This window comes from Contarinia nasturtii, unplaced genomic scaffold (assembly GCF_009176525.2).
Source record: "Contarinia nasturtii isolate CC-2019 unplaced genomic scaffold, AAFC_CNas_1.1 Cnas_scaffold_1037, whole genome shotgun sequence".
NCBI lineage: Eukaryota > Metazoa > Arthropoda > Insecta > Diptera > Cecidomyiidae > Contarinia > Contarinia nasturtii.
The window spans coordinates 9,081,008-9,151,979 of record NW_022198383.1 but is presented as its reverse complement, the minus strand read 5'-3'; the positions used below and the strand labels follow the sequence as shown (position 1 = coordinate 9,151,979).

The 70,972-nt window shown below is 34.7% G+C and overlaps 1 protein-coding gene across 8 annotated transcripts; it reads left to right on the top strand.

The window, feature by feature from the left end:
• The first annotated feature begins 52,164 nt into the window (after window positions 1-52,164).
• On the top strand, window positions 52,165-63,005 carry LOC116344241 (myelin transcription factor 1-like). 8 transcript variants are annotated; one of them, XM_031772704.1, is made up of 9 exons: window positions 52,165-53,752; window positions 53,822-54,119; window positions 54,973-55,431; window positions 55,556-55,729; window positions 55,883-55,945; window positions 57,102-57,436; window positions 57,585-57,725; window positions 57,901-58,070; window positions 61,203-63,005. In XM_031772704.1, the coding sequence occupies exons 1-9, from the start codon at window positions 53,326-53,328 to the stop codon at window positions 61,209-61,211; spliced, it is 2,076 nt and encodes a 691-aa protein (XP_031628564.1). In that variant the 5' UTR covers window positions 52,165-53,325; the 3' UTR covers window positions 61,212-63,005. The 8 variants fall into 8 exon arrangements, with proteins under 8 accessions (XP_031628564.1, XP_031628567.1, XP_031628563.1 ...); XM_031772707.1 differs by having other exon boundaries at window positions 52,165-54,119; window positions 55,192-55,431; XM_031772703.1 differs by having other exon boundaries at window positions 52,165-54,119; window positions 55,577-55,729.
• Window positions 63,006-70,972: the final 7,967 nt, after the last annotated feature.

Below are 70,972 nucleotides of genomic sequence, written 5' to 3'. Positions count from 1 at the left end.
AGTCACTTCAATTTGTCTTGCATTTGTAGGACTTGATATGGTAAGGATTTGTGTTTATATATGCTTTAAGTTACAGCTATGCTTTAAAAATATATATATGATATCAGCAGTTCAGATTGTTCTTACATGTTTCTTTTTTGTAGGCTCTTTTGACCATAGAGATTGCAAGTATTGTGCAGATAATTGTTGTTGGTGTAACGGCCACATTTTGGCTCTATTTGATTTGTAATTTCGGAAATAATATATCTGAGCGCTTTGCTGATGTTGATCATGCCTTTTATGGATTAACTTGGTACCAATTATCAATCGATACTCAAAAGTGCTTATCCATAATGATTGCTCTGGCTCAAAAGGAAATCTATCTGCAAGGATTCGCAAGTACTCACTGCACCCTGGAGGTATTCAAGAAGGTATGCATGTATGTTCAATTGTTCGTTCGAAGGAATGGTCACTTCATTAGTTTTTTATCTATTGCGTCGATAATAGATTATGAATACAACATTCTCTTATTTTATGGTGCTTCGAAGATTCAAGTAAGAAAAATCATTTAAAGAATCTATGCAAAGATAAAAAAATACACAAAATTGGAACATATAACACTTGGTTTCTGGTTTAAAATTTTATGATTTATTGCGGATTATTTTCAAGGTAAAACAATGATGTGAATTATTTAACTTGATCATTTCTATTGTTGATGGGTATGATTTCTAGATTTTACTTTCAAAATATGCGATGATTATTTGGAATCGAGAAATAAATTTCGTTGATCACTTCATTTGTTCATTTCCTGATGTTGTTTTATGAAATCTTCCATTGTGGTGCAGCCGACAACTGTGCTTTGTCTCTGAAAACAAATTGAAAAGAAAATAGGATACTTGTTATAAGCTCAATTGAATAATGAATTCTATTTTGGAAAATTTTATGAAAGTCTATTTCCGAAATGTACCTCATGTTTTGGTGGAGAAATGGTACCACATGATGTACATCGTCGTGGCGGCCTTTTCATCACTTTCTATGATATATGAACGCTTACAATCATCCTTTGGGCAAACATATTCCGAAAACCAAACTTTCCTCTCTTCCATTCTGTCGTTTTTGTATTATTCAAGAAATGACAATTGTAATACTTGTTAGTACCTGAAATGTAGCTCGTTTCAAAAGTTAAATGCATCGAATGAATTCAGATATCGCTTTAAATACTGCAAAGACAGAAAAATCAGAAGTGACACATCATCGAAATGTATTCTTAAAGTTGACAAACTGAAAAGTGTTTACGAATCATTTTCGTTAAAAGAAAACAAAGTCGAGCCGAAAAAGAATATATGGTTTTTTATTTGTTTGAATAATCCGTTCAATAATAGCAATTGCTGATAAATAAAAGTAAATAGTAAATATAAAATAAAGTTGAAAATTATTTGTCACACAGACACAACACAAAATATATAATCAAAACAAAAGAAAATTAAAGTGAAACCAAAATTTATTCCCCATATTATGATTAATCAACAAATACGATTATTCATTATTAATAGTCTGGAGCTGAGATATTTATATTGACAGCGATCGAATTAATCAGTGTTTCTTGAGTCGAAATGGGAATTCAGCAATAAAATATAAACATTCACTTTGATTATATTCAAATAAAATTGAATTTATTGTTTTGAATGAATCATTTGACTCAATTTTTTTATGATCGAGTGCTATCTATATCTTAATTCGGACAAAACGAGAAATAGGTTCAGCTATTCGAAACAAACCGTCCCATTTATGAATAAATTTTATAGGAAAATCTTTCAAAGAAGTCCTTAATATGTATAGTTGTGTTGACCAATTAAGAGGCAATTTTCGTCCCATTAGAACCAAAATCGTTATTTTCAAGAAATAAAGACTCACCTACAATAAAATAACCTGGTCGTCTCGTAATTAATTATCATCAACAGATATATTAAATAAAATAATAAACAGATGCTTGTAATGCGTAAAAGTTAATGCAATTCTTTTCAGTTGCTCATTCAGTTTTAAAGGAGAAAGTTCTAAAAACAGCTTCACGAAAGAGAATAAAAATGAAATTAATCATATTTCTTCTCATACTAATCGTTCAAATGGTAACAGCACCCTATGGAGGAGGTGTTAGAATGGGATCTCCATCACCACCAAACAAGGACCATCATCAAGTCAAAAAGTCTCCATTTGAAGATCCTCACAGAAAAATGTGAAAAGTACACATTAAAAGTTCAAGTCGCGATTGTATTCTGAAATTGTAAAAAAATCTCATAAAATTCAATACAAAATACATAGTCTTATACCAAAAAAAATCGCATTCATCTTTTATTCTATTGTCTTTTCCTTGCAATGCCAAAGATTGTAATTTCCAATATCATTGATTTGATTGCCTCAGAAAATTCAGTATTGGGCACGAAATATGCGCAGGTGTAATACGTCAAATAACTCGATCGTCCCGTAATTATATTTTCAACAGATCTGTTGAATAAAACAATAAACAGATGCTTGTAAAGCGTAAAAGCGAATGCAATTCTTTTCAGTTGCTCATTCAGGAGAAAGGTGCAAAGAACAGCTTCACGACGGAGAATAAAAAATGAAATTAATCATATTGTTTCTTCTACTGGTCGTTCAAATGGCAACAGCACCCTATGGAAGTGGTGTTAGAGTGGGATCTCCATCACCACCAAACAAGGACCATCATCAAGTCAAAAAGTCTCCATTTGAAGATCCTCAGAGAAAAATGTGAAAAATACAGATTAAAAGTGTAAATCGTAATTGTATTCTGAAATTGTAATAAAAAAATCTCATGAAATCGCATATATCTTTGATTCCATTGTCTTTTCCTTGTAATTGTAATGCTTGTAATTCTCAAAGTCATGGATTTGATTGCCTCCGAAAATTCTTCAAAAGTATTGAGAGAAAGAGAAACAAAAAATAGTTGGCAAGGAAGCGGTAAGCGGTAAGTGTGCACGAAATGTGTATAAATTTGAGTTGGTAGAGTGATATGGTGCAGAATGTGTTGGTGCAAGGGTCTACGTGGTACATACATTGGAAATTATTATCGCAGCTAGGATTTATTGTTTAAATGTACTGCATATGAAAAGGGCAAATAACACATGCTTTACTGTTGCTGTTTTCGGCTTGGTGCATGCCAATTTTCACAAAAACAAATTATTTGCTAAACGTGTGTTATTCATGTGCTATAATTTCAGTGTTTCATTGTCGTCTGGCGTCGTCGACTTGCAATGAAATTGTCTTTTTTTTATATTCAAAATTGTTATTTCGTTTTGTTGATTTTCCTTTAATTGTTTATATATTTTCAGCACCGCTTACGAATGTGTATTCTTGTCGACAATAAATACTCAATTCAGCACTAAATTATTGTGTCTACGATCGTGCATACTCTCCAAATGCATTCAATGTCTTCGCGTTTGGATTTTATTCGCTGAAATAAATTCATAAAATTTATTGAATGCACTTTTGAAATGCATTTCTTCAGCAATTATTCACGGTTTCTTTAAATTATTATTATTCCGTTCAACTAAATAAGAGAAAAACCCGCAGGTGCAGCCCGTTTCATAGTGCACCCATTTATTTATGAGATAGATTAACTGCATTTAATCGCTTCGGTGATTTTACGACCAGTTTACGACTGATCACTGGTTAATTTGATATATGATACATTTGCGTGGTTTGAAAATGACAAAAGCAACGGTTATGCAATTCGATGCAATTTATATCGATTTCACATTCAAATCAACCATTTTTATTTTCACGTTAAATAACTTGAAGTCTTAATTTTGTACAAAAGTACAATTTATTTATTTCTTGGCAACACTTTACACATATTTTTCGTTCAGGAAATGAAGAAAACCTTCCGGTTGAAGGAGAAAAAATAAAATCAATAAAAAGAATTATGTGTGTATTTGGAGCATATGTCTTTATGAAACCATGATGTCGGCCGCTTATTTTGCCATCTTATTTCAATGTATGCCATTTTCGTGACAGTGACTTGAACAACAAAAACGAACTTTAATAACAAAATTAAGGTATTGACACCGCACTAACGTGACGACATGCAAACCATTTTCCCATTCAAGTTTGATTGTTTCGGGGCCTTTTCTTCTCTTTTTTTTCGTTTGGTTTGTCGTCAGTGGCATTTTTGTGCTCAATTTACCCGGATAAATGTGCAAGAATAGTGTGGTTTGCGTGTTTCGTGCGGCATCAATAAAACAAATTATCAAATGGTGATCAATGTGTGCAACCCGTGCAAATGCGAAATGAAAAATAAATATACCAATTTCGACATGTTTATTTGTAAATTGGCGGTTGGTAACACGATGAAGGTTCGCACAACTGTGTTAAATATAATACAGAGGAAAAATACATTTACCGCAATGCCAAATACGGCAACCAACAAAAGTAAACACAATCATTTTGGGTGAATTTTCGTTACCGCGGAAGAAAAGAAAAATAGACGGAGAAAAGGAGGAGAGTAAAGGGAATAATTGAATTTGACCAAGGGTGTTTGATTTTATCGACAATTGGATCAATGCTTCATCAATTTGAATGCAATTCCCTTGCCTTGCTAAGATCGTTTTGCTTGGATTCATCGGCACAAACAAAGAGTGAAATGCACGAATTCTTTTAATTTTTGCAACCATTCCCAATTTATTTACTCCGCCAAAGCATCTCACAATCCTCTGCCAAACTTTCTTAGGTTTTTTTCATCAAAAACACAAAGGCTGCGAATACTTCAGTCAATTTAACCGGACACACATCCGTACAAAACAATGGACGCAAATGCAGTTGTTAATGCATAAAGGAAATGAAATTCCTTTGAAATGCACCCAAAATCAAATCAATTACGAGTCTTTGTGATGAATGCGTAAAACAATGGCAAATCGCAAGGCAACCGTATCAAGTTGACGAAAATCCATTTCGTTTTGTCTATTGTCAGTCATTCGGTGTTTTGTATACAGCCCGTGCTGTCATGATTCGAATGACACGCACACAGTGTGTGTGTATGTATTATCCTTGCTTAATGCTGAAACGGAAATGGAGCCAGCACTTATTCTCTCTTATTTTGTTGGTCAAAACGTGACTTGGTTGAACAAAAAACGATAAACAACAGGCAACCGAAATTAGATGTGCGCACTTAACAAGTCCATTGTTTTGAATGACAAACGAAAATCGGTAAAGATCAAGCACCACTTTGATGAGTAAGTACATTTTCGAGCGAAAAACGATGTGATTTGGTGTGCGGTTTCAAATTTTAAATTGTAAGACTCTGTTGTGTGTCCAATTTGAGATAAGTGCAAATCTCTCTGGATTTTCTGATTTTTCACAACGAGAGAAACTCTTTATCAATTTGTCGCTTGGATATTTATACCTGCTTCAGACCATTCTCTCTGTTGATGTCTGTGTGTCAAAAGTAAATATCTTCTTAATTTACAAAATTATGCACCGATCTTACCGATGAATGACAAACAAGATTAATCAGACGAAGGAAACAAACACTCACTGCAGCAGTGGCAGCCGCCCTGGCATCGTTTTTCCATTTTGTGACTCTTCAACAAATAATCCTTTTAATCATTTCAATTTGATTCGAGCACTAAAAAACAACATATTGGCTTGAGATGTTGACGAATTTATATATTCTTATCTTCCTTTCTCTTCTTCAACGTCACTCCAAATTTGGTTAGACACCAAACGTACGTCTTTTAGTACATTGAAAACGGTTCTTTTTTCTCTTTGCAAAAGAGATAAACTCATTCCACTGTTTGTTGTTAAGCACGTAAAGCCCCGAAAGGCTTCAAAAACTCTTAATTTTCAGTTTCATCGAAATACATTGAAACTGAAATGTGTAATTCTATCCCAGTTATAACGATTCCGTTTTTGTAATTTTTGACGGCTTTCATCGACCGGATCCCGGCGATTTTCCTTTGATCTTTTCCATTCGTCAATTCACTAGCAAATTAATAGATTGTATCAACAAAAGTGAGTAAATGATCTTTTATTTAACACTTCCTTTCGGGAAAACGTCTTTTTTGCTTATTTCTGCGTGCAGATGAGATGTGGTGCTGACCCACAACTTTAAAAAGACTTACAGCCAAAAGAAATGCCAAAAGGAAACAACATCAAAGTGTTCACACAACGGAACCATTTGATATTTGATTTTTTTAATGCTGCAAACGGCTCTTTTGCACATTGAATTAAGATATTGGCTGCTTTATGTGTATGTTTTTTGTTCATGAATTGTTAATCAACTCGACATTCAGCGTTTCACAAACGAAGTCATTTAATTGAAACAAAATTATAACCCATACTCAGAAATTGAATTATTATTTTCCCTTCCCTACTTAGAAGAAAGTATTGAATACACTTCTTCAGATGATCCAATTTTTGCGAAGAATTTTTTTTTCTCAAATGATGTTGACGTGAATAATGTTTTTAATGTTTATGAACATTGCTTTTGACTTAATATTTTTTTTTGATGGCTGACGGTGTTTTTGTGTTCGCTTTAGCTTCATGCTTTTTGCACGGAACGTGTGCAACAAATGAGCCAACCCAACGATAATGAAAATATGTATCACATAAAAATTTGGCCATAAATTTTAACAACAACACATGCACACCATTTCAGCGCTGCAATCAAGTGCTTAAATAGACCGGTGAAATAGAATGCGGAATAATTTTGGAACATAAATTATTCGACAACACTATGAACACATTAAAACTCACCCGGAAATTTGGAACAAAAAAAAATATGAAAATGAGAATGATGTAATACGCTTCTTATGCTTTCTAGTTGTGCGAATGGAATAAACATCTTTTCGCAACGAAAGAGAAGTACAGTTGTTTAGATTTAGCAACGGGAACAATTTCATTGAAACGATTTTTCATTTTGTGTCGAAAATGAAATATGTCAATATTTAAAGCTTCTAAAAAAGCGTTTTTTAATATTCATTTATTTTCATTTGATGCCAGGAGTATTTGGTTTGAGAAAAGGGCTAAAGAGAGTCTTAAAATTCGACATTTCGAACATTCTCCGAACATACTTCAATTTGTAGAGGTTTTGATTTCAAATCCATTTTCCGGAGAGTGCAATTATACTCCCCTTGTCAGGTACTATGGTCAGATATCAGTTATTTCAGGATGAAATTCAGGATGAATTTATGTGTTTTATTGGATCCGCAAAAACAGGATGGCCTCTTAAAATTCTCTTGATGAAAAAGGAAATATATGATTCTATTTCGGTGTGTAATAGACATTGTTTATTAAGAAAACGGTGGATTGATAAAGTAAATGCTGATTTCTATGGAAATTTTATGAGTTTTGTGGGATACTAAAAGTGAAAAAAGGCAAAAAAAAATCTTCCTCGTTCTATGTTGAATGTGTTACATCGATGGTTACATCGGCTCGCTATGGTTACAACGAGCGCTAAAAATAAAATATTAAAAAGCTAATAAAAATGAATTAAAATGTAATTATGAGCGAAATATTAAAATGTAATGCAATTTACTTCGCAAACTTGTGCTTTTCATTGTGGTTTTTGTTGGGTTCAACCTGTTCAAGCGAACGGGTTCGAAATGAATTGCATGTAATTTTCTGCTACTATTCGTATGCGTTGTCGCCTCTTGCTTTTCACATAATTCACCTTTTTTTTCAAAATGAATTCCATGCGCATTTTTTCCAGAGTGAAAGACAGAAAGATCATAAAAAAAATTATGTGTAAAATTAAATGTACGCATTTTTTGTTATTTACAAGTGTGCGACAGCATTGAGTTGGAAGAATTATGAATAACTCAATCTATTCATCAAGTAGCGAGCTAAGTAGATACATAGCACCGAGAAAAAAAAATGTTGCTATAAAAAATGTGAGCGTGAATTTTATTATTACTTGTGTTCATTGCCAAAGGGTTAACAAAGTCAGTTTTTCTCCTTTCGGAAAAAGGGCCACTGAAACTGAGAGAAAAAATTTTTTCCATCATAGATCAAAAATGTAATGGTTTCTCTTTCGATTTGGTGCGGGTGTTGAGCGGGTCTCTTGCTCTTGTCCATTACATGACAATAAATGCAAAAGGCCACAAAAATTGTTATAAAATTACTAAATAAGTTGAAAGGCGGCAAAAAAACCCGAAGAAAAAACGAATAATAATTGGAGAATAAAATACTTTATGCGATGCTGCTAGCTAAAATGATGCTGTGTTCGCAGCAACACAAGGAAAAAATGCGTTTTAATTTGAAAAGTTTTTTAATAAAAAAATATATCAGTCTTTCATAGAATACATGTGGTTGCACTTTTATGAACAAAAAAAGCGCCAATTTCGATCCATCATTACACAGCGAAAAATATATGTATTCCAAAAATTATCTTCACTTTCGGTCGCGAAATAAATGGCCTAATTAGTCAAAATTCGATTCAAGTCCTTCGCCTTTTTTTGTCGAGCTGAAACAATATTAATCCAACAAAATGTCTGCACTACATGAATTTCGTGATATTTCTCATCATAATAATCATCATCGTTTGTGCACTCAACTCTGTCTGCAGCGCATACTTAAAATTCCACAAGAGTTTCCAACTGAGCATCCGAAAGAGAAAAAAAAATGAAAATAAGAACGAAAAGAACAAATATAATTTTGCATTGTTCTACGTGAGGAATTCACCAAAACGCATATACTATACTATTGCGTGGATGTGAATTTTAAGATGTAGACTTTATATGCCGTGAGCTTCGTTGTTAGCATCATTGTTTGATTTTATTCAAGCATTTTTGCATTTCGTCAATATTTTCAGCGAAAATTCTTTGCAATTATTATTTTTTACCTTGCCTTTGAAACGAAACTTCTTCAAAGTTTTTTTTATCGCTCTCATACGAAATAACAACAATCAAAGGAATAAAAATTGCGCCATTTCAAAATATATAAATAAGGCTCGTTCTTGCTATTGTTTTGTTTTATTGAAGTTACAGTTTTTCATTTGAAGTTTTGTTAAAATTCAAAACATCTTTTTGACTCTTTGAAGAGGCTCTATGCAATTTCGGAAAGAGTCAAATGGTTTATCATTTTCATATTTTTTGCACGATTTCTTTTTTTTTTTTCAACTTATATCAATCATTTAGTTGAAATATAAAGACTTGTACTTAACAATTCGTTCAGATCGATTTGTTTGAATTTACTCAAAATCAAATGGAAAAAAATGTATTGATTCAATTATAAATATAGCAAAATAATGAAATAAAAATTTCGTCTACTTGCATAAACATATGGGTTCGCCGTGTGTTTACTTTTGTGCCAATTCAATACGTAATTGAATGATATTTCAAAATAAAATGCTGAAATATACATTTTTTGTATCAACTGAATAAATACTCTCTTTCAAAATAAGTATGCGTTAATTATAAATAATTTTGGGACGTAAAAGAATTGACACACAGAATACGAAGAAATAAATAATCGCTTTTTGTTTATCTTTATGTACCGTGCGTTAATTTAAAATTAAGTAGAGAATTGCTGGATTCCTGTGTGAAAAAAATGTGTCACCTTATGAAATAAATCTAGTACAGTGTCATGCTAGGTGTCATGGCAGTTTTGTATAGCAGTTCTTCAATGCAGGTGGCGACTGTTGTCGAAATGGAAAAACTGTATTTCTCAATCAAAATATTGCCTCTTCCTGTTCTTTTCAAATTCATCCTATTCATTGCTCACGTTTGATTGTGTGCCACAAAATTAAGACAGCGGCTTCGTGTTTACACTCGACTCCGAAAAGAAAGCGGTAGTAATTCATAAAGCTAACAACATTACTGCCACTTAAAATAAAAAAACCACAACAACTGGCAACTGTGTGTGCACTGTGCTGTGAATAATTTTTGCATCGTCGCTTTTTTTCTCTAACGGCCTTTCATCTCTTGATCGTCACTCTAAACGTTGACGCAGCGTGTCGTTTAGCATGCTCATATTCGTGTGGATTTAAGTTAGAGTCAGCACATCGTTATGCAGTACACACACTTTAATCGTCACCGCGTCGCTCTAATTTTCTTGTGCCATGGCATTTTTTCTTCTTCGATTTGGTTTCGGAGGGTAATTTTGGCGTACGTTTTTATGTTGTGTAAATAAACAGTAAAAAAAACATCACCGCCACCACATCGCTGTATCATCGCTCAATTTTCGTTTTATTTTTCAGCAAATGCCAACTACAAACAAAGTAGGAGAAAAAATATCGAAAAAATGACTGCTAAATAAACGCTACCATTTGCTCCCCATACAATGTATAAATTTGTTCCGGATCGTTGAATAACGGTATTTAAAAACGTCCTTCGTTGATTTTGCTTTGTTGTTCGCAGGATTTACACTTAATTTTTACTTTAAATCCGAGCAGTAAATTGTGATTTGAATTCGGTTTGCTGTCTTTGAATTGTCTATTGAATCACATGAAGTTGCATTAAAATCTTTAGCAAATTTTAATCACTGAATTAGAGCATTTAACTCATTTCTTATCGCACACTGTCCAGAATATGTTTGGCTAGAAAAAATTTCGAAAACCCATTTAAATCCTTTGTGAACGAACAGAGAAAAAAGGCAGACGAACATTTCTCATGATTGCACAACGTATAAAAATGCGTTCGAAGTCGCCTTCGCTTCGACAGCGCTATGCACTGGAAAATCACGGTGCACGTGTCATTATAATTCCACTTTCAAAACAACATACTCACCGAAAATCTCGCAAACTTTTTCGACACTAATCTTTTCAAAGACTGACAATTTTAATAATCGTTCGAAAACCATATTTTCATAACATTTTGTGGCATTTTTGTCTCATGTACGACGACTTTTCCATCTTCTCGCTCAAAGTCGTTGTCATTTGATTCTTGTTGCCAATACATGTTACATCATACACAACGCTTATCTCATTTACACCTTGCAAACGGAGAATACAAATGTACCAGTTAAGTTTTTCGGACGAAACTAATTGAAGTATGGGAGTCACACACACACACGTAGAGAGAGTGCACGTAATAATTTTCATCAAAAACCCCAAACCACCCTAATACCACCAGTGCCACGTTTTGTGTAAGTGTAATGGTTTTTTTTGCATTTTTCCATTTTGCATTCATAACGCAAATAGAAAATGTAAAAAACACCACCGAAATTTGTTCGGTTAACACAAAAATGGGTGAACGACGACAAGCCAACACAAAATCAGCTTTATTTATAATTTGAATAATACGACACCGTTGACAGCATAATATGTGAACGTGACTCAAATGAAAATTAATGCGTTTGATAATTTTTCATGTAAACCACCAACAACCAATATGCTACTACGAGACGATACAACGGCATACACCTAATACGTGTCGCTCAGACAACAAATGCATACCGTTACAGTCGATGTTCCATTTTTAATACTCTTTGTGGTCAACGTGAAAAATTTTATGGCAGATTTTATTGTGATTTTTGATAATAATTATATTTGCACAGTTTTTGGTTATTAATCATGTCAAGTATGAAGTCGTTGGCACGACATATTATAATAATACAACATATTTGTTGGTTTTGGTTGAATTTTGGCTATAATTGGCATTAATTGTTGTAATTTTTTTTTAATTCACCAAAGTGGTTAGTCGAAGAAAATGATTCGTAACTTTGAGCGAAAATGTAGTTACTCCTATTTCCACTAAATATTTCGAAAATAATATTTCCATAGAAATCATACAATATTTCGTCGTAATTTCCAAGCTATAAACGATTTCACTTCAATCCTCTTGTTTGTTTTTCAAGTCAAACTTCGAATTTTCTTCTTGAAAATCTGTCTGCAATTGCTAACTTGTACATGGGCGAATGAAGCAAAAAAAAAATCTGTTGCAATGATGGTAAATGTTGCCCAAGCGACGTACAACAGGGAATGCGATTAACAGAAACAAGTCACAAAACATCAGAGACGTGCGTTGTCCTTCTCCCTCTCTCTCATCATAGCATTCGACTCAACTTGTTTCATTTACATTTTCCCAATTTAAATCAGATTGCTTTTTTGTGTGGATTTTTTTTTCGAGTTGGAGTCGCCAAGATTATTTTCTATTGATTTTCCTTGCGAAACAAGTTCTAATAGTCTCGAAACAGTATTTTTTTGTTCACCGTTAGGCTCTCGTTTTTTTTAATAAGCTCTAAATGTCACCTTAATTTATGTATCTTCCATTGGGGAATTGCCATCTTGCCGGACTAAACGAGAGAAAATCTACAAAAGACGCTATGTCTAAGCGCGCACGAGTGGATGTTTGTGTCACATAAAGCGAACCAAAACAAAAAAAAAAATTGAGTGATAGTAAGTAGGAGTTCAAATTTATCGAAACACAGGCACTTGTTCTATAGACTGTGTATATACACACTAACCGTGTTCTCATATGTATTCGATTGAATCGCAGCTCGGCGAGTCAAGTGGAGTGTCGGTGCGCTGTGTGTGTAAATTTATGTAATTTCAGATTTAAATTTAATAAGAACCGAATACAGAACAATAGCAATGAGGTGCAGCGATAACAAACACATAACACCGTCTCTAAATATAAAATGGAAAATTCATAATATTCATTTTACTGCACGAGATGAAGAAAAAAAAACGACAACACAAACAACAAAACAGATGTAGCGGTGATATGCAATGCCAACGCAAATATTTCGTTTGAATTTAAATTGAAAATGTGAGATCGAGACATGGTGAATGCAAGAAGGAAGGAAAAAAATTACGATATTCATTTGATATTGTTTTGGCTTTGCGCGAAATGAGAAATATTGCCATGCGATGTAAATTAAATTGTAAATTTCGAAAAAGAGAGCCAACACACAAACTCGCGAAAGTTATTACAGATTTAAAACGGTGCAACGTTGGCAAAGAGTGCTTGAGCAGCACAGGAAAAAAACCACACAAAGGAAGGAATAAAATAAAAATCGTATTATTCCATTAGATTTGCATGCAGTGGCTTCGTGTTCGCATTATTTTGGTTTTCATTTCGAGGAATTGACCGTGCATAAGTAGACCGCAGTCTCTTCATCAAATCTCCCAACCGCTCACAATAACCTCATGCCCCATGCATCTCGTTAGAGGGAGAAAAAAACCAACCGTTCAAATTCATGCTCGATAAAACTGCACCGAGGTGACCTTTTTTTGTGCGAAATGAGAATGACCAGCAGTTCAACGACAACCCATGCTGCACACATTCACATTGAAACAAAACAACTAAAAAATCTTTCAACAAATACTTAATTATTATATATTTCGTCTCGTGGCTCACATACGTCAACAGTCGGACAACGATGTCGACGACGAGGAGATGCTTGTGTGGCTGCTGAGTTACAACCACCACTCACCATGGGTATTTATTTTAAATGTGGAAAAATAAATGGTCGCGATGCTTTGTACTCCAAATGAACGCATCGTAATTTGCCAACCAGTAAGCTGAGTATACAAAAAGAACTATAGAGAGCTAGGGAAAAGAGGCATTAAAACCGCGTGACATGAAGTGAATTTTCTAAAATGGTTTTTGGGTTTTCTTGTTCCGAGGGTAAAGTGGAAACGGTAAAAATCGAAACCTTTTCATATGCGGTGGTCATTTTAATAGCATTTCCGCCACCGTTTCAGTGGCAAAAAAAGATGAATTTCAATGAATTTCATTTACGTTAGTATATTTTTTCACCCGTTCCTTCTTAAACCACAACTTTTGAATTCATTCGATGACCAGGCACACATTCCCAAGTGTAAATCCTATCATCGAAATACCTTCTTTCGTAATTAACTTTTCATGTCCTTCGAAAAAGAGTTTTTTTTTCATTTTTTATCGGAAGGGTTTTTATCATATGAACATTTTTTTTCCGGTGACGCATTTCGGAAAATGACCTGACTCAGGCTAAAGTTTTTGCGTATTGATCCTGTATAGCACCCCAAGTTGAGTGTTGTTGATATTTCAAAGTTTTCTTTTCGGTTCTGGAATGAGATCTTCGGATCGATTAATGACCGCGTTCAAGAAAAACCAAACTTTCTTCCCCATATGACACATGCTCTCATCTTTCATTCGAATTGGCATTAATATTTTCCGTATGTTCGAATACACAGCGAAAAAGCATATCTTGAGTTATGTGCGATTGTGTCGTGTTTGTGTGTGCAAATGTGAGAATTGAGCAATAAAATATGTATCGTTTAATATGAGGGACAGAAAAAAAATGTGTTGTGTATTGCATGCGTTTTTCCACTATAACTGCTTTGATAGGTGAGCGTTGATACTGCTGGGCGGTCCAATGCAAGAAATAACACGGTTTTCATTGGATGACCTACATAAAACGAAAGTATACGAGTACAAAAGAGACACACAATCACAGCAACGAGAGAGAGCACGAGAGAGAGAAAAAAAATGCGGTATGAAAAATTCCATGTCATTTACCGTTGTGTGAGTATGTGTATTTCGGAGAATTGGAGTGTGTGCATGTGCTTAAAACAGTCTCAGAGTTTTTTCTTTCTCATTGAAAGCACATGAACAACACACGAGAGCTTATTACATGTACATTGTACACACGCAACACATGGGTACTGCACATGGATAGCATAAACTTTATGTAAAACTTGCTTGTCTTTTGCTATGTATAGCTGCAAGCGCAAACGGGAAAAAAGTGCCAGTGATAATAAATGTGAACGCAGAATCGGAAAAGATAGCAAAATGGAGCTTGGATGAAAAATATGTACGTGGCGAAGGAAAAAGTATATATAAAATAACAAAAGCAACATCAAATAGAAGCGTATTTATGCTTCCAGTGCGGATATTCCAAGCGAAAATTCCATGAATTCGAACAACATTATTTTTGGGAACAGAATTCTCTCATTTTTCCACAACGAGATTTATTTACTGAAGATGAAAGTTGCGAAAGTCTTCTATCTGGCCTACAAAACGAATAAAAAATTCGAACAAATGAAGCAAGAAAAAGAAAAATTACACAAATTGACAAATATTTGTTCGTTGCTTTCGCTTTTTTTCTCGAATATTAATAATTGATTGTATGGCAGACGAGTGTTCGATACTTTTTTGTTCAGTCGTGCAAATATAACGCGGAATATGCAGAACGCTCGTTAATTTTCTCGGTCATGGTGACATTGTCGCAGTTTGAATTAATAACAATTTTCGTAATTGATCAAACTTTTAATGAGATGACATTCGCACTTGTGAACCAGACGTAAGCGATACAAAGTTGGCGTCGCTGATTTCTGTTATAATTGGAGAATGAAAAAGAGTTAGTGCGTAACAATTTTCAGAACCATTATAAATTTCTCTCTTTCCCTTGAGCACCGTCATTTTATAAGAATTTTTTTCTTTTATTTTTCATTTCAAATTGAAATCAAACTGTAGGTGGTGAACTTGTAGTCATTTTTTCGTCACTGCAACTTTGCACTGAGATTTTGTGCGAAACATACAAGAATTAAGTCTTCCAATGGAAACTTTCCTCTGATAAAGTAAAAGTTAGTTACATTTTCCAAAGTACAAATATACATAATATTAATTTATCGTGTGTTTTTGGCCGAGTTTTTCGACCTTGAACTACAAAAATCGACGAGAGAAAAAAGTGCAATCCAAACACACTGGAATAAAAAAAAGAACTGTTGAACAAACAGCAATTATTACGCACATCAAAAAGTATAGAAAGAAGAAGAAGAAGGAAAAAAGTTATGTTGCTCCTTTTTGTGGTGTAGAGTATCACTGTGAATTTTCCAGACACAGGAAAAACCTAGGTAATTCACGGAATGGCCCCGGCCACAAACCGAACGTTCAACTTTTATTTTTTCGGTGTTTGACAACGAAAATCCAAATTTTGCATGTTCTCTCTCTCTTGATCCTGTTATGTACAAATTTTTTGTTGTTGTTCGATAAATTTATAACCGGCGCGGTTATTTTCGGCTTTGTTTAAAGTTTAGCCCATTTTATTCTCTAATCCATTGAAGCGAGGTCGTTTCTAGTGACATTGAAAATGACGGAAATTTGAATCTTTTTTTTATTATATTATTTCTGGTCTTTGGACTTTTCGCCGAGGGTTTCTTTTTCTCACTCACGAAAAAAAGTTGGTTTTGGAGTACTTCGGCCGCATGGATTTCTTTGCATATTTCTTATTCATAGAATTGGTTTCAGATCTCTCACTCTCCCTGTATTTATTATGTCTCTTTCTCTCTTCCAACGAAATCAATGATTAAAAGTTTTGGTTGCGGTTTGTTTTAATGCCGGCTACAATGCTTTCGACCCGAAAACGTTAGCGTTAAAAATCGAATAAAATTGTGCAACGACATCAAAACTGGCGAGAGCATAAACTTTGGTTTTTCTTATGTCCTTGTTATATGTATTACAGAATCCAGACCATATTCCTTTGCGTTTGTCGTATTTAATGTTGATTTGGCTGCTAAAGAGTCTAGACTTTTGGCCAACAACAAACCGAACAAAACATATACATCCCGAGACACTGAACAGCGCACAAAACAAAATACACATAATGAAAACTTTCAACTGAAGCGAGAAGGAATAAGAAGAAGAAGAAAAAGAATAAACTCAACTCTCCGAACTCACTGAAAATATAAAGAAAACTTTTTTCCCGTGTGAAAGTGATGCGAAGCGAAACGCGTGTGCTGAAAATTGTGCTCCGTTTGCTGCGCCCAAAAACGTAACGGTGCAATGAATTTTTGAATGGGCTGTAAATTCACAAATTGGACCATACATTTCTACGCCGGATACATTTTTTTTCACTTTATTATTTCGATTTCTGCGTGGTGCAGTTGTAGTTTCGGCGAAAAAGTTTCCATTTCGTATCTTTTTTTTTTGACAAGGACGAGCGCGGCTACAATTTTTACCATTCTATGTCGAAAATTAGTTCCGCATTCTTCATCGAGACGATTTTAATCGATCGCCCGAAAGTTTCATGTTTGCATTGTTCATTGATGTTTTTGGAATTCTGTTTCTGTGTCTTGAAGACTTTGTTTACATTTGTGATGTTTATGAAAGTTCACACTGAAAAACCGTCTTCGAATTAACTTCCGGCATTAATACGGAATTTGAATAGACAATAAAGCGTCTAAATCCATGGAATTTGAATTAATTACACATTTCGGAAAGGAAAAACCAATGCAAGAACATATTTGAAGCCGAAGTGAAGCTTAATTATATTTGTCGAAATTGTCACCACCACCATCACTGGCTGCTGATATGATTCTCCCAACATTTTCAACATTCCAAAATGCTCGTCGTGAATCAATCATCGGGACTCACACAGCGCACACAGATACAGTCTCTTAAAACACTTTGTGGCTTTTAAACACATCATCTTTATAATGTTCCGTCTTAAAATGTCTTTTATGTTGACATTTATAAATGGCGAACGAATACAACAGAAACGCACAAATTGGGCTTGGGATCGAAATGACTTGAGAGAAATTTGTATAAAATTCTGTTGTGATTTTCGGTTTTTATGACGAACGAAAAATGTGTAAACACATCAATGTCTATCAAAGCAACCACAACCAAACCAACAACTCCACACCGCATCGTAATATTGCAAAATATTATAAAGAAAACCACAACGCACCGAAGATGATGATGAAGACAAAGAACAAACATGAAACATCATTTGAATTAAATTTAATCAATTTCTCCGCACACAGCAAATAGAACATAGTTAAAAACGGTTGAAATTTACGAGGAACATTCGAATTCGGTTTTCATGAACAAATATCAATAGATTTTTTTTTTTTGATGACAAATTACTCAGCAAAATGCATATTTGCAGACGAATTTTTAATTAACTTGATACATTCGGTTAATTTGAAGTAAGATTAATCATCCATAATGGCGTATTGCTTCATAATCAAATCCAGCGGATTCTCTGGAGTTTAAAATCTCAAGCAAAGTAAAGACTAAAACAGTATAGTTGCAGTCAATAATTAATTTTTTTCTGGATTTTTTTGGGTGGGTTCTTTTGTTTATATTCACTAATTTTACTTGCGGTTTGTGGTGTAGAGGAGGAATTTAAGGTTGGCATTCTTTGATCGGTTCAATCAAATTTTGTTTCAGTTACATAAAATAGTTTAAATTTAAGAAAAAATAAAGGATTTTTTACATAAATAGGAGAAATGATATTTTTAGCATTGAAAGAGTCGAATAAAAATAAGAAGTTTACAAAGTTCCGTATCGTTTTTAAACTACAACTTTGTTTCAGTTTTGTTGTTCAACAACAAAGACATACGAAACCATCTCTGTTTGTGTATACATTCAAACGACTGATGCGTGTTGTGTGTATAGTACACATGCAGACACCCATACATAGGCACGCATGCACTCATACGTTCACATCTACATAATATAACTTGAGTATTTCGAAGTTTTTGTATTTTGTCGATGTTTTTTTTTCATTTCATTTTCATTAAATTGTCAGAACACCCAGAAAACTAATGATAATTAGACATTTCAAAGTGATTTTTGGTTAATTTTTATTGTAAACAAATCATTAAGATAACTTAAGTGTTTGTTAAATAATAGGCAAGCATAATATCGAGTCGATTTTGTAATGGTTAACGCACCGTGTGCGTGTGTGCGTATGTAGTGGGAGACAGGACACATTCTCTTTCCACCATTCTTCCTCACGCACTATTCCAAATAGTTTTTTCAAGTCACAACTGTTTCCTATGATGAGTGCCTGTTACTTTTCATTGAAAAATGACCAAAAAATCACGTGGGATGATTTATGAATCATAACCATATTTCTGTTACATCACATACCATATTCTTTGAAAAAATATGATGAATAGTTTGAAAAAAAAAAACAAGTTGTGTAGGTCTGAAACTAAAATCACATTTCTTCATATATGAAACAACTATAGTTTTTCTATTTCTCACATGCATATCTGCATTCACAAATAGAAAAACGTTAGAAAACTCTGGTGTTAGTCTAATGCACACACGCAAACTCAATGTTGAATGCACTTGTCAGTGCGTATGCGTACGATACTTAGGCTGTCGTTACAATACAAAGATGGGAACAACGCATACATGTAAACGCACGCATGCACAAGTACATTCACGCATGCATTCATGTGACTGCAACCGCCTGGTATACTCATAACAACCGCCACCGCATTATTCTTGAAGATGTGTGTGCTTCGTATGTGTATGTCTAACATAGAGGATAGACTATTTCAAACGCCCATACATTGTACGGCATTTTATGTGCGCCTGTGACTAAATTAAGTCAATTAGAGATAAAGTTGGATTTATTCACAGATTAAATTGGCATAAATTAATTCGAATCAAAAAAAATGCGTAGGCACTTTTTTCATGCGTAGGCAGTTTCTTTGAGAGTAACAGGATTGAAGAAAAAATCGTATGGTATATTGAGAAGAAACTCAAAATTGAAAAAAAAACCTTTTTGTAGAATGGAGGATAGATTCTAATTGGATATGAAGAAAAGATAAACGAGCATGTAGGTTATATTTTCAGTTCGAAAATGATGTTGAATGAGTGTTCTTCATTGAAAGTGCTTGAACGAAGAGTAAAAATCAAATTAAATACAATATTTTCGGCTTATTTGTTTTCAATCCGAGAAATTTAATATTGAAATGTGTTTACCTAAATGTGTGCATCATCGACCCGAGTTTATAAATGTGGCATTTCTACATTTTTCATTAGCATCAATTTTTTATGTACTTATCCCTCTCTTGAGCATGTGAAAAGAGTTTCTTCTTAAAACATTGAATGAAAATAGCAAACACATACAACTTTTAGCCCTCCAAATATCCATGTCTCATTCGTGCGCTCAACTCCATCTTTATCTGACACATTTTATTTTTCAATTTATACATTTTAAATTAGGAATATAAATATATAGCAAGTGTTTTATATTCACATCGAATGCGTGTGTGTGTGAGAGCGATGGTGATGGGTGTGCGAGACGCGGATGAGGATGCGATGTGTCTTCCTTTATCTTCATCGACCGAGATTTTACAACATGCGACGTTAGCCGAAATGGAGTAACTTGGGTGTAATTAAAATGATGCATGTATATACGTGTTGCTTATGCGATAATAATATGTATGGTGCAGCGCATTGAGAGAGACAGCGCGACACAATCAACTCACGGAGTTTGTGCGATTGAAACGGCTTGGAATTTTTGCTTGTTTAATATTGTTTGGCATGAGTGTGTATGGATTTTGTTGAAAGTGTGCTACGTCAAGTGTGACACGCATTTCATCTTTTCGTAGACAAAATAAATCACTCATTCCATGCCATACACACAAACACACACACTTACTCACCGTGTGTTCACGTATATTTGCTGGATGAATTTTCCAAATTTAATTATAGTTGATTAGTATATGAGTGCAATGGTCGGATGCTTGGCTTTTATTTATGGCTGCGGTTTCTGACATCATTCATCCACCTTTACTACGGCAAATACAATAGCACATACACACAAACTGTCTTCTCTTTTAAAATTTAATTCATCAAAAATCCAGGAATTTTCATTTTATTCGAAATAAATAACAGAAAATTACAATTAAATTAGTGACTTGTTTGTCGGTTGCTAATAACTCCGAACAGTTTGTATCTCAATGCAAAATGTGCTGGATATGTATTTGATATCACAACTAACCTCTTTGAGCATAAATCATTGTTGGTCTGGTTATATGCATGCAATCGCCATAAATTTCATAATTATGTCATTAGCCGGAACCGCTTTTTACCCTCAAAAATATTAGTATAAATCACGGTGGATTCAAATCCATTTGACCGTCTTGAAATGTTCAACATTCACTCCTTCTTCGATATCTTATTGCTGCTCCTCGGTTTTGGCCGACGATGAAAACGGAAATGTCTACCTTCAAAGTCATAGAGGCGACCGCAACGAAAGATGTTCACAATAAACATCTTACAATGTAAATAATAATATTTATACAAGGCATTAAATTCATTTGCCGCATCCCAGTTCGATGCACAATTTATGCTGTACGCAAAACATCTTCAAAGATGCGGTAAATGTCCATAAAATACACACACACTACATTTTGGTTATGCTATTAAACAGTCTCCGGATTTTGGTATTTACCATTCCATTGGGAAATTTAGTGTTCGCCGTCGTCTTTTCACTTTTCTTCCATCGTTGAAACGAAGACGTTGCTTTTGTTTTCTATTCGTTGTCTTTCGACATTGCATTTTATCGAGCACTGAAAATCAAATGAAAACCATTAACGATAATAGCACTAATATCGACTTTCGGTCATGTTTTTCAGATGCGTTCACCGAGAAAATATACGGATATAGATTGGTGGCGTACAGGCACATAAAATGTCCAAACCAAAATGTCTTGTGGCTAACATCGTTTTTACGTTAGTTAGTGTATGCGTGCCGATCGATTTTCGAGATGAAGACTATACTTCATTATCGTCGTCGTCGAAGTTTCAAATTTGATCATCGGAATTGTTCAATAATAATGGTTACAATTCCACTCACCCAACCATCGAAACCGCCATTGTTTTCTTATTATCATCATTTGCTTCCTTTATTTTCCGATTACTTTATTACATTTTAAAGTTTCTGCCGCCGCACAAAGGAAGACACAAGCCGGTTTCTTAACGCAATTATTTTCGGTTGTTTGGGAGGCAAACGACATTTGATAACGTTGTCATCGAAATCACAACCATCGTCTCACCGTGAAAATCAAAATGGGTTTCACCTGACAAAACCATAGTTTCCATTCATGTCATAACGAGAATATGAGTCAGGGGAAAAATATATGAGGGATTCATTTGAGTGACTGACAGTTGAAGTTATCTCATTAGATAATTATTATTACATACTTTTTTTAATAAGAAAAATGGTGTACATAATTTCTCAATAATAATAATAAATGTTGCGTGTGCGATCAACTGAATATGATGGGTAAAGACATGTGTATGCCATCATTTCGATTTCAAAACATTTTTTCTGACATGCAAATTGCAAAAAAAAATCCAAACCAAAAATCATCTACATTTCGAACGCACTTAAATCGTTTGCGTGAAATGTTCAACATACAATGAACATTTGGTTGAGCTTCATTTTCATGATGGCCTCGGGCATTTAATGCTTTTAATTATAAGTGATTGGGAAATGTTCTCTGTCTATTTTTTAAAGGTTGTTGTTAATTTTCTTCTGGATATGAGATGATTTTTTGCTCGCTGTCATGATTTTGAGTGGCTCGAAGCGCACAGCTCCGTCGTTGCAAAAACCGTCAACACCAATTTTCAACTTCGGCACCAATGCTGCTCGGTGTTGCTTTTTTGCGAGTATATATTATGTGTCTTGGAAAGCGGATGAAAACAAAGACTGGTGCTTTGGTAACCAAAAAATTTCGTGGCTTCAAATGAAAAGATAACGGAAGTTAAGCTGCTCTTTGCCATTATCTTACTCATTCCAAATCACATGTTATGTACACGATGAGCACATTTCCGTGTTTCAACTCTACATCTCCACATTCACCGAGAGACAAACGCAATCGTTTCTGGCAATGGTGTGTGTGTGTGTGTGTGTGTGCTTATGCCATGTACGGCATTCAAATGTATTTTCATGATTATTATGAGAGCAATTGGATGAATGTATGTGCCGGATTGTGGTGGATCCGTTCTTCTTCTTCGCAATGGTAAAATAAATTTCATGAAAAATAAAAGAAAAACGAATAAAAATTAAAGCAAATATCTCTGGGTTCGATGTGCGAGTGTCATATTTATATATTTAACCGTGTGGATGAAATGAACCCATTTTAATTTTTCAACATTAGATTCGGTCGTATCAACAACGAAAGGGGTTTTTCGAGTTACTGTTTATTTCTTCCATTTCCTTCTTCTCATTCGCAAATCGTACGCCGAATTTTGGCACATCGCTTGACGTCTGTTGTTGTTGTGAACATTTTGCTTATTGCCGCCGCGTATCGTTTGGTATTCCCTCCTTAGAGAATTCTAATTTTCTGATAATCCTTTTTGCTTATTTTGTAATAAAATATGAATTATCTACGACGATTCGAAAAATGGAGCTACAATTGATTTATGGCAACAGCATATTTAAATGTAGTCCCAATTGATGCAAATACTCTCATTGAACAATGGTAAGGGTTATGATGATGAAGACGATAAGTATATATTCAAGAATGCTATTTGGTGCGACGCTCTTCGTTTTTTTGCATATTCACACTCCATAAAATGAGTGCTCCTAACGAACGACTTAAGAATCGGTTTGGATTCCAAAAAGGACTCTTCATGTGTTTATAAAAACCAAATAATTCCTGTCGAGATGAGACATGCATTTGATTGCACGTTTTTGTGGTCTCTTTTGCATGTCGTAATTTTCTAATGCATTGTACCATATTCGAATGGTTCTTTTCACATGAACTATTCGAAGAAAATGCGAAGAAATGTCAATTCCTTATTATTGGTCATGAACAGTGAATGTTCAGGAGAGCCGAATTAAACAAAGCAAAACCACACGTCCGACAACTTTTCATCGATAAAACCAAACCGGAATACGTGTGTTGCAGATGGAGTGTTGATGTGGTCTGAAAATCAAGATAATTCGCATTCACACCGAAAGGTTCAATGGTCAAGTGTTCAACCATCAAAGAAATGAATGATTTTCATTTGGAAATTCTTAGCATTGAGGTGAAGTGAAAAACATACTTCCGTGCACCCTTACCCAATCATCAATGAATTGAATTTCTTAGTTCATGTTTGCATTTCATTTACAAAACCTGCATGCAATTCCATACGAAATCAAACTCAAACCACCCTCACCGAAACATGTGCACCGAACCGTGTGTATTTTCATATATGTCGTGCTCTGAGTTATGCATAAAAATTTCACGCAACGTTGTAAAATGCACCGATCCATCGATGGGTATTGAGAGTGAAATAGAGAGATATAAAAGTAGTTTGCGTACGATGAGACACTCACTCGTTTTAATAGAATTTACAGATCCATTCATTAATAATGAACGATATATTTTCTACGTCTTATTTCTAACTCACACACACTCGTCGGCGTTTCTTATACTTACCAATTGTAATATGAATGAGCCGGACTCTATCTTTTTCATCTCATTCTAAATCCATCAAATGCATTTTAATACCGTCTAATATGTATACGATTTAAAATTCATTAGAAAATTTTCTACATTTATTCAATTCGCTACACATAAGTCAAAGTGAATACGAACAAACAAATCTCTCCGTCCAATGTTGAATATTTATTACAAGTTATTTTGGCATGTCGAAGTTCTTCAAGTTAGATTCATCGATTACACACATCATACCGAAAAGCGAGCTTAGACATTGAAGACGAATTGCGAAAGGTTGTACTCATACCAACATGAATATGTAAACTAAGACGAACATATTGGTTTATGGCATTTATCTTTCATTATCTTAAAAACATGTGTTCGTCTTGGACCGCTTCCTTCCCAAATCCAATCTGACACTCTACATACACGCGCCCCAAGATTTTGACGTACACTTCAATGGTTTTCTTGACATTCAAAGCGTCACTGATTTCGGGCAAAGCTTATTTAATGATTAAATTGAATGATGGAGCATTATCATCATCTTACACTACATGCCAATATGTCATTTTCAATTAATGAAATAGTTTTTGGTTGAGACGATAAAATGTCACGAAATTCAGAAATGGATTTTATTTCACTTAATTTGATGGGATTTTTCCATTTAAAATTCGCACCGCATTTCATATGCTGATGAATTTGTATGCATGCACAGCTCGTAAAATTTCAAATAAAATGTCATTTACACGTTTTCGCTGCGGAACATCGACCCATTTTATCGAACTCTTTTACAATTGTAATTCACAATTAAACGAGATGGGTCGAAAAAGGTGAAAATTATTGTAATTCTGAAGCCATTCCAGACGATACAATATAAATTGTAAAACTGTTACCCTTTTTCCTCCATCGATTCCAATTCCATATTTGGGCGCTGGCTGCTCACATTCAAGGCAACACAAAAGACGACAAAAAATATATAATAAATCAAATTTCTAAACCAGGTTGGACCAGTTCAAATGCGTTGGGTAAATCAGCATGGAAATGATGTGGCGAAAATTACAAAACGTTGCGGGGTTATTTATGGAGAGGAAAATCTATTGTTTGTCCAACCAATATTGGCAGTGTCGCTTTTCGGCTCGTTGATAACGCTCAAAGCGAGAATTTTTCGGGTTTTTTTCGGCTCGCCACAATTCTAAAATGCTCTTTCATGCGGTTTCGAACGTCCTTAAGGAACCGTTCACTTTTACCACCGCGAGTGTTTTTTTTTCAGTTTGTATAACGCAGCATAAATTATACGACATCAAATCCAAAGACTGCGAAGCCGAATTTCAAAAGCAAGAAATCTGATTAAAATATTTTTTTCTTTCGTTTGCTCTTCTGGTTTTGGTTTATTTACGGCCAACGGCCGGGGAGCGAAAACTGGATGAATTTTCAAAAGGTACATATATCAAATCGAAATAATATTAGCGAATGCAAAGTGGTGGTGAAGCAAGCGCGTTATTTTCTCGTTTACGTCATGTCGTGGGTATTCACATGAAGCCACCAAGTACCGTATCAATGTTCGATGTCTCAAGCAACATGATACCACCAATATTTTCCTTTTTTCGTTCATAACACACACACACACCGTTCTTGAGGCAAGCATTTGTGCCACAAACATACAGATAGGGTGGGAAATCAACTGCAAAAATTGAACGAACGAAATGAAGGGAAGAGAGACGATGGAAAGAAAACCACTTCTTTAATGCAAAATTGGTATTTTGTGTACGAACGTCAGTTTGTGAAGTTTGTTTTATAAATGAAATGTCTAAAAATATAAATAATAATCTAAATAGCGGTTACCTTTTTGACAGAACTTCTTCTGGTTTCATGCAATATACGGCACCAATGTGTACCTTCTTTATATTGCATTGATTCAGCATGATTTTTCTTTACGGAAAGTCATTCTTGAGAAGCAAAAGCAAAAAAAAAAAAAAAATCATTGATACTCTTCATTCATTAGACCATATGGTGGAATGACATCGACACACCGATGATATTGAGAAATTTGCAATTTCATTTTTTTTTTCGTTTTCAATGAGCAAAATTGTTCAACACAACGACTCAATCTGAATGAAAAGTTCAAACATCCAACTGATTGACGTATCGTTTTGAATGCTTTTGCATGAGAGAGAGAGAGTAGAAAATAGACAGTAGAAAGAAGTTAATATGAGGTAAAAGAAATTTAATAAGCAAAATGGAAATGTCGTTTGCAAATGTGGGAAATATGTTTGTCGGCATTTCCGTCTTTAATTTCAATTATTTTCATCATACATATTCGCATTGAAATAGATTCGGCTCTTTTGAGCAAAATTCAATATATGACGAAAGTCGTGATGATTTCGATATCAAGTTTTTCTATCGATTGATTTTTAATGCAGTTGACTGATGTCAACTTTTTAAAACAATTTCCACACCGAATTTTGTAGTTCAGCAAAAACTCGAGCATTTTGAAACGAAGAAAGTTTCATACGAATATTCTATGTATGTTTAGAAAATATACAAACCTACTCGAAAAATACTACACAAACGCTCATTTTCGTCTTCTATTTACCAAAGTATCCCCTTCAATAGATGCTCTCCATAGTATTTGGGCATATTTTCTGGTAATTGCGTCAAAAAGTGCATTGTCAGAGAGTAATTACTGTTATCCCGAAATTATCGGGGCATCTCAAGAATATTGCTGGACCCAAGACTGTTTTTGTCTTTCAATTGTCCTTAATGTGGCACAAGTGTTTTTCTCTATTTTCGTCGTTCCATTATAAAATCTATTTGTGTTAATATTTAATCGCATTTTCGTATTTCGTTAGCACATGTGTTCAGCAACTTTCGTCCGTTGAATTTGTGTATGTTGTTGGTTCATTTGAGGGTCGGTCATTCTCTCACATTTATCATTGCGTCAAAATCGGTTTCTGAAGCGTCGTCTTTTCATGTGGTTTTTATTTTCAATATATCAAAATTCAATGATCGTTTTTATTCGAATCTCCCAAAAACCAAATTGCATTTCTCACCGTCCGCATTGGAAAAACAATTTTCATAAAATATTTTCATCATCGATTATTCTACTACTATACCAATTCTACGGGGTAATTCATTTTTGAGTGACAAACACAAACACTCTTCGTTTCGTTCATGAATAATTAAGTAAATCATTTGTTTTTAATGTTTATGTTAAAATGGTATGCGTCCGAAAATTGTAATCTATAGCAACAAAATATTTAATGACACGGGCATAAATACGGGAGAGCGAGAGAAAGCGACTGAGTCTATTTGTGCACGAACCATAATTTGAATTTTTAAGTAGAAGTGTCGCCGATGTTTCGAATCATATCGAAAATTCATAAACCAGAAATATAAAAGAGAAGACTAGTTGCTTATGCTTATTCACTGGCAACACCAAATGCCAAGGACAGAAAATGCGCATCCAGTTTTAGTGAATTTTTTTGGGGAAAAAATTACTCGCTATATGTGGATCTTTTAAAATATTAATCGCTTCCATAATCACAAGTATTGCCGGTAGAATAGTGGTGGCGAACGGTTTTTGTTTCGTGCATTCGGGAATGGAAGATGACAAAATACGATGGGAACTATTATTAATATAATTACATGATATAACGGTAACGTAATGCAAATTGCAATGCGCAATCGAAGGCAGAAGTGGTCTTTGTTCTTCTCTGTCTATGCATATCGAACGGTGTCTTGTTCAGTAGTCGAGACTTCTGGTCTCGATGCAACTAAACATAGGTCATTTAACTTTTATGTGATTTTTAACTATTTCACTCGATTTGGAAGAGACGGAACGGCCATTCCATATGTGCCTTGCTTTGATTCTATGCATTTTACTCGTTGCACAGATTTACAAACCAATCCATTATCTAGTGTGCTTTCTTACCCCTGGTATGCCATTTTGTACGGCAAAAACTTTGTTAATTGCTTATTTAACCCTAACACATAATTGCCATATATTGTTTTCAAACAAAAATTAAACGTGCGGTAATCAGAGCCGAAGAAGCATACAAGACTCTCGTTCTCTTTGGCATAACTATTGCTTCGGCATAAAAGAGAAACAGCGTACGCACGAATGCAACAGTTCTTGTCGACTTCACCAGAAGAAGAAGAATGAGAGGAATATATTCAGTTGTTATTATTATCTAGGTTTTCTGCTATCGATTTTTGCGAATAGTTTTGCGATGAACGTATTCCATGAGGTACCATAAACGTATAATTCCATTATTACAGCAATGTTACATTATTTCCTTGCTGGACTGAAATCGGATCTTTTCGCAATGCTCTTTTGTATCGAATACACTATTTATAGTGAAATTTAATGGAAACTTGAAGAGTGAACTTTCAACATTTGAATGTAACTCCGATGAAATCGCTATCTAACATTCCGAATGGCGAATAAATTCATTCGAAAAATGCGCGTATTTTGTCGAATTTATCCGAATTTGTTTCGCATTATTAATTTTATGAATGCAATTTACTCCAAACGAATCCAATTTCGGTCCACTGAAATTAGATTGCCATTGAAAACTTTAACTCCAATATAGTTTTGCGTATACTTTTTTTTATTCGCTTCAAACTGTGGGGGTAGCAGATGTCGAAATCCTCCAAAATGTACGATTCTTAAATTAGCATCTGTTTATATTGGATTCAACCCGTCTTTAAAATAGTCGGTCGTTCGAATAGTCACGAATGGAGTCAAATGAAACTATTATGCTGATGAGCCAATCACGAATGTTCCCTTTAAATTACTCGGCATTGAACAACATTCGACACGGTGGCAATTATGTGGCATTGAACATAACAGAAAATGGGAACACACTCACACAAACGATCCCATTTAAGCTAGTTTTAAGCTATTTACATTACCAAATGGTCGTTGCATGTAAACACTAACCACAGCGGCGACCACACGAAAATCGGCTTTTGCTTGCCGTCGATTTTTCTCTTTCGTGGAATTTTTAATGTTATTGCAACGCTCTCTAATTGCTCGACATTTTTCGTCGCACTGCTGAAAGGTGAATTCAAAACATGTTACAAAGTAAATATATATTTTAACACATGTTTCTTTAAGAGCGAGAAGAAGAAAAAAACTACGGTCTTTTTATAACTGTTGTCGGTTTGGCTGTTCGGTGAGTTGAAAAACAAACATGAAAAGTTGTGTGTGCTACCTTTTAACCCCTTTGAACAATTGTGCCAATTAAAAGGATTACGACGACAAAATTTATGACCATTTGAAAACGAAATAACCACAAACAAAACACGACAAAGGGAGCTACGCGGCAGTTTCGCTGAGAAAATTTTCACAGAGATTCATAGTCAGAGAAAAGACAGTATTCTTAAGCTGAAAATTGCGAATTAAATGAGCCAAGGGTTCTTTTGCTCGACGGCGGTATTCGTGATTTGTTTTTGTTTTTATGCCTGTGGTCGCTTCAATTTATTAAGATGATTTTTTAAAGAGCCTCGATCGAACAACGCAAAACCATTCAAAATACGGTTACGAAAAGTGCACCGAAAATGCCATGAATATTAACTGTCTTTTAACAATATGAATGATATTCAAATTGGGTGCAAAGACTTTTCATTGAGATATTACGTATGTGCTCACCATAAAATGCGAAAAGGGATCTTAAATATTATTGCAATAAATTTGAATGGCTCATAACGAAAACGTGCAAAAAATATTCAAATCATTTCGATTTGCGATATTTAACGTGGTGTTTATCATATTTCGTGGCTTTTTCGCTTATGCTTATAAAATTGTCTTCGGTGGAATATGCAAATTGAGGAGCAAAAACTAGTTTTCCACTTGGTACAATCAACATTTGAAGGCAATTCAAATAGTAGAACACCGACGTTTTGAAAGTTTTCTTACTTTTAAATGAAATCAATACAGAATCATAATGGTGGTTGAAAGGGTTTCGATTCAAATGACACGCAACTCAAAATCACATGTTTACCTCTAATGATGTGTAATTCAAATCGAACGCTATGATTGTATTGTTAAATTGGTCAAATTGACCTATGATCGGATCATGTCTAATGACATGTAATTATGTTCAAGGGTTAAAGACGATACGGGTCGCATATTCAATAAAAATGATAAAATAAATTGGTCGATGAAAAAGTTTTGTGTAAAATGGGCTGAACGAGTGGATGTTTTCTCTTGTAATTTGATCGGATTTAAAATTTATATATCGACTAATGGTAAAAGTGCCTATCGACAAAATTAATTCACCGACATGTTTAATGGCATTTTAATTTCTTAATATATTCGAAACCAGGCAGAAACCAATTGGGATGTGATTTTGGATAAGTGTTTTTAAAATTCTCTTTGAATGCAAACTATTCGACAAAAATCGGAAGAGAGAATGTTTAAAATGTTCGAAATTACCTGATTGATGCCGATTAAAGGGTCACATCGACTACACTTCATAAATTCGACAAAATATGAAAAATACAATCGTTTCAGTCAAATTAATAATAAATTACCGTAAATTTGTTGGCTACAAAGTTTTCACTCACAAGCATACCAAAGCGAAAAATACTGCGCCATAGTGAAATGGATAGAAAATGCTTATGAATAACTAACTAGAACGAAAAAAAAACAGATTTAAAGTATGCCGCAGGCTTTTCACAATTATAAGTAAAATTACAAATTAAATTCACAACGGAGTAGTACAACGGCACTCGACATCATCAACATGAGCGCATTTGAGCATATTTCCAGAGCATTCAACACAAGAGAATATGGGAAAAAAACGAACACAGAAAGGGACTCGAAATGGTGCATATCAAGACAAAATCAGTAATAAGCACAGGCACACACGTCTTTCGTTCGCTGGAATTTTTATCAAGCACTGGCAACGCACATGGTTACAATCATATTAATGAAGTTGTTGGGATTTTTATTGTTAACACAAAATGAGCACAATGTAATGTTGTTTTTTTTCTCATCCTTGAAGCGATTGTGTTTGCACATTTTAACATTGATTTTGTTGTAAACTACATCATCCACCTACCAAGCAGAGTCTATGACTTGCAAAAAAAATTGCAGATTTTTTTCAATTCTCATGCATTTCCTGTCGTTGAACATCATAGCAACTGGATCGCGCCCTCTTAAGGCAACTTAAATGCGAGCAGAAAAAAACTGAATCATCTATTGCAATGCATTTAAGCGAATAAAGGCGTATGAAATATTTCTCAAGTACAATTATGCAAATGAACATTTTAAAATACATATATTCGACACTGTTGCTGTTACTTACACGTAACGGCGCTATGAATTGTTGCTCATGTATCATATACTAGCAGCCAGTGTATTTTTATGTTATCATCGCCATCGTCGTCTTCGTCGTTGTTGGTTTTATTAAACATAGACAGTAAAAGCAACGTGTGATGAACTTGCTTCCGTTTGCATATATGGAAGCTAATAAAGTAATGAGCAAATGTAAAATGATATTTTCACTATACAAATAGCTGGGTGTATGTTCTCGGCAGTGTGTCTGAACCACATGTATGCACATTTTTGGCGTATGCTGAACATGCAATAAAATTACACAATTTTTCATGTGAAGCATACAAAAAATTTGTATTTTGCTCATGCTGATTTGCAAAGCTCTTCCGTATGCGGAACCCGCGTCATCTTCATATCAGCGCACCGCCAACGTCTTTGCAGATTCAGCACTTAATAACCAAATGTATATAAATTCTCATTTGTTACAGCGTCTTCGTCATAATTACCACACAATAAAATATACAATCGCATTTTGCATATGTGAATAAAAACCGGAAAGGAATAGACAACATCTTTCGTTTTTTATTTTATTTACGACGGAAAATATTCTGGGGATCCTTGTTTAAGGCAATTTCGTTGAATTTTCTATCTTTGAAATATGAAAAACGAGGACAGGAACTACTAAGACTAATTTCCATATTTTATATTTGAATCACTAAGCAAATTCATGCATTTGTTGTTTTTTCGCTAAATTTTCTACAAATTTTGTTCGGTTTTCTCTGTATTATAAATTTTTTCTTCCCTTTTTTCTGTTGAATTTTACTTTTAACGGAGTTTGTAAATGCAAAAGGCAAATCTAAAATGACCAAGAGAGTTGCACGTACTTTCAGCGAAACGAAGAAGCAAAAAAAAAAAACAGTTTGTCAATTTAAGTGGTTGGCAATAAAACTCCAAAGAAGTGTATAAAACATTGTGGAAAAAAGTCAATTCGCATCATCATAAAAATTATAAAGGAAAACTTGTTGAATGTGTATACATTTTTTCTCGCTGAATATGCTAGCGAAATAGCATGAAATAAACTTGATTACATAATCAACACCATTTTTTTTCATCAGCTTGCTTCATTTTTGATCGTCTTTTTGTTTGATGCATACACATCGAGCGGTGTATGATGCGAGAGAGAAAAAAAAGTATCAAATCCCCGAGTGTGATATTTACAAAATCAAGAGTATTTCTCTCAATGAGATGTATGTGTGTGTGTGTGTGCGGTTTTCCCTAGTTGGTGGATTGCATTCAAGCAACAAATCTACCGCACACGTACGCACCAGTAAAATAAAACCGAAAGAGCGAGACCGAGAGCTGAACATCATCACGGCGTACACAATCAACGTCACTTTTCACATAAATTCGCACATAAAAGGCGAAATAAAAATGTTATTGTAACCAGAAATTAGATGATGATGCGGATGAAAAGAAAGAACGCCACCGGTCGGAGTCGACATGCAATTCCTGCTCATCCGTCGTTTGTTCGGTTCATCACACGCCACTGAAAATTAAGAAGCAAATTGTTCGTGAGTTTATTTCACTTCGTTTGAGTTCTTTGATTTGGTTGAGAACGGGACTCAACCACCAAATGGTTAAAATAGACAAACATCAAATGGCACAAAGCGCTTCGCTTCTATCACACTCTTCGTTGAGTACGTTTGTGATAATGCAATTTAATGTTTCATAATCATAAAGTGAGTTAGATTACATTTTAGTTCATTTTCGGCGCCTAATTTTACAATACATTCATCCAAAATTCTAATTTGTATTGTGGCACAGAATCAAATTAGTGATAAATACTGTATTTATTTGTTGTTATACAGAAATGGCGTTTCTACTTTCTTCTGACGTCAATTTCTTATGAATGAATATGTATTTATCGAATTGGAAATAGCTGAGAGTCTATCAATTTGGCATTTATTCCCACATGATGTATGGTGTGTTATTTATATGAATTTTGCCAATAGTTGAACTCATTAATCAATTGATTATCAATGGTTGAAAGTTTTTTTTGTGCGTCGAGCAATGTCTCAATCAAGCGCAGCAAATTCAGCTCGCCAGAGAAATGCTGAATCTTTAACACCAAACATGCTATTAATCATTTGTTTTGTGGTGAAAATATATGAATGTGCGTGAAAGAACAACAAAAATCAACGTTGCTGAGCACGGTTTGTGTGTGTATGTGAAAACATTAGTTGATGTGCTTTTCGAACAAAACATTTTCCAGAATGTTTGCGTTCATTTACTTCGATTTCAATATGCTTTTAGCATTTTCAGTTTGAAATGATCGCACATATTCACGGAAATGAGGTCGCGGGAATGGGTTTTTCAATTTGCAATTTTGCGTTCGGCATTTTCATCTTCACTTCTTCTTCTTCATTATTATAATCGTATGAAGTGTGGATGCGTGGAACGAACAAGTGCTGATTTCCATAATGCCATTCACGAATCGAATTGTTATCTTATGAGCATTGTGGAAAATGGGTTGGCACTTCTTTATTTCATTTTTGTCTTAAAAAACACTCTTGAAATTTATGCAAAGTTCTTTAGCAAATGTAATCGACAAAATTATGCGCTCATACGAGCAATGTCGAACACATTTCACAAGGCATATTACATAGATACCCATTTTCGGGTTCAGATGAAATTCATTTTGCATATGGAACAACAGCTCATCTCCCTCTCCCTCTCTCTATCTATTTATCTCACTTTTGTCGAAGTAATACAATCACAATGACATCGACATGCACACATACATGCCACATCGAATTTTAATCCATGGCAAAAAGTAATTTCCAGCCAATTCAATTCACTTACTTTACACCTTCTGTTTTAATTTTTTTCGAATGCTTTGCGAAAAAAGGAAGCCGAATCCACTTTTTCAGCCGTATTTGTGCATACGCTCTCATTCAATGCGATGAAATACAAATAAATTCGTGGTTTTTATTTCGAAATTCACTTAAGAGAAAGTCATTTGCATATGTGGCGCACAAAGCATCGTCACCGAATGGAGAAGGAGCGAACTCAAGATTCGAAGCATTTCGATATTTTCATTACGAATCGGGTAACATCGCCCGTTCTACACCTCATCATCATCGACGTTGTGAAAAAAGCCCTTAATCTTGAATCGAAAGAGCACACATTTCAACGTAATTCATTTCGGTTTTTTTTTTGTTTTCGTTTCGCTATCGCTACATTTGCCACTACAAAAATCTTAAATTCTCATTTAACGTGTCACTGGAATATTATACGGATAAAATAGTATATGCGTGCATGTGAAACGAAGAAAGAGAGTATAGCACGGATGTGACAGAGCACGGGTGTACTTGAAATACACGTATGTGTATAACATGCATTTGCGTTAGCACTCACAACTCACATACACTCATTTCCATTCGATAAATTTCCTACTTTTGACTGTGTCACAATAGATTTAAATGTTGACAAAGTTAAAGTACACACAAAGAAAAATTACGAGCGATACGGGAGTGGAACCTCACAAAAAGAGTGTAAAGAAAAACAATAACAAATGTGCGATTTGTTTTTTAACATTTCATTTAGCGCTTAAATGCAAAAAACAACCTCACTGGTTTTTTTTTGTCTCATTCGGAGGGTATAGGCGTCAATGGTTTTCCGTGTTGTTTTTGTTACACGTGTGAATTATGGTGATGATGTATGGTTTGATGCATTACACACATTTATTTATAAGGATTTTTCACATATTGAAACATCATTTGTCAACGGAATTGAGGAAAACACACGATTTATATTGGTATTTTTTTTAAAATGAATAAAAACAAAATAATAAGAACGACGATAAAATAAGAATGGAACGGAAGAAAGTGAGAAAGATTGTGAACGCAAGAGAACCGAACGAGTCCAATGATGAGGAATTAAGAAAATCGATATAGAGTGAATAGTACGCGTAGAATTCCGAAAATCACCGACCATAACGACCTTCTTCTTCTTTTACCAATTATAATGCATACTTCGACATGTAAAATTGGCGACAGCGGCAACGACAACAAACAACTGCCAAACTCCATAAAAATCTTATCGATGGTGCGCACATGAACACAATGCTTTTCTGATATGTACACATTTGCATTGCTCTCTCGTTCCCTTTTGCGCGATTTTCATTAAATCTGCTTTGCTGCGTGTGTATACTCATTATATCCATCGAAACATTCAACCGTATCAGAGATTTTCTTTTGTTTTTTTTTTTCGTTCATCATCATTTCGTTTCTTTAAAATTCAGTGACGTGTTTGCGACGCGCTTCGTTGATGCAGCGCGTCTTGACAAAACGATCAGCTTGGCTGGATTCAGTCACATCGCAATCGATATCCAGTGCATAATCGATGCCCAGCTCATGGAAGGGTGAGATGATTCTTTTTACGATAATCTACGCGAGGGTACGTCGTAAAGGACAAAATATATAAGCAATGCGGAAACGACGAACCGAAATCGAAAAAAACGGGGGATAAATATGCTAAGAATTCTTTAATGAGTTTCTACGCGATCGAATGTAATTAATTATTTTTGACATAATCACGACCATCGGCTTATTGTTGATTTTATTAAAGGCGATTCGTTGTGAATCGACCCAAACATTTGAATCAAGAAAAAAATTGGACGGATTTTGAACATTGAAAAATCCTTGATAATAATTACGGCAAACATTCGAAAAGAAACAAAAACGAACAAAATTTAATTGTTTTCATTTGTCGATATCGATTTTAATATACATTCTCATGTTTAAGGAACTGAAAAATCGAGACGGCGCACGTTTACTTTATGGACATAAATTTAGTTCGTCAGCCGGTTTGTTAATAAAGCGGGAATTGATTTTTTTTGCTTTTGTTTCATTTTTGAAGCAAATTTGATTAAAAATTCGTGTGCATACTGTGATGCATATTATCACAACGTCTACTGTTTTTAGGCTTTAAAATGGCGCAATATCATCAGCTTAATCATTATCGAAGTTTACGGCAAAAACAAATGTGACTCATATCGACTATCGTTGAATGAAGAGCGCGCGTGTGAGTGTGTCGAATGAGTGAGGTGAAAGCGACAACTGCTGAATTGACAGTGGTAACGGAACATTTTATGATAATATCAAAAAATAGTACACATCGAAATATTTTATAATCCCAACGGTACATGCGGTGTTCATGCCACGTCTCCCTCTCTGTTTATCTCGCGTTCGCTCATTCTGCCCTTTCACAACAAAACACACTGCTCGAATCGTGGCCCAGAATCATACACATATTTTGATGCAATGTAATCTTCTTACACGGCGTTTTTTCCATTGGGTTCACTGTCGAAATTGAGCGAATCTCATTTAGAGAATGAAAATATGTTTTTCCCCATAAGTTTTTTTCGTGGGTGCCTTAATTTTGCATCTGTCGGTGAAACATTGGTTTGGTTAGCATTGTCGAAGAAAACCTCAGCACATTTGCATTCTTTCAATTCGTAATTGGTGGCAATGTTTTTCTCTCGTCGAAGAAACATTCTCCTGTTTTGGCATGGCTTTGGCTTGACTATATAGTTTCTTCATCTTTTTTCAGAAAAACACACAAACTAAATTGAAATGACAACACAAAAACGAAAATTTAAAATCCAATGGTAAAAAAGTGAAAAAACCACAAAATCACATTGAGCAAATACTCTTCGTTCGTTCGTTCGTTCGTTCATTTTGTTGAGCATTTTCTTGTGTAATATAATTGTACATTTTGTGCGTGGTTAGTGTGTTCAATCTTAAAATAAGCATATTTTGTTTTGAATGAACCGACAAGGAAATTGTCTCCTTGATTAGCTATGCAAAAGCGACCGCTTTTTATGCATTCATAAATAATAGCGAAACGAAAAGGAAATTCAGTGTGGTTCTTTTCCAACATTAAATACTCTGCTTTCTCTCTCTCTCTTCCGATACCCTCAGCAAATGTTACCAAAAAAGACATATTCTTTCAGCGACGATATACATTCCATTCCCGTTCGCCTACGAGGATAAATACCATTAATATGTATTGTACGCTATGCATTACACAAAAACACTTTATATAATAATTCAGTGCTTCTCTGCTGTTCGTTCCTTCATCTGCAAACGCCATTTTTTTGCATTTTATTATTATGATTATTACGATTATTGTACGCATTTCGGCGAAAAATTTCGATGTGTTGCTTCGAGTTTTTAGCACTAATTTATTCCGTCGCGTATCGATCGAATGAACCCAACGCTTGAACACCACACAGAATATGAAGAGCTCGTGTTAAAGAAAATATGAATGAATAAGTTTCCAATATACAGAACGAATTGCTTACGATTTTTATGTATTTGCTCATTTATTCACACATTGGACGCTTTGACAACACACTATACTAGGGACTTGGGCATTTAGAGTCGTGTAATCGATAAGAGTAATTCTATCAACACAGAGAGATATTCAAATGTAGAACGGTTTAGGAAAAATAACAAAAGGGCTGTAAATATTCCCGAATTTTCAGTGCTTCAAATGTCATGTCTAAGAAAACTTCCCCAAAAATATTGCAGCCTCTTCAATTTCTAACAAGTGTTGGAGAAACTTCGAAGAAATCTTTAATATTTCAAAAAATATGTGGAAATACCCTGAGAAATTTTTGACCTTTCCACCTTGATAGTGGATTCAATAATTTGCATCAGTGCATCGTAACGAATTCAATGTTGGTTTAATCCAAATTTCAAAATCATATGCAATTATTCATATTTGAATAGCGTAGATAATAACTGTGCCTCACTTCGAAAGAGTTTTTGAAAGAGTTAATACTAAATCCATTAAAATTCTGTTGCGATTGTTATAATCATTTCCTTCACCTGAGCTGGCTTAAGAAGTTGAATGTTTCATTTCGCATTATTTGTCCCATCAAGAGTGAAAAGTTCTTTCAAGTGGTAAAATCAAAGATTTGCAAGAGCAACTCACTTAATTACAACCGCATTCTTGAGCAGCTCAACAATAAAACTCAAGTAATAAATATAACCGAAAAATACGCAACAACCCAACAAATAATTCTTCTCTTCTAATTGAGGTGATGGTGAGAGAAAAGAGAGTGATGCAGGCAAATTCATTTGCGTTAATGCATAGGCAACATGCAATTAGTCACTTGGCAGCAGTGTTGTAGGAAAAATGTTCCTCGAACATTCGCACTTTTTGCACGGGCCGCGTGTAAATCGAGACCAGTCGAGTGCATGCGAAAGAAAAGTGGGTAAGCATTCTTTGTAAGATGTGTTGTTGGTGATTTTAAACTCGAAAGCTAACTGACTACTTTGAAACATGTTAACAATGTTGTTCTAACGACAGAAACGACGATTTTGAAGCGGGCAAAATGAAGTCAACGTCGAAAGCACGGTAGAGTAAACACACACACACACACACACACAACTTGCAATAATAATTTTAAAGTGCTTGAAAAAGTGGATGCGGCAAAGCAGAGCACCAGATCAGACACTAATTATTTTCAATAGTTCTATGTACATTTTTCGGTGTTGTTGCCAATGCTGATGTTGACGATAGAACAGTTTCTAAGTGCCGTAAATGGTTTTTTGCGTGCCATTCCTCTGCCCTGCACTCCTTTCAAAGTGTGTATGGTGTATATTATTTTTGCAACACTTTTTCTTCGGCGTCAATACGGCGCTTCATATGCTAGAAACTTGAACGCCATAAGAAACTACCATCAAATCCATAATCAAAAAGAAACTACATGAGCGAAACAACTGCGGCAAAAGAAGTCGAAGATGCTTACTATAAGACATACTTAATGAAAGTGAGTCAAAGTGCATCTTCAAAAAAACGAGAGAAAAAAGCAACAACAAACAACACAAGAAAGACACTCAATTACTTAGTTAATTAGTGATTGCATATCATAGTGTGTTTTTGAAATGTTCAAAGATTTTGTAGTTTTAAACAAACGAAGGCTTTTTTTTGTTGAGAAAAGAAGATTTTTTCGAGAATGAGATTTTCCCTTTTATGGTGGAATTGAAATCCACTGAGACTTTTTTATACCGCAAAATATTCCAAATGGACGGCAGATATGGTACTCATTATGATTTATGACTTACATATTCAGATATATTTTCCAACCGAATTCCCTCGTATGCGTCTTTCAATCGAATTTGAATAACATTGAGATTTATTCATATCGAGATTTATTTCACAAAAGGCGCATACACAAAAATCACGACAACCAACAAAATATGACCGCATTGATGAATGCAAAACGGAGAATTGACCAAGTCACCCTCATGTATTGAACTATAACATTTCAGACAAACACATTGAATCAATATTCCAAAGAAGAAAAAAAAATATCCAAAATTTGTTTATATTATGGCATCGTCTGTCACATCAATAAAAGCTACAAATATTTCAAATGAACGTGCTTCGTTTACACTAGATGATTTTATTTGATTTTCATGTTCGCCGTATTTTATCACATTTGTGGCTCTTTCGTATCATGTCCAAATGCTTCGAATAAGAATATATTTTTCAATGATTGGGATACAGTTATTGATTTATAGTCAACCGAATACGGAAATGTGGATACGTCACATTTTAGATTTGAAATTTGGGAATGGGTAAAGAGTTGGAAATAGACCGACATCAGATCTATAGGAAATTGAATATAAAAATAGAGTACTATGGAAATCAAGTTCATTTCTTGGAATGAATACTATATTCAATTTTAAGAGACAAAAATTGGGTTGACGAACTCAAAAACATCCTCCAGAAAGGACAAATGATTTTTTTTTTTTCATCGGAATACAGATACATTTTTACAGCAATGCAGTAATTTACTGCCAGTAAATAAGTTATTTGTAATTTTACCGAAGTATTTATGCATATTTCTAAAAGGTGAATGTCACCTGCTCCCCGCCGTCAAGATCGAAGATTTGTGAAATTGATGGAATTTTTTGTGAATTTGGCATCGATAAATATATATAGACCAGGAGAAATAAAAACTAAACCAACAAAATCTCAATATCATGGTTTCTTCACATTGAAACTATGTATCTTAAGCTGAGGGGGTCGGTGAAATTCACTTTTTAAAAATTGCGATACAACGTTTTCATTAAGAAAATAGGCAACTTAACTTGTGTCGCCCGTTCCTTGCCAAGGCGTCAATATCCTCTATGCTAAAGCGTTCATGGTAGGCATTTCTGGTTGTGTCTTGCTTCGGCTCTTGTCAACGCCAAGCTTTTGTTTTCTATATTTTTATTGGGATTAAAAGAATGAGTCCAATTTTCCCATAAATCGTATGTGTTTTTATTGCATGGCAATTTGCTAATTGACTCTTTATTAATTCACTTGGCTTTCATATGGCTGTATTTTGTGCTGCTTTCACCCAGTGCATTTGGCGTTCATTTCCTTTTAGGGGGCAATAATTACATATATTCGTTGGTTCGTGCTCGTTCTTCAATTCAATTCGTTTGCAGTGGAAAGGCGAGAAAAATTGGCACCGCTCAATGACAAAGAAAAAAGTGTATGCAGTAAACGGCCAGTAGGAAGTAACATAAATTAAAGTGAATTCGGTAGGCAGGGCGTGAAAAAGGCAATTAGTGCTAATTTGAGAAAAACGAACTTGCTTCGAGCCCACACATCTCACATTTGCATCAGTTAGCATCAAATAAAGATTTAGTTACTTCTTTGCAATAGCGAAACAGAAAAACCAGACAAATAAATCCAAAAAGTGTGCTGTAATTCAATTAGATATTTTCATCCAAATGAAAAGAATAAAATATCATCTCGAATTGAGAAAAGATAAACGTTTCGCGAAAGTAATTTATTGATTTGGCGCTCTTGAATTTTCAGTTTAATCAGTGTGTGAAATTCATATATGTAGAAATCGCAATCAGTTAAAATCGACTGATTTACTGGATTAACAACGTTAATTCGACTTGACACCCATGTATTTTGGTGAAAGCGTGAAATTTAAATCGGCGGCCTTGTTCGAACCACGCGAAACCCATGCTTCGCCGTAAATCAAGTGCATAAAATTCGCATTTCCAGACTTTCTACATGTTGGAACGGTTGACGCATAGTCAATACCAATTTGCCATCACCAAAAATTCTCTTTCTCTCATTTAATAACAATTAATCATGTGGAAAATAGCGTTTGATTGAGTTTGACTGGCTTTCAGTCGTGCACGAGTCGTGGGGTGCAACTGGAATTTACGTCACAAGCTGCATTTGTACACGTAACCAACACATTTCCATTGATATTTCGTCATGATGCCAAAGCAGCGACTCAATTTCGACCATGTAATCGCCAGAAAATGAATGGCGCATGAGAAATGAGTCAATTTTTCCATGTTGAAAAATCGCCGGTGCAAAAGATTTGGTGTTCAAAACCAGAAAACGATATGATAAATGACAAATGGGTGTAAATTAATTATGTTTCATTGTACGTATCAAGTGCATTGAGTGCGTTTGTTTTTGTGCCATATAATCACACCACCACTCATAATTACACCGCGTAAACACGAAAAAAAATCGTAATTGACCAGCTGAGGTCATTTATCAAATTCATGATGGGTGAACGTAAAAAGCGCGTGAGATTGACGCACTCGATTGAAAGTCACTGCGATGGTGTAATTTATTACCGAGTGCATATAGAAATGGATCAGCGGCGATTAAATTATATATTTTTTTTGACAAATAATATCGAGTTTGATAGCAAAATTGACATATTGAAGCCAATATATATTAACCCTATCTCATGTTTAATATTCTTGGGCAGTGCGACACTCTAATCAATATGTTCTGCTATTAATCCAATTCTTGTTTGTGCACTGCGTTCCCCCTTTTTTTTGTCCAACACAAAAAGATAAAAAAAGACACAAAATTGACCAGTCGAGATAGATAGATTGAAAGATAGATAGAGAGAGAGAAAGGGAAAAAAATGACCGAGTCGCCGTGCTGAATACCAAACGAACGAAACATTGTGATAATTTTCTTCATTGTTTTGCATACCAAATATTTGTTCGACAATACATTTATTGACGTGAACAAAACGATGCGTGCTGCGAATTCTTGTCCCTTCTTTATCTGTCGAAGTTTTTTTTATGGATTTCATTGTCACCGGAAAGGGAGCGTGCATCTGTGTCCTTTTACCATTTCTTTTTTCGATGTATCAAATTACCGAAAAATGAGTATTGACATATTAAAGGTTGAAAGATCCACACCGTGGCCCACACGAATGACCCATGAGAATTTTTCATCCACCTCATATGATATGCATGAAAGAGCCGATAAATGTCAAAAACGATACAGCATCACACGGGGTAAAACAGATTGCTTTTGCATGTGCATACTTTGACCGAACATAAAACGTATACCGCTGTTGTTCGAGCGAATAGAAAAAAAAGTGGAAAAGAAAACTAAAATTGTATCAGGGTATAATAATTCACAGGAAGAAAAAAGTTTGGAATGAGAAGTGTATTTTCGTGTCAGTTTTTCTGGATGTGGTGTGGAAAACGAAGCAAACGATTCATATCGGAGTAAAAAGTTTGGAAAAATATAATGAAATGTTTGTTATTGAAGTATATCTAATTGATTAAACGAATTTAGTGAGTCTCACCATATTCAAGTGTGTTTTTAGCATGAATTTTAATTTTTCGAAGTGAATACATCCGGTGAATATGCGATTCATTGCTGGAAACTTTATTGTATTTTATTCGAACATAAGTGTATCTTAATCGGCGACAATCTCATGTATATATATAACGTGAGCGTTTCATATCGAACTGAGATTTATGATAGCGTCAGAATGGGGTGCCAAATATAAAAATCACATAAATTCATTCGCACAGCTGAGTTGAGCCAAAGAGAGAGAAAAAAACCTCTTAACCAAAAAACGAATTCATCACAATGCGACAACACAATGGATGTCTTCAATGAGAGTGATGGAATGAAGCGAATATCCGCGATGAAAATTAAAATCGGCCTCATTGTTTAAAATTCAAACAAGTATTTTTAATTAATCGTGAGCGCTGTACACATTTGTGTGCGATAGATTGAAAAATGAATAAAAAGCATATTCACTCACTTTCTCCACCTCCCGCCATTTCTAGATTGAAAGCCGTCATCGCCGTGCGTCTCATCGCACACAAACGGTTTTAAGTAATGCATACGCTTCACTTGATATTTTTCAACAAATGCAAACAATCAAGCAAACATCCTTTCTGCTCGCGAAAACGGAATAGACAAATAGATTTTCTTCACATTTTATTCGTTGTGTGATCAACAGAAAAACCGGCAAGATTTTTCTTTCAGACTTGACTGTGGAGGACTTTTTCTTGTTGTCTACTGCTGCTATATTGTGTCGCTCATTCCATGCGGTATGGGTGGGTGTGTGTTTTAAAAACGCCAAGTGCAAACAGACGTTAGCACATGCCGATTTGATAAGCGTCTTGTTTAAGCTTGGATTCAGTCTTAACCAAAGCGGCTCTCGTTCACTCTTACATTTAAACCAAAGCGGCTTTTAAAAACTGGCTTTAAAACCATTGCCATTGCCAACCAAAAATCATTTTCAATGTACTACATGTACAAAAATTAAATAACATCACATTGGCCATTGTATTTTCATTCGAACATTGAAAGCGTGTAGCAGTTGTGGCAAACCGACATCTGATTCGGTTTTGTGTAAATGCGAACAGAAAACATAACGAAGAAGAATTACCAACCAACGCACTAAGATCGATGAGAACGAGAGCGAAAGTGGCTGAAAATGGATTTGCGTTGGCGCGCCCGACAGTTACATGAAAATAGCATTAGGATTTTGATATTTCTCTCAACAAGAGTTGGATTGAGATAAGGATGTAAATATTCCATTTCGTCTCGAAAGATATGCTCAAATGAACTTTCGCTGCCCAATCGGAGAATTTTTCTTCAACTTTTGGCAACCGAAAACTTGGCAACAAGAGACACTACTGATTTAATGCACTGTCGAATAGTAATAATTTTTCAAATGAAAATCTGCATAAATTGAATGTGTCACTTGTTAGATTTCGGACCGAGACTTTTCAACATTTTCATATAAAATATATATATATTATAATCCTAGTTTTTAATTAATCCGTTCGTCAGTCATCACAATGGATTTTCTCCGAAATCTGTGCTGCATAAAAAGGTCTGTGCTCTCTTTTTCTCTGTCACTTTTGTGCGCTACAATTTTATGGCTGCACACGATTAAAATGCATATATATGCAAAAATGACTTATCAAAAATCCAGTGTGTTTGAAGTGATAATAAAAACTGAAAAGCATAGTGTTTGCTTCGTAAAATGGATCTTTACGAGAAAACGGTGACAACCATGTTGACACTGGATTTTCATCAACTGATTCGCTTGAATCACTTAAATTCTTCGAAACACTACGAATGGGTATGCTTCACCTTGTATCAAATCATTTTCATACCTTTTGCCACTTTACGATTTTGTTACGTGTGACACAAGAATGAAAATTTATACAGCTGGGAATGGTGTGCAACAGAAAGGCAAGATGAATAAGCAAAGATTTTGTAAAATCTCCCCCGCCCCTCCGAATAACATTTCAAACATTTTCACATTGCATTGCATTGTCAGTCGGCCGACACAAACCTAGAGAGAAATAGAGATGCGTTGTACATGCACCATTGCTGATGACTTTCCGACTACATTGTTTGAGAAGAGATTGAAAGCGTTAAATGGTTTCGTTCGGTTGTAATGTCGGTGTTGTTTTGTTTTGCATTGTCATCTCTCTATTCCGTGCACTGGTCTACTTACCATATAAATATGGGTATATGTTGTCTGCTGTGTGTATTGTGTGCACATATGCTTTTTATCCAAACGATTTTCGGAAATTTCGAAACATCGTGCCATTTGCTGCAAAACATAAAAGGGAAAACATATTTTCGGGTTCGTTGTGTATGTCGTTCGTTTTTTTTGGTCGTCTTTTCTCTGCTTTAAAATCCTGTTACATGTGAAAAGACAGAAGTAAGTTAAGCTGACTGGATTAAAAATATAATAATAAAATTGTAGCGAGAAGTAGCAGCAGTGTCAGGAATGAATTTAAAAAAAATGTCTCGCAAGTGGAAAAAGAACCAGAGCACTGGATGGGAATGAGATTGGAATGGGCATGGGAATGAGTATGTGAATTTGATGATGCTTTAAATCTGTCTGTCATTTCGCTTTCAACATGCCATCGGTTGCCAGTGCATATGTTCTTGACTTGATATTTTTCGCTCTTCACTTTTTTTTCGTTTTGAATTTTAAGCATGCCAAGAAGTGCATTATTTTATCATTTCATCAACACACACACACACACACCTTCAGCTTAAATACGAAATAATGAATTTCGGTATGGATTGATACAAAATCTACGCTGGTCTTGAACGTACACCAAGTGTGTTCTCTTCATCGCTCTCAATTCCTTCTTTGTTCTTCACATATGTGTGTGTAAACTACAATGCTTCAAACGCGACAACAAAAGAAAATGAATACAAGGCAAATGGCATGTAATAAAAGCGAAAGACATTTTCTTTTCGATGCGGGAAAATTGCAGTAAGAGAACCGATAAGAAGATTCGAATGGTGAAAACTAAGAGGGAAATCGAGTGGTAGAAAAATCACCGAAACAGACTCGGTTTGGATTTGAAGTGTTGATGTGAATTTATCGTAATTATTTTTTAGAGCCGAGAGAATACACTGGCACCCAACCCGACATGTAAAAGAACTCATTTAACACATAATAAATTTGCTCGTTTGCTCGTGGTCGTTGGCACATACACTAGCTCGGCACAAAAAGAATGGAAAGCAATGAATGCAGTCGTGCCCAGGCAAAATAACGAATCCGTTTTGGCAGTCATTCACTTTAGTAATTGATCCTGATTACTGTCGTTTAAGTACCGAACGAAACATATTTTGGCTAGTGTATTACTTGGCACAGCGGTAGCTATATAGAACTGTATTCGTCGCTTCGAATAAAATCGTTCGCATTTATTTGTTTAACATGCGCATGCATGTAGTTTCACATTCGCTTACACACAGATTAGACAGCAGCCAAATGCAAGAGAACATCTATTTAGTCGATCTGATAATATAATTTCTCTTTTTCTTCAATTACATTTTGGCTCTTTTTACCCTGTGTTCGCTTTTGCCGATGCGTTTCACTTGTTTACGATTGTCATTGGTGGACGTCGCATTTTGGAATCTATCCAAAACAATATTATTATCGATTTTCTTCCCTTTAATGGCATTGTTACTTACACAACCAGCACGTTGCAACAAGCTATTTCGATTCCGATTCCAAAACATTATTAAACTTTACGATTATTATTGTATTTATTTCTGTTTCGGTTTGCGTTTTGTATTGAAAACTGACTGGATTCGGTCTGGATACCAAGTTTGACAAGGATTTTGTGGTCTTGGATTCATTGCATTGTAAATAGCCACCGGACATTGTTTCTTTGCTAAAGAACTCGCGTCATAAATACAATCATCATCAAAATGTGAACTAATGGGCTTCATTTACGTTTCAGCAGTGAACCAAGTCCCTTTATAGACCCATCGAGATATATTCATAAATTCCATTTTCAGCTAAACATGATGAATGTCCCTTTTCAATCACCACTATTGAGGTTCAAATATTAATTTGGTGTACTTGGTTACTTGGTTTCCAAATGAACTTCAAAAAGATTTTAAAGATGAAACTATTATTAGAGCGTCAATTTTAAGTTTTGTATTTTACAACTAGTAGGGCAATCACTCTTCAATAATAAATTATAATATTTCATCAAAAATCAAGTACCTGATAAAATAATACTGATACTGAGATTCTTAAAAAAACTGTTTTTTTTCTTGTTATATTCAAATTTATTAGATTTTTCAAAAAAAAAGGAACATAAAAAACATGAGCATTTCTTCTCTGATATTCACAAGACTATCAAAATTATTCTATGAATTCACGTTATTTGTCGGTGCTGATGTACTTGGTGCACCACATGAACATATTGCTATCAGCTGCGACTTTGTCTTTTATAGAAAACCATCGCGTCAATCCAAAAATATGTTAAAACGAAGAACCTTTCAAAAGCGGTCTCCGAAATTCCCATTTGAATTATATACCATAGCTACTGTCTCAACCTCATCAATTCATTTCGCTTTTATCTAAAAACCAGCAAATGAAAGCCGAGTACTTAAATTAGATATTAATTATGATCATCATTATTAGATATCACATTTAGGCGCTTCAATCCGTTCCCTTTCTTGTCGCTTGAAGTTGATGTCAAAGCAACACACGCACACATCACTTGCTTGTGTGATTCATCTATTTTAGATTTACCGTTTCTTTTTTTCTCTCTCGTTATTCTGAAATTCATTGCCAAAGGAAATCATACATTGAACGACAGCAAGAAAGAAAGTAAATAGACAAATAGACAGTCGCCCGCATTGCCGTCGATGCGACAAGATGAATGAACATTAGATATGATATTAAAGACTCATTACTCACATTAGCCATTATCGTTTCATATTTATAAGATAGAGATGATGAGAAGCAAGGGCGAGAGTGAGAGTGACAAAAAAGCAAATAACAAAAACAACACAAGAATTCACTTGATATTTACATGTAATGAGGCCGCTTTTTAAACAGAGAGAGAATTATACAATGTACGCATAAGTAAAATTGACAAAATCGAAAAAGGGGTAACACAGTGAATTAGTACTGTTGTGTGGCACATGTAAGGCAACGACACAAAGGAATTCGATTTTGACTTTATGTCACAGTGCGTAAAAAACGTATGAGCTCAAAATGAACGCGCGAATCGCTGATGAAAAGATATTTCTATTGCATAGGGTAACCGAGTAATGCGCTATATGTTTTATATGAAAACGTCACACGAATCTCCCCCGAAAACGACATCTTTGGTCTTGCAGCAGAAGCTGTTTCTATGCTGAAAATTTCATTTCAGTTTAAAAAATTTAAAATATTATTCATGTAGAATTGTACAAATATTTCAAAACGTTGAAATGAGATTTACAGAAATATGCATTTGAAAATTGTTTTAAAAAATAAACACGGCACAGTCAATTTCAAAAATTTCAATGAATAATATTGTTGACATATTTTCACGATGACAGCTATTTTTGCGGTACAAAATTGACACGTTTGAATGATACGTCAATATTGAACATACTCTACACACATGGGGAAACAGAGATGGCGTTGTCGTAGCATGTAGCAAAATATATGTTTAACGCAATATTCGGCTTGCATAGGGACTTTTTTTATCTCCAATTCGGTTTGCATGATTTTAAAATTGCCATTAGCATTCTCGTTCGGTGAATTCGGTATATGCACTTATAAAATGTAATGACAAAATTAGAAGCGATAAAGAATACCGGTCGGCTGTGGTTAATTTCGAATGGAATTGAGGCTGATCAAAAAGAGTGTCGGTGATGGGAATAAAAAACCTATTAAAAATTCAAAATATAAAGACGTTTTGATGAAGTGACGTTACTAAGCAATATTCAGTAGACCGGAGAAAATGTTAACGAATGAAAAAGACCATCAATCACAATTTTGACGGTACAATTTGGGAACGACTTGAAAAATCGAAGTTGAATTACGCTTTCCCGCATGGGTTTTCTCATTTGTTCACATGTAATTGAATTGAAATTGGAATTTTGGCTTTGCAAAAGGCCAAAATATCAATTTATTCCGACAATAACCAAATTGAAATTGTGCAACTATCGTTTGGCATCAAATATGGATGAGATTTTCTCGACACACCATTTAAACTATTTTCGTTCGAGAAATTTTTGGTTTAGAAAATCGGTGTGTGTATGTGGATGTTTTGAAAAGTCGAAATGTTCATCTGTTCCGGTTGACTTGTGTTCGATTCGACACTATTCTACCTGCATTCATCTTGTAAAACCGCAGAGCGCCAATTCCTTTTCTTTTGTGGTGAATATCGTCGAGAGACGATGACTACAACGAAAACCCGTTCGAGAAAGGTGAACAGATCTCTTGAGATGATGATGAAAGAGAGATGAGGAGAGCCAAAACATTGCCACTAAACACATTCAAAATACACAAAATAAGCATAGCGCACACATACCATGGGCAGTTTGCTGAGATTGTTATTTGTTGAAAGTGCTTTTGTTCGATCCGGTCTGTGGATGCGGTGCAAATGAAATTCAGTAAAAAACAAACAACTCTCTACATGCCGATGAACTGAATCGAATGAAAACTATTCACCGAAAATAAATTCAACATCGATTCAAATGCATACAAATATCAACGACGAATGTAGTAAAAATGATGCTGACGACGGCTACACGGACAACGCAATTTAAATGCATATAACACATGACATTTTCTTGAATGCTTGCCTGCACTCTCAACCTCTTTGGCCACTACACGACGCGCTCATCTCAAGGTATGCAAAATGACAGTTTTGCACGACATGGCAATAGTTTCGAACAGCCATATCGAAAGAGAGTGAGAGATGAAGTGTGAGTGAAACGCATGAATGAATGGTCGTAACTATTAAAAACTACTTTTGCAACGTATTGTTCGTTGAATGCCATGTTTCGACAGTTTGGCTTTCGAATTGTGAATTATGTGTAACCGCCGTTTGTGTGTGCACACCCGAAACGATTGCCCGCAAACATCGAACCGAAATTTTAACAATGCCAACAAACGATTCGATGAGAGTGTGTTGCACTTACATCTCGCAAAACCCCATGGCTTAGACTTAGGTAATGTAATGATTTGTATTTGAGGACATGACGATGTTAACAATAGAGAGAAAGTGCGAGACGAGTCGATACGAGACGGTCGAGACATGGAAATTGAATTTGCTTTTCAAAATTCGAATGTAAATTGAATGCATGAGCAACAATCAAATTATCCTTCAACAGCAAAATCAGCTCTTTTTTGCCACCACCTTTTATGCAAAAGTACTAATGAACACATTGTTTTTTTTTCTCTATCTCCTCTCTCTGTGTGTCTTATTCCAAATATGTTGGAAAACTTGGTGATTATTAGCGATTCGTCAATATATCAGGCACAATCGATTTTGATACGAACTTTTAATAAGCAAAACGAAAAGTGCATGCTCTATGATTTTCATTAGTCGAGCTGATTTCATCGAATTTTATGCAAATAAAGTGAAACAACACTCTTAACGGTACAAGAAAGGATATGTCTACATCTTGACTTGCATCTTTTTCAGAACAAAACGAAGCTACAATATCATAACAGACATTTTAATGTTGCTGTTCAAGGTTCAAGGAATTGAAATAATTGGGAAACTGCTTCATTGAACATGGAATTTTGCTGAAAAACAAGTAATTCGAAAAATGAATTCATTTTTAACCAGTTTTTTGGGAAATATTTTTTAAAGAAGCAATAACATCGAATTCCGAACACAAGCGTCTAGACAATTTATTTTAAAAAATTCCGTGAGGAAAGAATGAGATTTATTTTTGGTTTATTTTTTAATCATATTGCAGGCGATACAATTTAATTGTTGGAATTTACACTTGAAATACACTTTCTGAGCATTTTGTCCTTGAAGCAGATGTAAATGCCTTATTTTATCTTTGAAACTGTGTTATTTTCCAAAAAAAAAAGAAAAAAGAAGAGACCCTTTCTAAAAAGAGAACAGGCAATCTTTTACAAGAACCACTTTCTTTTTGAATAAAGAAAAAGATGTTGTCACAAAACATGCACTTTCACTAATTAATTATAGATTTTTTCGCGATTGCACAAAAAATAATCCGTCGTTAAAGAGTTGTGAGTCAAAAAATGCTTTGCAAAACACGAAAAAATCTTGTAAATTTTGTCAGCACTTAAAACTGCCACATTCACTTGATTGTATCATAGGAGAAATTGTTTGGCAAAGAAATCTTGTGTCTTCAGCATAATCCAGATGTTTGATTGATGAAAAAACAAAATTTCGAAAAAAGCTTTTTTATAAATTGTTATCAAAAAAAATTAAGTAAAAATGCTGGTAAGACAGTGAGACGTGCACAGTTAGTACGATTCTTGAGAATTTCGACGTTTTTTCTTCTCTCTCTTAGGCAATCAGCGTCGTTGAAATCAAGAGCAAAACGAAAAAAACATCGAAAACGTTTAATTTCGTCTTTTGTTTATGTTGTGCAAGTGTGTGCGTTTGATTAAGAATGATGAAGCAACAACGGCCGAGAAGATGTGGAAAAACAAGCAAACTCAAAGGCGGGTAAAAATTCAACGTTTCGAATGATGATAACGATAATAGAAGTATTTCCATACAACATTTTCACATAATTTACATTGGAATGGAATATCCTTTTTGGAATGATTTGCCATCCTGCCACTGTGCAAACGGAGTGTTGCGCATGTGCCGTTTGTTACACTGAAAAGAAAGGCAGCAACTTGAATGTATTTTCCAGTTCTGTGGCAATTGCCCCTGCAGCGTATTTTTCAATCTCGAATATCCCCACCACCGTCAATTCCATCGACCAAACGCACCAATGTGTTCAACGGTTTACATATAAATTCGCATCGTCGTATTCGTTTTTCCGTACGATGGTTGCATTGGTGTGTGTATGAAAACGATGTATCGCATACGAAGGGTGGTGGCGAAACGAACGATTTCCACGCATTTTCGGCAATATTTCCCGTAAACACAAGACAACGGATAATGTTTCGAAAAAACTTTGTCGTCAGTTTCAAAGTATACTTTCGCAACTGCATACGCAATAAAAGTTTCAGACAAGTTTAATTTCTCTGTGCTCACAGTTTTGTACTGTGCCCCACTAACAATAATCATCATTATACGAAAACGGCTGCAGCACACAGTACAACACAGCAGCAGCAGCAGCAGCACTACCAACTACCAACAACACCAATTGTACCGCCACCAACAACAAAATATACACCGAGTTTTCAGCGACGACCAGAAGTTTTTTTTCGGAAAAAGTAGAAAACTTTGGCGCACACATCACACAACAGTGAAAACAACGATCATAGCGTAAAATTATTTTAAACGTAGTGTGCCCGAAAACGCCAAACACCAATTTCGCAATACTATTTGAATTCGTACGGAAAGTTTGAGGAAAAGTTTTTTTTTCGTACGTTAGTGTGATTTATGTCAAGGTTATTAAACTTCTCTCAAGTGATAATTAACTTAGTAAAACTTTTCATCACATTGTTATAAAACTCTGCATACGAACACCGACCCGACAAATTTTCACTTGGAATTTTCGGAATTTATTCTTTTTTTATCTTTTCGTTTGTTTTGCATGCATTTCAAAGGCGTCTGCGATTTCTTGTATTACATTTGTATGTGTATCACTTGCTGGTGATATAGATTTGTAGAACGAAAAGTTCAACAAGCATAACCAAGAAAAAAAAACACACACACACCGTCTATCATAAACGATAAAGTTTATCAAAAAATAAACTTGAGACAGTTTTTCGCGCGCATATTTCAAAGTCATCGTAATTAATTAAGAAGTCGTCGCGAAAGAGCGAAGAAAGTAGAAATTGTGTAACACTTAAATGTTTCGTCTACTTCTGCGTCGACGAACAAACAAAGTTTGTTTTTAGTGGTTTTTTAATGGCAGTTTAAGAAGTCGAACACATCGTGTATATGTGTGTGTGGCTGATTGTGCGAAAAAGTTGCTTCACCCAAAAATCAATAAAACAATTTTTGCATCACACATAAAATCGTTGACCTCGCGTATTGAACAATTTTTCCGCCTGTTTTGATTTGATATTCGGAATTTCTTTGTTGTTGTTATTTTCGATTGAAATTTAATGAAGTGTTTTTTTCATTTAACGACAAGTGCTTGAAACCGAGAGAGAGAAAGAAGTGTGAGTGAGTTTTGTAAGTGGTAAAATGTCTCCGTTACTTAATGCAAATAGCAGCAGCAACAATTCAAACAATTTGAATAGTTTGTCAACAAGTCCAAGTGCAAATAATACAAGCAGCAGTTCGGCATTCAAGCCACTCATAAGTGAAAATCGTCAATTAAACATGCTCTCATCAACGGTAACATCGGCTTCAGCCGGTTCGGCTGTCGATCCATACACAAGCGACTTAACATCGGCCTATGGTAGCGCCTATCATCATCACCATCATCACTTGAATTCCCAGCTCACACAAGACTATCTGAATGTTCATCAGAGTTTACCGTTAGTGTACAAAAGTGAACATGAAGATTTACAATCGGGCTACAGTTTTGCGCGTCCCGTTAAATTATATGAGCACAGTGCAACGACAAGCACATCGGCAAGCAGCGTTGGCTGCACGGGCGGCACTGGCGGTATGCAATCGAGTGGAAATAACAATGCAACAATGAAGAGTGTAGCATCGCTTGATTATTTAATTTCAGGATCGGCCACTAGTAATGGTGGTAGTAGCGTAAGTGCTGGTTATTCATCGGCAAATTTACATCAGAATGGTTATCGTGGCGATGCACCATCGCCAGGTGCTTCGATCATTGATTTATCCACATCGAGTGTTACATCGCTGCGAAGTGGCGTTGGTTCGACCTGTTTCACAAGCAGCTCATATTATGATGGTCAACGATATGATCGATCACCACAGTCTGCATCGAGTCCACATTATTCAAGCCCACAAATGCTCAGCCCACAAGGACAAACGCTTGATTTAAGCGTCGGCCGAACAACGTAAGCACATTCATTTTTCCCCTCAATGTCATAATGTCACCGTTTTTTTTCGTTCTTTTTTATCATTATTATTGTTGTTGATGTTGTTGTTAAAATATCAATTGGAAATATGATGAACCAACCGAAAGCATAAGATCAGAAAATTAAATTCAATGCAAAATAGATAAATAAATAAATTATCAATTGTTGTCTAGCCGGATAAATGCACAAAACAATTTATTGAGTTTACCCAATCAAATTATAGTGAAAATGCAACCAATGCAAACCGTTGCCATTTTATTCGATTTCATTTCAAAAGAAACCACCTACACAATTCTAATTGAATTTTCAATCATCAAACAAAATAGAAGTTTAACCGAATTACTGCACATGGCAATTGAGACGCACTGATATGCATCGTCCAACCAATCAGATGCAAATGTATGGTGCCCATTTGCATGCAACCAATCCAATTTGGTAAATGAGTGCGTGTCATTCAAATTCACCCATTCTACCCAATTCGACAATTGATCAAAATGATAAATGAAGTTGTGCATTTATGTGGCATATTTGTGTGCTCACCATTTGAAATAGCTTGAGCGCTTGAGAAAATTCAATGCCAACCAAATCAAATCTCATTTCATTTTTGTACAATTTTCTCATTCCGTTTATTATTCTCTATCGAATATTATATATTGGTAGTATGCACGTTGTTCTCTCTATTTCACCTAATTCATTTTATAAAATCGAATCATTGCACCGAATGTCAATTCAATTTAAATCAAATCAAAAATAAAACAAAGTTTAAACAAATAGACACATTTTTAATGCAAATCCAAACAAATTCGATGAAAATTGTCAAAATTTTTGGTAGCAATGGCAATGAGAATGCTGGAGCAACAAGTCGACAATGCGTTAGTACAAAGCAATCGCAACAGTATACAAATGGAACAAGCTATTCGCCGAAGACCGAACGAACCGATTTCAACAGTCGGCCCATTTGTTTAGATTTTGTGAGCTCGTTTGGTTCATCATCTTTCAGTCGTGATACGGTCCAAAGTAATGGCAGCTCAATTAATTTTATGGATTATAGAGATTTCAATGGTAACAGTCCGCATTCAAGCTATGCCATGTTTGCTGCACAAAGTGAATATCCACCGCCACCACCAAACGGATATGCTGGATACAATCATGCCTATCACTATTCGAATCCGTACATCAATCCGTCAACCACAAACTATCCATTGGCCGTTGCCGGAGACTACAATCCAAACTCATTTGGAATGCCACCACCACAACATTTACCACAAGACATTAAAATTCCAAAAGACAGGTAACTGAACGATTTCTATTGAAGATGATTTTGCACTCGGTTCTGAAAAATTATGTCGCACATAATATGCAATTTTTCATTTCCATCGTGTCGACTAATGCAATCGTTTGCAAATTTTAATCAGTTTATTCAAAAATGATCGTAGTCATCCGCAAGAATTGAAATGTCCAACGCCCGGTTGCGACGGATCTGGTCACATAACTGGCAATTATTCATCGCATCGAAGTCTTTCGGGTTGTCCACGCGCGAATAAACCAAAAACCAAACCAAGAAGCGGACAAGACTCCGAACCATTGAGGTAAGAAATTCAATACTTTTTCATATTTTTTCCCCATTCTGTTATATTTTTACTTTATTTCGCCCATTTGAAAGCCAAAAACACTGAGAACAAACAAAAAGTTCATTCTCTTAAAATTCTTTGTTTTTTTTTTGTGTGTGAACATTTCTGCAGATGCCCAATTCCAGGATGCGACGGCTCTGGTCATTCGACTGGCAAATTTCTATCACACAGAAGGTGAGTGAAGCACAAAAAAAGTGTACATACAAAATCTCTCCCCTTTTATTCTATATCTCATTCTCGTTGCGAATACTTTTATTTGAGTTTATTTCGTTATGTTTTTTTTTTTTATCTTCGGTGCACAAGCGGATAATTTTTAATAACGATTTCTTAATAAGATGAGTATTTGCTTAATATGGATTTGGTCAAGGGTCAATTCAAATTTAATATTTTCATTGAAAAATGTGTGCACAGGCTCATCCACACACACACAACAATTGTGGGTATCATAAACCGACGGTCAAACTTGCAAGCCAAAAAAAAACGTTTGGGGCGAACCTCATTTTGGCGTTGAGCAAACAAATAAGATTCACTTAGTGCCATTCGCAAATGATATTTAAAATACATACTCCAATTTTATTGTTGAAGCGCAATTTTCTCTCTATATTTTTAATAATCCTTCTGGTTTTTCTGTCCAACGGAAATTTGTTTTTTATTTTCTCTTTCCCAAGAAGTGAAACATATGCGTTTGAATTTCGAATAAAAAAAAATATTATCTACAAAATTGTCGAATAGACAATAAAAAATTGTGAGTGAGAATTTGTTGAAAATTAAGCGTAAAAAAGGGCGTCATGTGATTTTTTTTTTGTGTGTGAATGTGTGAATTTAAACGGATGTGTGACGTTAAACGACGACATTTGTTTCGATAATGCTATTTTTTCCGTGTCTTTTCAATCTAACTCTTGACCATTTTGTCCCTGTTTATTTGTTAAGTTAAAAAGCCATTCTTCTTGCGATGACTGATTTCGGTCTGTTAATGCTTGGCTTGAGTGAGTTTTTTAGTCTAGACGCGAACGAGTAGCATATTTGGTCCATTTTACCGGTTCTACCTCACAAGATACAAAAAAAAGTGTAATGAAGTCATAAGCGAAAACAAAGGATACTAAAGAGGGTTCACCGCACATATTGTCCCGTTGATATTTTCCGCATTTTATTTTACATATATTAAAAATGACCGTATGTGTCATGTTTCCCGTTTCTTTCTTTTTTTTTGTATAAATTTATCCTTTTTGGAAATATATTATAAATTGTTTTTTCACTCTTTGGATAATTGAAACGAAGCGTGTAAATAAATTCATTGGATCTGTTTTTTTCGTTCGTTCGTTTAATTCAGTGCAAGTGGGTGCCCCATCGCGAATCGAAATAAGTTACGTGCTCTGGAAATGGAGAGTGTGGTTGAAAAACAGCGTCACATGACAGTTGGCAATGGTGGCAATGGATCATCGTTGCTCGTCAGCTCCAATCCAAATAGTCTCAACAATAATAACAATAATGTTAACGGTTCGAATAATTCGACAAGTAATAGCCATAGCTACATGTCATCACTACCTTTAACATCGTTAGTTCCGTCATCAAGTGTGTCGCTATCTTCTCAAACTTCAAGCACATCGACTTCAGCAATTAAAATTGACGGCATTAATTGCCCAACAGTAGGTAAGTGGCCAAAATGTGCGTGTGCGTGTATACCCTTACTTTTTCATCTTTCGTTTGTCATTCATTTTTTTCGTTGTTTGGTGGGAGTTTTTTTTTATTTCGTTTTGTTTCGTTTTTTGGGTGTTTGTTAGAAATGCATGAATTTGTGTTCAATTCCAACCAGGTTGTGATGGAACTGGACACATAAATGGAACATACTTGACACATCGTTCATTATCTGGTTGTCCTTTAGCACAGGGAATAAAACGAACAAAATATGATGACAGCAGCAGCTCACTTTTGGCATCGGCGAATCGATTAACTGGTAGGTGAGCATAATTCAATCAAACTTTTTTCCGTGTCGATTTCCGTTTTGTATGCGAAAAATGCTTGTGTTTTGTGGAGAAAAGTTTCACAAAATCATTGATAAACATTTTGATCGAAGTTTCACTCATTTATTTAATCGATGTGCTCTAAATTTGTTATATTTTCTGCCTTAGATATGGATGTTGATCATAAAAATGGAAGCTCAACGAATGGCGAAAACTTTTCATCGAGTGCAACAGATGTGACCGATTTGCAACGAGAAAAGGCTCAAGTTGAACTGCAAATGCTTCGACTCAAATCCAACATCAACGCCATAGAATTTCAATTGAATCATAACGAACGGGTAAGCTAATGCTTTTTTTACACACCATTTTTCGACAAATAGATAAGTTCACAAACTCGAAATTAGAAAAAGATTGAGCATCGAGAAAAAAATAGATTTTCAATAAAATCAAATGAAGGAAATCTCTAGATATACACAAACATATTAGATGGTTCAAATTAGTATAGAAAAATCTATGCGAAACGCAGAAGGATACATCTCGACGAAAAGTAGCCCAATATCAATTTGCTTAACTCTATTTATTGCATCCGAAGCTTAATTTCTCTATAGTGCGCATTTGAAGCGATAGTATATTTCCATCAAATTTTTACTTCGAAAACTAGATGGATGCGGAAATAATTTTATTGAAAAAGTTTATTTTATGGATTAAATTAGCATCGTTGGAAAAGCATTTTTCTGATTTTTTTTTTTTCGTTCTAGCTTTCAACCTTTTTTTATATGGTGATACACCGTGAAGCGGTGATTTTCATGATTCCGTATTTAGTTGGACATGTGGTGTTGTTTTTTCATGTCTGATTGAAAAGTTCCCTTATGATAGGTGCAATTGGGTTCTCTTTTTTTTTTGCTTCATCAAAATTAATTACGAAAGTGCAACCAACTGAAGAGTGAAAAGTTGTGGCGCATATAAAGAGTGGAAGAAAACAAAAAACTAAATCCAGCTCATTCATTTTGGCACAATGAAAGTGTGTAATCGGATTAATTTGAAACTGGTCGCAATGTTTCGAACAGCAATTTACTTTAAAGTGATTTCCATTTTTTTTTAATTTGCGATCGTAGTGGACATTGGTGGTTGGCCATGAATGAATGTACAATATATTATATTGCGTATGAAAATAATCTAAAGGAAGTTTTGCGTGACATCTTGTAGCAAGTAATGAGCGTTCTCACGATATATTTTCTGCTTAAAATTAACGTGCAAAAGTTACATTGTTCATGGCTCAATGTACATGTATAAATACCATATTTTGTAACTTATTTATGGTTTTTACCGTAACTGTGATGTCGTTACTGCCACTGTTGTTGGTGATAGCTATTCAAAATGTGGTGTAGGCTCCGGTATTTTACAATGTTGTAAATGCGCTTTGTGAAAAATGTGAGTGCTCCGCAATGGCAGCTTAAATAAATGTAGTGTAATATTTTCCAAAAGCGTTTACACAACAAACACCAGCGGAGAGTGTGCCTCATTTTCTCTTGGCCAAGAATATTTGGGTGCAATTAATTCTGTACACATTCACACATAAATCGCTTTGCACACACAGAAAGAAATATAAACGACGAAGTACTGTTGTTCGCAATCGCATGCAGCAATGCAATTTCTTCTCTATATGTATTGTTGGTATTGCCAAGCAATGCTCTCCGCCATTCGGTCTGTTTCTCAAGTTGAAAATCTCAACGCTTTATTTAAAAACATTGAAGTTCGTCGTCGTTTTTTCTTCTCTCGTTCGTTTTGGTCTCGTTGCGTTTTTTTCTTCTCTGGCGAGTGTTGATTTCAATGTATTGGTAGTTGTGTCTGTGTGTTGATATTATGCAGCCCGGATGCATTCTGCGCAGTGTACACGACACATTTTGGTTGGCTATCATTGGAAAGTGCATAGCAGCTGAACGCCGCTGTTTATATACAACTTGAGTAAACTATGAAACGAAACGAGAAAGGAATAAGGAGAGAGACATGGAGAGAGAGAGGGAGAGAGAGAGCTTTGAGAAAAGCAAGTTGCACGGCATACACAGGCACATAATCGACGTGCCATACATAAATCATGGGATATGGCTACGCCCAGAAACCTTACGTTTTATATTGTTGTTGTCATCTGCATCATTCTTTCGATTAAACACATTTCTTAGCCATATCTCTTTCGTTCCGTTTCTTGTTTTGTTTTCGACTGTGTGTCTGATCGGCCACGATAAAATTCGATTGAATTGAGAGAACATTCGATTGATTCTAAACTCCAATTAAATTGAAATTGCAATTAGATTCCATTATAATTGCGATTGTTGTTCAGCGATGCTGCGACATTTCTCTGCCAAATTGATTTAGTATAATTTGTTTAAGCTAAACTTTAAATCCGATTTTAAAATGTTAGCGACGCAAATTCACTTTCTCGTTTCGAAAGTCTCTTGTCCTTCTTTCCGCTCTTCTTTTTTTTCAATTAAATATAATTTACCTTTGGAGTTTGTCCCATCCAATTGAGTTGTGAGAACAAGCTCTTTTTTTTCGTTTTGTTTGTGCACAAAGTACAGCTTTTGATAAATCTAAATATTTGCATTGCTTAAAATGTATATTATTAGTGTGCACTAACACCGGGCGTCGATCCATTTTTCTGCTTGAAGAAATAGCGTAAATAAATCGAGGAAAATTATGATGAAAATTAGTAGTTTTCCAACGAACACACTTTACATTCGTCCGACTGCAGCAACATTGTACTGCATCAAAGTTTTTGTTTTTCTTTCGCCTGTCATTTCTTCTCGCTCGCTTTTTTTTCTCACTCTTTTGCCTCTTCATAACATTGAAATCGAGTTGGCATTCATTGTAATAAATGGAATTACATGCCGGCAAACGGAGCACTTCAACTTAATTCACTACACTTCGGGGTTTTTTTCTTTTTCACCAAATATTGATTTTTCGTTCAACTATTTTTTTTGCCTCTACGGAAGAGACTCCATCACTGACGATGCATTCGATTCCTGTTTTTATTGTTGCACCCATGTTTTGTACACCGTTCCGTGTTCCAACACTATAATGTTGATTCAGCTTCTATCTCATGTTGATTTTAACAATTTTCGAACAAAAACCCAACGGAGTTTAATGACGATGCGGCTACTGAAGCACTTAATAAATTAGCATATACGGCATTTTAATCAAAATGTGCAAATTAGTCAACAAAATGTGTACGAGATAGAAAAAAAAATATTGTTGAAAACAAATCTGCAAAAATTAAGGTTAATACTACGGATACGGCGAATTAAATAAAACAAAACAAAAAAACGAGTTCTAAAAACGATGGCTATCAGTTTTGGGACCATCGAAATTGAAAAGCTGAAGTACTTTAATTAAATTGCTTTAATGTAGGAAAAACACTAGTCAATCCAAGGAAAATCTAATAAATGTTGTTCTTTTTTCTCGTTTCATTTCAGTGCGTCTAAATATAAATAGTAAAATATTTCTACTTTACCACGTAAAACAATAGGCAAAAAACACTACACTCCAAGCATTCACACTAAAAAACATTCACTCTCTATATATATTTTATGCATTAAATGAACTTAGATTTTATGTATAATGAACACAATGCAGGCTATTCTCGATATTTAAATCTAATATTAATTATTAATCTATTGACGTAACATGTTACCAAAATGAACAAAAAAAAACACACAAACAGCTAACTTATTCTCTACATTTTAAGCTTAAATGCAGATAGAGAGAGAGAATGTGACATGACAAGCATCTAGATCTAGTAGGAACTAGACATTTTTGGACTACACAAAAATAATCATAGAGAATTTTATGTGCAATATTCGTATTTAAATGATAAGTAATTAATGAGCAAACAATGGCATAGTAATTTTTGAATGAGCAAACAATGTTTTGTTGTTGGGGTTTTTTCGGATTAGAACCGGAGAAAAACCAGAAAAAGTCAACGATTTTTCGCATTTTTTGTACGTGAGAATGGGAAACTTTGTATTTGGCTCTCTTTAAAAGAGTTTAAAAGAAAACGCCATTGAGTGGGGATCTTGACAATTTCCACAGAGAATAACGACCTTCTCTGCAGTCATTGGCCGTTGATATGAAAATTTACGATCTTTCTTGTATTACCACGAATGACCAAGAAATCCAGAAAGAAACATTTGTCTCTCATTTTATGTTCTAATCTGTATTCAAGCATGGACTTGTCATTCAATCAAATGGTTGAACAAATGAATTCAAACTCCTTGCTTTGTAATACAGATAGTCTGTATATGAATAAAAGAAGAAGAAAAATTGTCATATATTATTGTCAAGATGTTAGGCTGTAAGAAAATGTCAGTTGTTTACGCTGACAAACACTCTCATAAATGCGGTATATAAATTCAGTGTCAGAACATAAAGTGTTAACTAAATTTAAAATTGATGAATGTTTGGACACATTTTTATATATAAAGAAAGAAAAAAACCAAGTATCCAAGAAGGTGCGTCAAAAACTAGTTTCATTTTTGTAAATAAAAATTTTCACACACACATTGTTTTTTGTTTAAGTGGTCGATTGGCGTCATGTATCTGAAACAAATAATCGGTGATAAAAAAATGATAAAATAAAAAAAAGGAAATCGATTTTCTTTAGTTTGAGCTAAACATTCCTAGTCGTTGTTGTATTATGTTATCCTTCATTCAAATTCGTTTTCATTTTTCCTCATTTTCTTTATTTATTCGCTAAAAATAGAATGTAATGTAAAAGTTTTTAACTTTAAAATTTGGCTCTGATCGTTGTCACACATACAATTCGGTCGATGTCACGATGCATGGAGCATACACGAAAATGACACATTCAATCAAGTTTTATCACTACATGTATACACCAGCAGCATTATGCTATTTAAAAACAAAAATACCAAATAAACAAATTCTATCAATGAAATGCCAATTTAATGGAATAAATCATGTGTCGGTAATAATAAACTAAAAATGATGAAAAAAAAATCTTACAAATAATCACAACATTATACATAACTAACTGTTATCACGATTCCTAGAGTTAAAGAGCTGAAAATAATAATAAAATAAAAACTGGAAACACACAATATTTTAAAATGAACATCTACCACACACACACGATTTACCGCTACAATGCTATTATGTATTTGCAACCGTTGAGTCTCAAAAATACAAAAAAGACATTTTACCTAAGGAAATTCACAAATGAAACAGCGTCTAATAAAATTGGTCCGAATAATACAAAATTGTTGCGACTTTTATTTTGCTTTCAATGTATTTCAGATGCGTTTCTTTCACTTAAGATTCAATGAAACGGTAAGTAACTAAAAAAATGTTGGAATTGAATTGAATCATTCACTTAAAAAATGTGTCTTTTCTAAATAATCAGACTACTTTAAATCCGGCGCCATGTAAGACTTTAATCAGTCGCTAAACTCTTTTCGCGCTTTCTTTTATTGTTGAACGGGCTCGAGTAGATTGAATCTAATTGCCACCTTGTTGACAATTACATTTTTTTCCTCGACAAATATTTTTGAGGGTACTTATTTCAATGTCTTCATTCTATCTTTTATCTCGTTCCAAATGTATTTTTTTTTCGTTTCGGTTTTTCTCTTTTTGGTTTTATTGCACATTTGATTTTGTTGTTCATTTGTGCTATTCGTTGCTAATTAAATGCAAATGTTTATTACCTCAAGTAAAGTAAAATTAATTCAAGCCAAATGAAAACAACCGCTGTAAAAATTGTGATGTCCACAATTCAAACCGAATGGAAAACAGAGCAAATCAAAAGCAGAAAAGACATGGAACGGAAAAGAATGAGAAAAAAGTGGTTGAACATTTGAAGAAAACGAATCGCGCGAATAAAAAAGTCGACAAAAGTGACATAAAAGCAAATAAAAAAGCATCAAGTTTAAATCTAGCAATGAATTGTTCGTTTCAATTGCCGGACGCTGAGGGTGCATGAAACAAGCGAGACAATTATGATCGTCAATTGTAGCAATTCTTTTTTTATTCTTATTTTCGACTATTGTTTGGCTTAATTCGATGCAAGTGGGTGAAAGAGTCAGAGAAAAAAGGGAGTGATGAGAAAGGTGGGATTTTTAAAGCGGTTGCTCAAGTCACGTGGTAACGAAAAAGGTGATGACCGAACTGATTGAAGACTGAGATACGAAACGACTAGATAAATTAGAAACGAAATCTTTTTTTTGTAAGGGCGTCAATTTGATTAGATGTGTTCATCAAGCATTCGAGTGGAACGTGAGTGGGAAATGTAAATCCTCGAGAAAAAAAAATATTCCAAATATTCTAATCGCAGGTTTGTTTTATCCTTTGAGGGAAAAGATTAAAGGGTTCTTCCTGTTACGATACGTCGCATTATCTTTGATGGGCCATTTATATTCGAAGCCACGAAAGAAAAAAGAATCCTGACTGATATGTACTTCTTTTTCGTACCCCTTGACCGATTAACAGCAAATGCGCCGACTTTGTGCCTTCGTTTGAAAAGTACATAAAACAATTTTTGTTTGTTTTAAAACTGTAGTTACACCAAGGCGCACAAAAAATTAAAATGTCTTCTTCTATCGCGGGCGCTATTTGCATATGGTTATCCTGATGAACAAAAAAAATCACAAAAATAAACAGCAGCAAAAAGGGTTTGATATTTTCGTTTTTTTTTTGTTGAGCGTGTTTTTTCTGCATGCCAGTCTAATGAAATCAAATGAACGTCAATGCAAACAACCGGCGCAACGGAATAACGATTCAAGTTAGAAGATATTAAATGAGAGGTAATCAAAAGATGTTGTTACACTTGTTTTTGTTGTTATGTATACAAACACCCCAAAAATTAACGAGAAACAAACCATAAAAAAGCGACACGTGAGTTATAAATATGTTCAGGAAGAACGATTTTTTAAGATTTCAAAATTACTTCATAATTAAGCAAAACGGATGAATAGTTTCATTTTTTTTGTTTCACGAACAATTTCTTTGAGGCACAAATTCCCAGAAGGAGTTGATCTTTGAAATTAATGAAAAAAACCATGAAAAATGATTCAGGTCAATCATTGAATTGTTTTCTCCTTCAATCTTGATTGAGCTCGTGTGTCGTGCATCATTTCGATAAAAGTAAGCGTATTTTTCGCATTTAAAATCGGAAAAAAGGGCAAATCATCGATCTAATTTATAAATTAGCGTAATTTGTTAAGGCTGTTGACGGTAATAACAATAAAAGCCGCAACAATCATCGTTTCGTTCGTCGAGAGTCTCCAGCTGATTCATTAAAAGAAATCCGCAAAGTGCATTCTATGTGAAATGTGAATAAATTAAACAATTGAATTTCTTTGTTATTGTTGTTGAGTTTAGAGTTTCTCATCTTCAAGTTCCGGTTTTTTTATAAGTTACTCTTGTTTCCGATTGACTGAATCACAGCGAAAGAACATTCAGTGAACAAAAGATTTTTTCTGGTCTTTTTTTCCTGCCTTTCTCTCTCTTTCTCTCTCTCGAGTCGAGAGCAAATTTATTTAAAAACAAAAGTGTGTGTTTTTTTTTCATTCGGTTCGTTCGCCTTTTATTTTGAAGTGGAGAAAATTCATTTGCCGTTCGGCATCAAATGAAAAAGAGAACATCAATTTCGGAAAAAGAATGAGAAAAAAATGTACTTGACGGAATAGTAGAATTGTTCAAATGTTCCGTGTACAAGCCTCATAAATATTCATTTTGAGAGCAGGGATATTTTTATGTGAGTTTCCAATTCGACAATTGTATTTGCATTTGATAGTGATTCCACCACAGATATATGCTATGCGGCGTCGTCCAAATAACCCATACCCCCACATTCATCTGTCGATTGATTGTTATTTGAATTTTTTTTGGAATCGCGTGGGGCGCGCACTGCTTAGCGCCAGCACTCAATATTTCATAACAGGGAAAGACGAAAAAAAAATGTATTGAAAATTGAGTGAATTCTTTTCGCAGAGCGGCAAATATGAAATTCTGTTGTGGCCATTCGTCTCTCGTGTATGCATAAACAGTGTGTTCGTATGCAGTCTCAAGTGATTGACTTTTATGGCATTCGATTGGTTCATTTATGTTTTATTCAACATAACACTAGCAATGGATTGACGACCGGCGAACATTGGTACATAAAATCATCTGCCGAAGATTCGAGGAACCATACCGCATAAATCGAATCAGGGCCACTTTTCTATTGTGGTTATACCAAAAACGAGCAAAAAACGCAAATCAAATCAATTTCTATTTGCATTTCCATTCTTTTGTTTTCATTCGCTTTGCTTTCTTTGCCAGTTCTTTTGCTACTTTTCAAATTCAATAAAATTTTATATTTTTCCGGCAGCACAAGACTTTTTTTTTTTAGCTCGTTTGCTCGCTTGGCAAAGAACAGAGTTGCTTGGTTTTCTTGACGATTTGGAATGTATCACGGTAAGCCAATGCAATGTGATGAGCCGGGCCATTGAAGGAAGGGGTTGTCATAGGGCAATGGACCCACGTCATAATATATTAAAATTCTGGTATTTATTTTCAAAACGATCTAACGAATGCGAAAATATTTACTTTCTGTTACTGTTTGCATTGCAATCGAAATATGATTTGGATTTTTCGATATGAAATTTGATCCGGCGTTATGACGCAGTTGAAACCAATTTTATAGAACAAATGTTCATACTTTTTCGGGCAATGGCTCACATATTTTAAATGATGGCTCACATATTTTAAATTATCTACCAATTGTTTTCGTCACAAAACTGTTATCAGAAATTGTGCTTCGGATTTTGGTTTCGTCACTCCTTATTTAGGAAAATAAACTCGGTAGAGTATCTGTATAACAAAATTTGTATGAAATTAATGACATTTGATATTTTTAATTCCTTTGTATTTACATAGGAGATAAGTTCAAAAGAGTCCACATGTTATAATAAAAATTCGGCAATACTTTTATCTTATCATGTTGTGAGCGATATGATTTATTGATTTATTGTTGTACATTGAGTGGTTCCAATTCATATGAGTCGTCTTTTTGCTTTTAGTAATTTCTCCTTTGTCGTCACTGGCATCTCAGTATAAATCTAAATCATGAACTCACGTCTATAAATTTCTATGATTATCCCATTTTTTCGATGGCAAATTGCAGAAAAGTTGTCGAAATATAGGAATTGACATGTTGCCACGACATTTTTCATAGAAACTGTAAATAATATTTCATGTATTTCCTCTCGAATTCAATTCAAAATATTAACTAAATGTTATCAGAACAAAGTGTCCTTATTTTTCCATTGAATATTGATGCAAATATTAAATTGAAAATTCTCTGATTTGTAAAGCCTATTAAAAAGTTATCATCAAAAGTTTAATCATGTTGTGTTAATGGCTCAGAGTCAATCTATTATATCATACAAGTTCTATAAGCATCATTCTTGTGTACTTATTTTTTTTTTTTTTTCAAATCGCTTGTTTATAAAAACAATTGGATCAAAAAATATAATGACCCTCATTTATTTTTTTCACCACTTCATTGGTCGTTGTTAAGCAGATTAAAAGAATTCCACTTGAAAAAAAATGTCATTCTTACTCAGTACGTAAGTGGCACGTGGAATGCAAATAAATGGTGATAACAACAAAATAAGCTTATAACTGACAAAATATACTTCAAACAAAATCCTCTTACACTTCAAAAGTAGGTTGCGCCGATAAAAAAAATAAATCCTCATTTCAAGCAGTTGGACATTCACGTGTGTTCCATGCAGTTCCGCTTGAATTGATTTGGAAAAAAAGAGGGTGTTTAAAAATGTTCATTGAAATGACATTGCAAGTAAATTGTGTTAGTCTCATCGACTACGCGCTAAGTAACTTAAGATAATTTTTGTCCATTGTGTTTTTTCTCTTCTCAATATACGAGCATATAAATACATAATAAAAAGCAAAAAAATAACTTTTCTGATAAAATGATACGTACTTGGCTCTGCGAAAAACAACAACATTGATTCCCAGCCGGGGGTTGGTGTTTGATGTGAAAAGTGAACGTATTGTTCATATCTTCCATTGACAGTAATTACCTCCCCGAAGAAAATAGATTTTGTGCCTCGGCTGCATACACTCTAACAGGCACACGAATTTTATGAGCACACCATCAAATTGAGTCACGATAAAAAGATGATAAGACAGTTTAAGAAATGATGAGTGAAACACACAATTGTATATAATATTTGTGAAGAATACGCCGTGGGATCAGATGCAAAATGAAGCATATTTTTTTGTTGCTAGCAAGTAACATTTTTGTGATATGTCAACGATGACAAAGTGGTTCACAATCAAAAACGCGTCTCCAAAGACCATTTTTAAAAGTCAAATTACTTTCGTCTAGTTTAATGCTTTGCGCTAATATTTCGAAGCGGATATTTGCCGTTTGTGTCGTCCTTCATCTCATTCTCAAATAGCATCGATTATGTATGCAAATGCGTTTTTATCATATTTTTTTTCCTCTTTCTCTGTCTCTTACTCCATCTTTCTCTCTCTCTCTCCATGTTGTGTAATTTGTTATGCAAACCATTTTCTCATTCGGTTTTATGTCTACTGGCGTCAATTTTGTGCTGTATGGTACAACCAGAGCAAAGAACATTGGCCGCCGCATCGCACCTTTGTGGTGCGCTCATGTTATCGTTGCATAAAAATTTTATCTGTGGTCGAAATTTGCGTAAAAAATTCATAAACAAGTAAATTTATGCGAATAAACAAAAGCGCACTAAAGTGTCGTCTCTCTAATCATTTGCGACACATCATTTGAACGCTCATTTTCTACAGCATTTAAATCGAAAACACCATGCACTAATGATGCGCGAAAATTTCCACTAACCAACAACCTGGATGAATCTACATTGGCCGGAGTCACACACAAAGAAGGTACAGAAAGAATTATTGCACGAAGATTCGTTGAAAAGGCCCAAAAGTAAAACGTAGATTTCATTAAGCTATTTGCTTTGAATTTGGTTAACTTTCTTCTGTAGCTCAAACCTGCAGCAATCAAAAAATGTTTTCTTCAAGGCGTTTACTCGAACTTCAACAGACAATTTGATTTTGTGTTCATTAAATGCAGCACATGTTTCACTGTTTAAGTGTCTTTCCAATAAAAAAAAACCTGTACTTTCTCCGTCCCTAGAATTTTCGACAATTCGCTTCGTCTCATTTCTAAATATGACAAATCGTTCTAAAACATGACATTTTGCTAGTCAATGTGAGGCGCAAACCACTTCATATTCGCATATTGTATTCATCATAATCAAGTGCTGTAAACCGCTACAAACAAGTAATCTTATTGTAAACAATTTACTGTGGTTACATGAATTTCGAGTCAATTGTTAGTTTTGATATGCGTTGCGGTCGACGAATAATACGACGGAATATGTGTCATGCGGAATATTCAGTATTTTGAATAATTGAGTATGCATTTTAAAAGCGTCACCCACGCAACCGACTGTTATAATGTGTACACACATGAATCAAGTTGTTTGGGCTAATTGATGAATTGAGTAGATTTGAAGTGTATTCGCGACACCGTGATTCATTGAACTATCATATACGTGTGTACTATGAAATAAAGACATATTGTATACAACAGACGTGTAGCATGGCATTAATTAAAGCCTACAAAGTGTTGATTTAACACTTGTGCATCAGTTTTAATTGCACTTATCGTTCGCTCATGTGGTTTTTTCAACAGCAGAAAAAAAGTACGCTTGACCATTTACACCGTTGAAACCGCTTGTTTGTGGGTTTTTTTACCAACACGTTTTTATCGGTCGTCATTTCAATGTTCCGATGGTTTCTATTTATGCTAGCCATGTTTTGTTGACAGGTGGACCGATATGAATGTCACGTAAATTAGAAATAGCTTCATTAAGTACCGTCAAAAAGTTTTTGAATCTAATTGCCATTTTTCGTTAAAATGACCACTCGAACGATATTGTCACGGTAATTACACCAATCAAATTCCACGATAATGGAAATGTACGATGAAAGAGGTCCGATGGAAAATGCGAATATTCGGAGAAATTAAAGGCAGACTGGTTCAAAGTTCATAACATCAAAACATATTCCTCATTCAAATTTAATGAAGATTCTATTAGCAGAACATATAAAGATATTAGTTGATTTGACCCCTTTCACTCTTATTAGTAGGCATTCTAATGAAAAACAGTGTTGTGGTATCATGTATGCCTGTCACATTGAAATAGATTCGATGCTTTTTAGAAGCAAATTGACTAAAATAGAGTGAACCTAATGTACACATACACATGCTACTCGAACAGAAAAAAAATGCATAAAAAATTAATAAACTAAACCAATAATTCAATTCGAGCCAGGATAATGGATACGAAATGAATGAAGTTGAACCGGTTTCAGTTGCTTATTTTCATCGAATACGACATTGGAAAACATGAATTAGCCGTCACATTCACAAACGAAATAGGGTTAAGGGATCTATGAATATTGATACCATATGTATTACTCTGATTTCGGATATGCGTGGTTTAACCTTTGAATGTGATACATTAAATCTTCGGTTAATAAACAAGTTGGTGATGTTTTTTTAGCTCAATGTTTTTCAATTTAATTTTCAATCACTTAAAGTGTTCAGTTTCATCTGTAAATAAACAAGAGAGAAAAAACACAACACAATGCTTAATCATAAAAAGTTGATACATTCTCTAAAGACAAAAAAGTGGAAAAAAACTCTCTCCGAAAGATCGTAGTCACTTGAAATGCTAAAAAAAAATAGAAAAAGATAGGTGCGTGTCATCAGCGCCACCCTGGAATTGTGCTGGCAAACCTATATATGTAAAAAATTGTGCTCGAATTGTGCTGGCGAATGCAATTGCTCCCAGGAATTGTGCTCATCTGAGTGACGAGCACAATTCGTCGAAAGTCGAAAAATCGCTGTTTTTCCAAAAATTTGTATAGGAGGTATGTCAGAACATGATTTTTTTCGGGTGATATATACATGAAAACATTGTGCTTGAATTGTGCTGGCAGAAAATACATACTTTTATGGGGTTCTGACGCGAAACCATCTAGCACAATTCGTCCAAAGTCGAAAAAATGCCGTTTTTCCAAAAATTTGTATGGGAGGTATGTCAGAACATGATTTTTTTCGAGTGATATATACATGAAAACATTGTGCTTGAATTGTGCTGGCAGAAAA

What these genes read in the sequence shown, in the direction of transcription:
- LOC116344241 (XM_031772701.1), top strand. Translation starts at nt 53,326, where the DNA reads ATGTCTCCGTTACTTAATGCAAATAGCAGCAGCAACAATTCAAACAAT. An exon ending in TTAAGCGTCGGCCGAACAAC is followed by an intron (nt 54,120 to 54,972) that starts GTAAGCACATTC and finishes AATTTTTGGTAG; the next exon opens with CAATGGCAATGAGAATGCTG. An exon ending in AGTAGGTAAGTGGCCAAAAT is followed by an intron (nt 57,437 to 57,584) that starts GTGCGTGTGCGT and finishes AATTCCAACCAG; the next exon opens with GTTGTGATGGAACTGGACAC.